General features: G+C 45.1%; 4 protein-coding genes and 1 pseudogene across 4 annotated transcripts; 2 read left to right on the forward strand and 3 right to left on the reverse strand.

Moving 5' to 3' along the window:
- The first annotated feature begins 17129 nt into the window (after positions 1–17129).
- Positions 17130–18024, forward strand: LOC136511269 (protein REVEILLE 6-like). The gene is made up of 2 exons (XM_066505399.1): positions 17130–17392; positions 17961–18024. The coding sequence occupies exons 1-2, from the start codon at positions 17130–17132 to the stop codon at positions 18022–18024; spliced, it is 327 nt and encodes a 108-aa protein (XP_066361496.1).
- Positions 18025–18206: 182 nt separating this feature from the next.
- LOC136511746 (uncharacterized) lies at positions 18207–22734 on the reverse strand. The gene is made up of 12 exons (XM_066505786.1): positions 22351–22734; positions 22167–22247; positions 21750–22053; positions 20587–21628; positions 20362–20514; positions 19935–20270; positions 19701–19859; positions 19450–19572; positions 19228–19352; positions 19087–19162; positions 18904–18999; positions 18207–18808 (listed from the first exon to the last, which is right to left on the reverse strand). The coding sequence occupies exons 1-12, from the start codon at positions 22652–22654 to the stop codon at positions 18575–18577; spliced, it is 3033 nt and encodes a 1010-aa protein (XP_066361883.1). The 5' UTR covers positions 22655–22734; the 3' UTR covers positions 18207–18574.
- A 2124-nt stretch (positions 22735–24858) lies between these two features.
- On the forward strand, positions 24859–26513 carry LOC136511755 (protein SEMI-ROLLED LEAF 2-like). The gene is made up of 6 exons (XM_066505789.1): positions 24859–24975; positions 25131–25280; positions 25528–25603; positions 25699–25830; positions 26029–26213; positions 26369–26513. Exons 1-6 carry the CDS (start codon positions 24859–24861, stop codon positions 26441–26443), a joined length of 735 nt encoding a protein of 244 aa, XP_066361886.1. The 3' UTR covers positions 26444–26513.
- A 22523-nt stretch (positions 26514–49036) lies between these two features.
- LOC136511270 (F-box only protein 6-like) lies at positions 49037–53830 on the reverse strand (annotated as a pseudogene).
- Positions 53831–53988: 158 nt separating this feature from the next.
- Positions 53989–54417, reverse strand: LOC136511271 (protein FAR1-RELATED SEQUENCE 5-like). The gene has a single exon (XM_066505400.1). It carries the CDS (start codon positions 54415–54417, stop codon positions 53989–53991), a length of 429 nt encoding a protein of 142 aa, XP_066361497.1.
- Positions 54418–71862: the final 17445 nt, after the last annotated feature.

A 71862-nucleotide genomic window follows, 5' to 3' on the forward strand; every position in this document is an offset into this window, starting at 1 on the left:
CAAGAATTCTTCTAACTGCTCAAGATCTTCATAGCAAAGAGATAGACCATGGAGGGTCCAACGGAGTCGAGAACACTCGGGGAGGCAGATAAAAGCGAAACATGGCTGGATTGCTGAGTCTGTTCTCGCTAGGGTCGAATGGACATTTTTATAGCCGACCCAAAAGGATAAGTCCAAGTACCCGTGAGGCAATAATGTTGACGTAAAGGTTTCAAAGCATGGGCTCATGAACTGACATACATGATGACAAACAATAGACCTAGATCAAAATTCTTAACCCATGACTACATATCTATTGGGAAAGCTGAAATGGTAATTTTGGAATAAAATTTCTTTTATCCCAAAATTGGGGGGCATGTGTTTACACCGAAATTTGGAAAGAGAGTCACAGGAACTCGAAAGCCCCCGAAACCATGTCGTAAAGGGATCGGTTGCGTGCGATCAGAACCAGCTGATTCAAAAGCAGGAGTTGGAATCGGCTTTCTTCAGACAGCACCGATAGATAAGGACGAAGGCCACGATTGGCGCCAGGATAGAACATGTGGACTCTACAAAAAGGGAAAGATTAGAGTCTAAGTTATCTTAAATTAGGAATGTTTTCGTTTATACCTAAGGTTGTAACATATCGTGATCGAGTAGGATTCGTGCTTAGACCCCCGGGGTATAAATAATAAACCCCAGCTATTGTAAGAGGACATCCAATCAATCAATACAAGTCAATAAATTTTTCGGCTCCAGCCACCCCTTAGGAGTAGGAGTAGAGTAGATCTCGGTGAGTTCTTTGGCAAGTACGGCTGCATCGATCTGGTCGACCTCCACTGCTTGTTGTGAGTACTGTCATGTCTTATACCTCTGTTTATATGGTTGCATCGATCCGGTCGACCTCCACTGCGACTCTGGTATAAGTTAGTTATCGACCCTTGCCTAATTCAAGTATGGCCTATGTGATTCTGCCTCACACCCCACTGCTTGAATTAGATCAAGGTCAAGTTATCGGCTCTACCTTAGAATGGCAGTCTCTGGTAGATTCATTAAGTTACCGATATTGCTTGTTGCTTTCATTATCTGTTTAAATTACAGCAATATTACTCTTCCCGATTGAGATTGATGTAGATCGGCCTTATATCTTATTTAGCCCATCGTTTGCTAATCTAAATTGATCTAATCTATACATTGAACGATGAGTTATGCTTTATTTGCTGTTTTACTTCAATCTTGATCGTGCATAGTGTGCGGTTGTAGCATGTTGCGTCTTGAGTAGATTTGCTGGTTAACGAAAACCGTTCCATGGCTCGTTATCACAGCCTGTGTGATTCTGCCTCACACCCCACTGTTAGCACCACGGGGTGGGGATTGTTATTTGGTAGATCTATTCCTGATAAAGCATAACTTCAGCTGTGCGTTATGCCTGAATTGGCTGTTTTAGCCGATATCGAGTGCTTTCATGAACAGTTCACATTATGAGATCGTTGAAGTAGAGATAAGTTGAAAGGTGTGTTAGCCTCATGATCTTATTATTGTATTATGGCCTGCGTGATTCTGTCTTATGCCCCACTGATATTAGTAATGAGTTAGGGTTGTCGAGTCTATTGTTATTTCTACGGCCTGCATGATTCTGCCTCATGCCCCACTGGTCATAATGATAGATGAGATCTAACATGTTCATTAGATTTATCTTTATCAAATGGTTGATTGGTGTTGAATTGTTTCTTTATATAAAAAAGAGTTTGGTTACTCATAATCATTGGCTTGTCATAGACTATTCATCATTGATATCTTATTGCCATTGATTAATATTTGTTCAATTAATGATGTATATCCTAGATGATAACCTATTCTTCTTATGCAACCCCATGAGCTTTAATCGATTTATCCTTACGAATATACCGGAATCGGCTATTTAGTCGATCTCCTTTCATATCGGCTCTCATAGCCGCACATTCGGGACTGTCTAGCAACACCGGCAATTTCTGCCCTTAATTACTGATGAACTTTCTCTTCTTGTCAATTACAGGGTCAAATTGACTGGCATGCTTCAGGAGGATTTGCGTAGGATTGACCATCCCTGCGCTGAAGCTAGGCGGATCTGCTCCATCGAGCGGACCCTTCCGGCTTGCTGCGTGTGTCCTCGGCACGGAACGAAATTTTGTGTCGACAATTTCACATGGCAGCAGTTCAATACAACAAGTTTAATATGACACCAGGATTACAAGTACCAGGATTATAAGCAACAGGTCCAGCCTCATGCAGCAGCACAATCTGGAGACAAAAGTTAGAAGCATTTTCAAGCAGAGCAAAACTCAAGGCATGAATAGATCCATGTGAAGCAAAAACCGATCATAGGCATCTTCTTGCAGCCATCATCTGCTCCCCGTGCACCATGTCGACACTTCCTTCACCTGCATGTGTACATATCCTCATTAACCCCAAACTAGGCAGCCAAAGGAAATTTGCATGACTACACTGACTTGTACCAATACCATAAATGTTTCACTTATGTTGTCTTCCTAAGGAGTCCAAGTCCACATGTAATCCAATCGCGGACCTGTTCCATATCATTAGGATCACTCAACGCCATAGCTGCCACATGACTTAAAGGCCCAAGGTCTGGCACCTGCCTGAACCTCCTTGGTTGGTGCTGGCCCTCCAGCTCATGAACGTAGTTGTGCATTGCACAAAGAGCAATAATTATCTGTGTTTGTTGGGTCCCCTGATAGTGAGGTACGCCTTTCAACATCTACCACTTAGCTTTCGCTGCCCCAAAAATCCTTTCTATGACATTACGCAACTTGGAATGGTGCCGGTTGAACACCTCCTGCGCATCACAAGCCCCCCTAGTCTGGAACTCCTTCACCTAGTACCTCTTATTTGGATATGGCATCAGATATCTGGGGCAAAGTGCGTAATTGGAGTCCACCAACTAATAGCGGCCTGCATACATTCATAGCAAGACATCATTTCAAATACAATTAGCTCCAGCATGAAACCTTTGCATCAATACATCAACCAATCAGACTAAGTTAAACTAACCTGATGGTGGACGTGGGAAAGAGGCATCGTCGTCTGCCTTCTTTTTCACCCGCATGTCATGAGCTGAACCCTCCGTCCCCGCGCCGATATACATGAACCTCATGTCAAAGTCACAAACCGCAACTACATTTTGGGTTGGCTTCCCTTTCCTATTAATATGGTTATCACGGACTCCTTGATCAACTATCGCATCTATGTGAGTGCCATCCATGGCGCCTATGCAGCCATCAAAAAACGGCGTGTACTCCAACAATTCAGCCGGCAGTACTGAATAAGTGGTGTCCCTAGGCCTAAGCATGCCATCTGCAAACCTAGTCATGGCTGCCAGAATATGGGAAAATACCTTGCTACATGTCCCCAACCCCCTCCTAAATATCTCATACATTTGCCTCTGACATTGATTTGTACCACATGCCCATAGAAACATGGCTAAAGCTTCAATGGATTCAAGTTCCCTACTGTCTTTTAGCCCATAGCTATCACGTAGTATGTTATGCAACCTAATCAAATTTTCAGGCCGCACCCGGCAGCTTTCAAAGCACCTACCAGCATCTGACAACAGCTTATGTACCCACTATCTTCTGGTCAGCTCAGGAACATGGATAACATGGTTACCATGTGGTGGTACCTGCAGCATGTACACAAATGCATAGCTTCCAGCCATAGCTGCAGTAACCATCTCGTTGAAACTGTTTTCACTTGAATTTTGACTGTCCTTGTCGCTGTTGTCCATGTTCCAACAGGCTACCAAGGAAAAATATAAACCAACGTTGATAACTAAATTCCAACAGTACATTAAGCATAACTTGTGAATACAATTTGCATACACACCTTCAGAGTAGCCGAGAACTAATGACCCCTTCAATCAGTCCCACAGGTACCTGCAACAAAAGTACCCTGTTATGATTTGTTCAAATACAGAATAATTATAGCATTTGTTAACAATGAAATATTTGTTAGCTTCAAAACCCATATAATGTCAGGTAGCTCAAACAAATGCATCGCATCACACAACTTATAACGAGTTCGGGAAAAAGAAAACGTCACATGGTTTGGGCCATGGGCCCCATTACAAGACAGAAACCTCAACAAAACTAGGACAACAATGAATGTAAAGGATAAAAGATGACACTCAAATGTCATCGTTGGTTCACATCAAACTCATCATCCCAACTGCTGAACTACTTGTTGTTCCTGTTCATGTGATATGTCAGCCAAGCCATACGTTCTTCAGCTGTCAGCAGATTCTTGAACACCCGTCGGGTGACTGGGTTCTTGAACAACACCGTTGCCAAGAAGAACATGTCTGAAGTGGATGGCACACCATCTTCTCGTAAAAGTTGCATAGCTTCATCAACCTCGGCCTGTTCATGGGTCCGCTCTCTATCCCGTGATGTGCTCCTTGCAGCAATGCTCTCAGACAATCGGGCCATGTACTCCCCCACACTGCAAGTCTTCTTCTTCTCTGGGCTGTTGACAACATTATCCATGGTGTCCCTCTTCGAACTAGAATGGTAGCTGGATTGACTCACCAAAGTCTATTGGACGCAAAGCAGTAGGCGGCATTGACTCACGAATACCACCGGCGGACATGAAGCAGCCTGTGTTCCGGTTGCGGTCCCTAAATAGTGCCTCAAGTTGGTCCAGGAAGCAAGGTTGCCTACCATGTCGCACCTCAGGCAGACTATCTTCCTACAAAAAAAGCACAGTACAAAATGTTAACCAATGTAATCGAAACTGTTAACAAGATAACATACCGATGTAACGGGCTGGGCACCTGCTTGAGTTTTCCAGTACTCAGGATCAGCCTCAATGTCGCCCGTACGTAGGTCCCTCCCAAGCCCAGTGGCTGTTAGCTCATCTTTCCATGTCAGGTAGGCTTTTTTGAGGGAACCTAGTTTATTGTTGCACTGTTTCTTATCATAATGCGGGAAGTTAGTGTAAATATTGTTCCAGACAGTCGTGGTTAGACCCTGCTGATTGAAGTTAAACTTTTCCTTCTCTTGAAGACAAAGGTCCAGCAACAGCTTGGTGTCATCCTCGCTCCAACTTGCACGCTTCGGAGGCATCTGTTGGAACGTGGAAGGGCTAATGTCGTTTGTGGCTGGACATAGTAATGGTACCGCAAAAAAACCAAAGGCAAGTACGGGTGAACTAAAACATGATGCAATGGCCAGAATTGTGTACTTGCCTTGATTGCTCGCTTCACGCGCTTGGAACGCAAGTTGTACCGAGTGGCTTTCGGTGGGGAGAAGAAAGCTGTTGACGACGGTGCCAGTATATTGACTTAGAAAGATCACACCTACATGATAAAAATATGAATCTGTCAGAGCTATATGTATACCAAAGTAATCCAACCTCAACGTCTGCTGCTTGTCCAAATTCAGAATAGAAACTGTATGTATACTGTACTAACAACTGATTATAAGAGTACTAAAAAAGTAACCTATTCACTGAAATTAAAATGCATTTCAACAACGCCAATGAACTAGTGTATCTGTATGTAAGAGAATTTTCAAACAGACCAGCATGTCACAACTCCAATATAGACTTCGATGTTCAAAATAAGCTGAAATGGCAGAGTTATAGGCATACAACCCATCCAACATTGGACTACATGAGAAACCAGGGCAGCCAAGTCTAAATGAAAACAGTAAAAAATAATGGAGTTTATGCTAACCCTCAAAGCAACGGATGTGCAAGGACTATGCTTCCCTAACAATCTGTCCCTACGTAGCCATCCACACCTAGGAGCAGAAACCTAAACCCTAATGAAGTGGATTTGGAAGTGTGTAGCAAAAATGGGATGAAAAAGACGGAAACGTACCGAAAATGGCGCTGCAGGGAGGGCGGAAGTAAGAGAAGGTGACGGATCCGGTGCCTTGGAAGGCGGCGTCCACGGGTCGGATCTGGAAAACGTGCAAAGGACACTGAAGAATCGGCCACACGTGGAAGCAACGGTGGCGTCGAGGAGGGAAGGCGACGGATCCAGCTGAAATAGAAGTAGGGAAGCAAGGATTCGTAAACCCTAACAGCAGGGATGGTCACCGACCAACAATTAAGGAGAAGGCATGGAGTGGAACACGTACCCGAAGGGCAGATCTCCCGCCGTAGGCGACGAAGGGGACGGATCTGCTTGGCAAGACAGCGATGATGAAGCGGTGACTCGGGGAAGGCGACGTCGAACCAAATCCGGCGAGACGACCAGTGTGGATGTCGCCTTCCTTCCCAGGCCCAAGGGATGGGAGGGGATTAGGATGAAGGGCGGTCGGCGGCGATGCGGGATTGGGGACGCGGGCGAAGAAGTCACCTCGGTGGCAGCGGCATCAACAGCTGGGAGCGGCGGAACCCTAAGCGCGCGAGCGAATGCGAGACAGGAGAGAGAGTGAGGATGGCAGCAGCGGGGTCTTCTAGAGCATCCGAACGGCTGGTGTTCGCCTGGGCCATGAGGCCCAATCAGTTCCAGCCGGTTTCAGCCACAAAATCGAGCAGCCGAACGGAGCCATAGATTTTTTTTAAAAAAAAATGTCAGACAGAAGGAAAAGACTAGCTAGCTTGATGGTTGCCCACGTAGCTGATTTTGACTGACCGCCAAGTAACACGTGTGGAACCGGAACCGGTGTCCTAGTGCTGCGTCTGCTATCTTTTGTTGCCCAGAGGCAAATGCTCTGTTTGCTTGGCTGATAAGCCATGGCTGAAAATACTGTTGGATAATTTGTTATGAGAGACTTATAAGCCAAGCGTGTGAGAGACTTATAAGTGAACGGGGCGAAAGCCAAAGGTTGAACTCAGGTGCTGATAGAAAACTATTGTCCGCCAGACCGATCCAACAGAACGGAACTCAGGTGCGCCGATAGGTCCCATTTCAACAACCACAGTGCTACTGGAAGTCTGGAAGCCGACGTGGAACCGGAACCGGAACCGGAACCGGCACCGGCACCGGCACTGGATCTAGTGCGTTGATGACTCCATGATCGACCAATGGATTCATATGTTTGTGACCGACCGGACCCCGGACCCCAGTTGTCAGCTCTTGAAATTTCGTTCTCGTTTCTTTTTTTTGTGAACAATTTCGTTCTCGTTTCTGGTCTAGAAGGAAAGGGCTGACCTTGCCCAGCCACCACGGCTTGGCCTGCTTTTGTTTGTGCTCAGCGGATGCCCAGGTGCAGAAAGGAGGAGGACCGCAGGAGACACCGAGGCGAAGATAACAGCGGAAAAGCGAGGACAGAGATACAATACTTGTAACATACGTTTAAAGACAGATAAAACATATGAAACATGCATCTGAAACACTAGTTGCAATATCAGATCTACTTTTGAAACATCCAGATGAAACACTTGCAACATATGTGACGAAACAACTGAAACACTCAAAACATACTAATGAAACACTTTAAAAAAACACCTGAAAACACTTTCATATGTGTGAAAACATATGCAACATCCGTCTGGAAAACGAGATGAAACATTTGGAACATACACTTGAAACATACGTGTATAGCCACTGTAACATGTGCAACATTCGGACCAACTTTTGCAACATCAAAATGAGACACTTGCAACATACAAAGAAAACATTGAAACATACTCTTGCAATATGGGCTTTGCTTGGACGAATGGAGGAAACGACGCAGCGAGCATCGGAGCGCGTGGACGGGACGAGTGGATAGGGACGCTGGGTGAGCGGTGTGTGCGGAAGTGAGCGGAGGGAGGCGTCCGTCCATCCGCATGTCTTAATTGTATCGTTATCACAATAATAAACTTGTTGCTCTGTTCCGGCTAACGATGTTTTCAGACGCAAACAGCAAATTTAACAGGCAAGGCCAGCCAGCACGAGCCCGATCGAGCATGTGCTTGCACTTTCAGAGGGCACTTTCTATTTGTCCGTCGTTGTCTGATGGATCTCAGCCTCAGGTCCAGTTACCGGAACCAGAACCGGAACCGGAACTAGAACCGGAGCACCTCCAGTTGCCTTCGTCACAATAGCCTCGTTGCTCTATTCCGGCTAATAACGATTCAGCTGCAAACAGCAAGCTAACACACGAGCGACGATACACCAAATGACTTCTCTAAAACCTTGTTACCTTGATTAATCATCACAGATTCACAGTACAGTAAAACTGAAATCGATCTTTCCTCAGGAAAAAAAAACAAAATTACCCAAATCAATTTCTTGCGTACATTCAGTTCAAAAAAATCTCTGGCATACATACATATGACACTCCAAAAAAAATGGGCAAGCACCTGTGTAAACCTCGTGCATGTTTCATACAAACATAACAAATAAATTTCGGTACAACAATCATACAAGTATCAGCGATCCCAACACTGGCAGAGTCCACAACGCTCGGGAGCGCGGCTTCGGGGTCCATTGATGATCGGTCTCTTGTGTCCTCGCTAGTCGCTAGCAGTAGTAGTAGCAGTGTGCCGCGGCAATGGCGATTGGCTTGAGCGTGGGAAATGGCAAGAGGTTGAAGATTTAGTGAGGCCCTGCTGCAGTGCTGCATTCGCCGAATCGCCGTGGGATATAAATAGACGCGTGCGTGACCCAGGAACTGGTACCGGAACCGGTAGTATGTCAGACAGAGAATTCCAAAGAAGGAAAAGGAACGTCAGGTAGGAGTAGAAAAATGGCTAGCTTGGAGGAATGCGAGAGGCACAAGATTGATCAGGGCTTGCCTACGTAGCTACTCCTACTTGGAAACTAGTTGCACCGCCAAAGTAGTTTATGGCTCTCTGTGCCTTTGTCCTATGTGTAATTGTGCATCAAGCTAGGAGAATACAAGGCCACCAAGGGTCAGAGCCGCTCAGCCGCAGAGGGCTTGCCTGACTGGGAGCGACCTGGGTGGGCATGGTTAGCAGTTTAGCACGGGTAGCACCCAGCGCCAGCAAGCAACGTGCAGCAAGGGCGTTCCGGCGGGGCAGGCGGTCGCGGGCCATGGACGGCGGGCGGCGGATCTGCCAGCGTGTGTCGACGTGCCCACTTCCTTGTAATTGACGGAATGCTTCGTCTATTTTTCTGCTCTCTCTAGCGCCGAAAACCTCACTGTAAGAATGTCTACACTTTCTCTGTTGTTCATTTTTGTGTTTCTTCTCTTACTAGCACTAGAGAGTTTGAGTTTGCCACGATTCGTAGTGCTAGTGTTAAATCGCACACCTATGATACATGTCGTTTTTCTTTTTCTCAATATCGGAATTAATTTATGCACCACTAAATTGCTATTATTTCCAACATATATGACATCCTCTCAACGACCTGTCTATTTTCTATTACAAATCTAATTTACCGACGTTTTATTCACGAGCGGTTTTCTAACTTATTTTCTCGTTTCATTGTATTATTTCTTTTCTTTTTCTCATTTCTTGTTTTCCTTTTCTCATTTTTCTTTTTTTGCGCCTTTTCATTTTTCACATTAATCTAACTGTTTTTATTATTCTTAAACTAAGAAGTTGTGGTGACAAGTTGTCAAGTAAAATATTATTCATATAAGTTATGAGTATAACTTTGTAACTTTTCAAAAAAAAAAAGTTACATAAATATCTCTCCCCTAAAAAAGTAAAAAAGTTATGACGAGAAGTTATAGTGATAAGTTGTTCCCTAAGAAGTTATGCATAAAAGTGGTGAGTATAACTTTATACCTTTCCAAAATTAAAAAGTTATGGAAACAATGTTTTTTTTCAAATAAAAGAAAAGTCAACAAAATTATGATGAGAGGTTGTAGTGATTAGTTGCCACGTAAAAAGTTATGAGTACAACTTTGTAACTCTCTAAAAATATAAAGTTATAGAAATATATATTTTTTAAAAAGTAAAAGTCATGATGAGAAGTTTCGGTGATAAGTTGTCACATAAAAACTTATGCACATAAGTTATATCTTAACTTTGCAACTTTCACAAAAAAAGTTGTGAAAATAATTTTTTCGAAAAAGGAAAAATCCGTGGGGGGTTGTGGGATTGGCCGCTTTGATGATTAGTTGAGCCCACCATCTGATAGCCGAGATATGTTAACTTTTGTTTGCTTATGCTTCCTGTGTTTAGGGGGCATGTTTTGATATTATGGGCTCATGGTTAGCTATCTAATTTTAGCTTAAATTATCTCTATTGCTTCCAAATAGGATAGTTAATAGCTGGGCTAATTTTTTACCTAAACCTTCAACGAGCATCTCCAAGAGTACCCTATATTTTGATCCAAAAAAACATAGAGTTTTGCAACTTCCGAAAAGGTATCGGAGGAATAATGAAGGTCATCTCCAAGAGTTTGCAATACTGCGGCACTTTTGCATCATGAACCCTAAATTTGTTTCTATACTTGTTTAAGCCCTCCTAACAGATCTTTCTCTCTTGCGCTTTTCTCACCCTGTCTTTCCTCCTTTCCCTTTCCCACTTCCTTCTTCTTCTTAGGCTCGCAATAGAGCACACGCCGACGAGAGCGAGTGAACGATCCAGGCCGGAAGGGCCATGCCAGCGGCATGGGGTGGCGCGGTGGCATGCCGAGGACCACGCTTACCCGTGAGAGCGCTTGGCTTCACCGGGGAAGGCCCGCGGTGGCTCAGCCGTGTGCTCCAGGGTGGCTGCTGCGGCGGCGGCGTGGTAGAAGAGGGCGCGCTCTCCGACGTCCTCCGCGCTGCGCTCTACCGCGTGCGTCCGCTTGCCACACTTGCTGCTGGGGCTCCATGTCGCGCCAAGGAGGATACCACACGGGGAAAGAAGGATATGCGCAACCTCGACTCCGCGGATGTTTACGCGCAAAGGGGGTTTTTTTCACAAGTGCCAAAAGATTGGGATGTGAGTTTGTGAGTTGTTAAAGATAGATTTTTTTTTTCCATTTTTCCCAAAAAACATGGATTGGAAAGGATTATTGGGTACTCTTGGAGATGCTCTAGCCAACTAGCAATCAAACCAAAACTATTTTGATTAATTTTTGGCCCAAACTAATAACTACATGTTATCAAACAAGCCCTGCCCTTAGCTTGGCATTAGTCACAGTAGTGCTCTTCGTTGACTTTTTCTTTCGTTCGACATTTCTTGCTAGGCGTTCCAGAAATAATCTTAGACCTTTATGTTCTTCTCTCACTTCTCATTTTTATTTCTGGTTACGAGCTTTGGTTGATAATTGTAAGGACACTTCCAAATGCATCTTCATATGCTACGATAGAAGTAGATGAATATAAACTAGCTTATAACAAAGAAAAAAATAAGTCATGCTAGGTATATAATTGGTTGTACCTTGAACTGTGATCCATTGCAATTACTAAATTTGGTTAATTTACAATAGAACCTCTTATCCGCTTATTGACTCATGTGCTTAATGTACAGTTGTTGTTTTAGTATTTTTGAGACACACGCTGAGAACACCCTCAACATAGACAAATCAGCTATTTTATAGGAGGTCCCTGCGTCGCCACCTCTCCTGCACCAGTCTACTACTAACACCGCTTGCCGGTCTGCGCCGCCGCCTCTGCCACACCGGACAAGGGGCTTGTGCCCCCTCCCGCACCGATGACAAATCCGCCATTGTGTATCAATCAATGCACATCCTGAAATGTGTTGCTTTGAATTACTATCTAAGTGCTCTCAAGTCTCCTCGCAACTATACCGATTGAAGGGTCATCAGGGAGCATCTCTATCTTCTTCATATAATAGCCTACGGTGCACTTATCACGGAATATAAACGCGCCCTCCCTGGACTGACAAACAACCCTTGCATCTCCAAAAGCCGCAGCAACACATCTCTCGCATATTGAGCTCTGAGAGCCTCGCCAGCATTGCGCGAATGCGTAACCTCCCCCACCCTCGCATGAAGTAATAGCCTCACTCGCAAACAAGAGTGGAGAAGATGAGCCTCGCCAGCATTGTGCGAATGCGTAGACCTTCCCGCCCCCACGTGAAGTAATAGACTCACTCACAAACAAGAGTGGGGAAGATCCCACTCTTCTGGGCAGGATTGTTGCACCGCCTTCAGGCTACTGCTATATGGACTACCTGGTGTAAAGTAGCCACCTGGGCAGTAGGAAGCCCAGGAGGTCGTAGTGCTCAAACTCACTAGAATCAGAACCATGGCAACACTCAATAAACTTGCCATTTTTATGGGCTGAGAAAATCTGGAAAATAGGCAAAAACGAATGGATCATTTTAACACCACTGCAAGAGTATTTTTTGGACTTTAATGTTGAGAGGCGTGAAAAGTATAATCCAGTCTAAATATAATGACATAACCCAGCCCAATTGATGATAGTTCCTGACAGGGCTGAAAGGAAGGCTTTTGAGGCGCGTCCGAGGTAGGAGGGGCTCGAGCCCCCCCCCCCCCACCTGGTCACAATTCCACCATACCTAATAATCAACGCACCTGTCGGTGTTTCAAACAACCGACTAGTAAATTTGTATATTGCGCGTTTGACCCGGATGGTGTGCTAAGAGGACACAAGGATTATACTGGTTCGGGACGAATGTCCCTACGTCCAGTTTCGGGCCGCTCGTGTTACTAGCACTGAGTTTGTAGTAGGGGGTTACAAACTGGCGAGAGAGGGAGGAGCTCCCAAGTCTCTGTGGTTTGATTGCTCGATACTTCTACCGCTAGATCTATCAGACGATTGATCTCTTATGGTGCGATGTGCGATGCCCCTTAGTGGGACGCCCTGCTTTCCCTTTTATAGGCCAAGGGAAAGCAGGGGTTATAGCGGAAGGGAAGAGGGAAAAAGATAGAGATATAAGGCTCAGGGGGGTGTGCCATCCTCCTCTTCGCATGGGTCCTGTTGGCCGCTGCAGCATACATGCGGGCGTCGTGCATTGTTATTGTCTTCCGTCCCATCCGAGCGGACGGAATGGTCAAAGGGTCCCCTGACAGAGGCCATGCGGGGGGGCTGGCGGTACAGTGGCAGTCAACTGACGCCGGTGGTATGGGGCTTTAGGCAACCAAGCTTGTGGATCAGGGACTCGTAGGTTGTCCCGGAGAGGAATGCGCTGATGACGTTCGCGTCGACGACATCAAGTAGGGAGTTGCACCGCTTCGAGAACCTACAGATGTAATCCCATAGGGACTCGTTGGACTCCTGCTGGCAGCTCTTGAGGTCCCAGGAGTTCCTAGGGTGGACATACGTTCCTAGGAAGTTCCCGACGAAGACCTTCTTGAGGTCCGCCCAGTCGCGGATGCTGTCACGTGGGAGGAATTCGAGCCAAGCTCCAACATGTTCCACCACGTAGATTGGGAGGTACTGAATGATGAAGTGGTCATCATCCACTCCTCCGGCTCGGTAGGCGAGCCAGAAATCTTCGAGCCATAGGTCGGGGTTCGTCTCCCCGGTGTACTTGGCGACGTTGGTGGGCGGTCGGAAGTGCGGTGGAAACGGCGCTTTCTGGATGCGTCGGCCAAAAGCCCGTGGTCTCAGGCCATCTGGGCTAGGACTCCGGTCATCCGGCCAGCGACCACGCCTAGGACACGTTTCGTCGCTCCCCTCGGTGGTCCGGCTGGGGTCCGTGTTGCCTGCCCTTACTGCCGCCCGATGGACGTCATCATCATGCCGAGCTCGACGCCAGTTGTTGATGACGCTGCGAGCGTCTTGGTTCCGCCTGAGCCGCTCACGCATAGGCGGTCGGTGCGGAGCGGGCGCTAGGTCAGGTCGAAGCACAGCTGCGGCCTCCTGTGCCGCGCTCGGCGGCCGTAGCGGTGAGCGGATGGAGCAATTCGTCTAGTGCGTCCCCGCTCCCCTGGTGGGGAGTGAGGGCGCAAGTCGGTGTCGTGACGCGGAGCTCTCCGCCTATTGGACGGTGGTAGTTTCCACTAGGGCCCGGAGGTTCCGGTGGACGGCTTGCTCCTATGGGTCGATCGGCTCAGGAAGGCTACGCAGAAGCATTGCCACCGCGGCGATGTTCTGGCCAGCCCGAGTGAACTATGGGGGACCGTTCCCTCCGTCGATGATGTCACGCTGAACCTGGCGGGCACGACCCTAGGCGCCGCCTGCTGGGTTATGCGCATGGGGCGCAGCGTGCTACGCTGAGTGCGCCGGCGCAGGTGGCAGCTGGTTCTACCACCTTTGTCGTAGCTCCTCGCCGTGCTCCTACGCACATGCGAGGGTCCAGAGGGGTGTGGGTCTATATGGACTCCGCTACCACCGGCGACTGTCCTGGAGCATCCGCCATAGCGCACTCCCGGGACAGAGGGTGGCTAGGTGCCACGTCGCTGATGCTGGAGCCATCGCTCTCAACATCATCATCCATGAGGTCGTGGAAACAGGTGGGAGCGTGGCTCGCCATCCCCATGAATTTGGATGTGAGAGGGGGCAGCGCCAGCATTTTCTAAAGCCCTCGGGCGTATGCGTCCGCAGAGGACGTGAGGCCGTAGGGGAACCAGTCGTATGGCGGTCATGGCGGGGGCAACGGGGTCCCTCTAGAGAGACGACAGAAGATAGTAAATAGCGAGTAAATAACAAAGCGTACGTTACTCACAGTTGGGTTTGAGCCATGCCTAGGCTCAAAGCGAAGCACAGGCGCCTCGTCGTTGGAGTCGTCGGGAGTCCCAGAGCCGGTGGAGAGCGCCCCTCCGACGGACGCTGGAACGAGTGCCTCCTCGCAAAGGTGTAGAACGCCGAGCCGGTCGGCGATGAAGTCCAGGCTTCCGAAGAGGAAGGCCTGGTCAGCTCAAAGATAGGTGGAACCCACATCCCAACAGGTGGGTGTGTGGGAAACTCGAGAGAGCCGAAGTGAGTCGAATTGCTTGAGCCTGCCATGACGAAGATGGCGGAAAAGTGGGCCATCCAATGACCAAATGTGTGAACGTACAACGTCTTCCCCACGGATGGCGCCAACTGTCAGTGCAGAAAGTGACCAACACATAAATATTTGTAGTTTTGCCATACGTTGTGATCGGATGTGGCCTAGCACTCAATGACACATGGTTTATACTGGTTCAGGCAACGTGCCCTACGTCCAATTTGAGTCGGTCGGTGACTTTATTCCTAAACCCAGGTGCTCCAAGTTTGTTGTGGGGTTACAAACGAAAGGGAGAAAGATGGGGGGTGCAAGCGGCCCGACCAGACTCCGGACCAAAGGACCGAGAGTGACGGGAGCTCCTGCATGTGCTAAGTATTCTAGCATGCGCTCTATGTAGCTTTAGAGTGTCTAAAGCTAGCAGAGGATGAATCGGTGTAAGTGAACTGACTGATCCCCTGTTGGGAGAGAGCGCATCCCCTTTTATAGATGAAGGGAATGGCGTTACAAGTGAGTGAGAGAGAGAGAGAGCGTGTATGTACGCTACTGAGTCTTGTTGCCCACGCCACTGGGTACAAGATGATGGTAGGCGCCCACAATACTGTTGATGTCAGACGCATGTGGGAGGTTTTCACCGTGGTGGTAAATGCCAGCGCCCACAACACTGTGGATGCCCAGATGCATGTGGGAGGCCTTACCGCATTTACCTGGTATGGAAATTGATGGTGCCTGTAACATTGTAGGGCAAATGTCAGCGCCCTCAACACTGTTTGGGTTCTGCCATGTCTGGGAGGTTGTAGAGCACCCTTCTGACATGTTCTATCGGTACTATCCTATAGGTATGCAGGGTATGGTCTTCGGTATTGTGGTTGACTTAAGAGCCCTGCTTTATCTGCTCCGCCTGATTTCTTGAGTCCTTACCGAGCGGGCATCCCCGTTCGGCTGTCCATAATCGGCTCCGACCACGCTGGTCAGAAAAGAGCTGTAAGCAGAGGTCCGGCTAGGCCTTCCAGATGGAGAGATGGGCTGGGGTCAGAAGCGAGTGGGCTAGGCCTTTCGGTCGGAGAGGTGGGCTGGAGTCGGAAGCGAGGTCTTCCGGTCGGAGAGGCGGGCCAGAGCCGGAAGCGGGCATCGTTCCTCCTTGGCCAGGCCTTCCGGTCGGAGGCTGGTTCACCCTTCTGTCCTGTTGTTAGGTTTTTGGACCGGCCCAGGAGTTACGCGTCGTTTGCAATGTCGTCTGCTAGGCTGAGCCTTTGCTGGGAAGCCAGTCCACGAGGGACCCCGGGTTTATGAACCCGACACAGCTACTTGTCAAGTATCATATATCCCACATTCTATTTTTTTCTTGTTTAGTTTGGTTATCACTGTCTTTTAGTTCAGCAACGGCATAGGTTTGCTGCTGAACCTAGTTTTGGTGTTACTTAAAAGGTTTAGAGCAGAGATGGAGTTGGCAATGGTGCATGTAGTGCACCAGCATCAACCTACACTCTCGCATCTCGTCCGATGAGTGAACTGATAGGCCTAACATGAACCAAAGTGAACCGATCACTCTTACGTGTACTCTGAGTGTACTAATGGGCCTAACATGAACCAAAGTGTAACTCAAAACAATTAGCATGGATTATGGATTAGGAAAAGATTGGGGAGGGTGAAAAATAAATACAATACATGGAATTTGGATATGAATGTTGATAGCCTCCCTAGCTGCATATATATATATATATATATATATATATATATATATATATATATATATATATATATATATATATATCATTTTTAAAATAAATAGGGGCAAAAAAGTTGTTGCCACGGGCCAGACTGCCAGCAGCAGCTAGGTCGGGCTCGACCACGAAGGGAGCCTAACCAGGCCACGCCAGCCCAATTGGCCCAAGTGACAAGGGTGAGAATAGGCATTGTAGTTCAGGAGTTCGATGGCTGCTACTTCTCCTGTTCTTTTATGCTGCGTTCTTGCTTGGTCTGCGAGTGAGGTGGGACTAATCCATCCGGCATGGATGGCTGACTACCTTAAAAACGTGGCTTAGTTGGGGCGCGACCTCACGATGGGCCGAGCATCCAGTCTGTGGCCAGACGAAATAGAATGCAAGCCCAAGACCGGACTGGCCCAGGGAACGAGAGAGAAGCAAAGGCTGAGTGGGGTCCGTGTACCAGTGTGTGTAGAAACTTGTGGACAGGAGAAGAGCTGCGAGTCATGGTCGCCGGCTCTTCCCCACCACACCACCCGTTCCGTCACCACTGTTCCTCCTCTGTCCTCTCATGCCTCATGTCTCACACCAGCAGAAACACCAGGCGCCAGCAGCAGCGAACCACCACCACACCACCAACCCTAGGGTTTACGAGGAAGGAGGAGGAGGGTGCAGCGCAGTGGTAGGCCGATGGTGTCGATGAGCACGACGCCGCACCCGCTGGATCCGTCGGTCCCGGCCGTCGCCGGGGGTGGAAAGGAGGAGGAGGAGGCGCGGCGGGCGCAGGAGGCAGCCGCCGTCGCCGTGCCCATGGCTGTGCCTATGCCCGTGCCGTCGGATGGGAACGACGAGGAGGAGGGGCCCCAGAGGGTGCGCAAGCCGTATACCATCACCAAGTCACGCGAGAGCTGGACCGACCCCGAGCACGACAAGTTCCTCGAGGCGCTGCAGCTGTGAGTTGTCCTGTCCCGCTCTCTCCCCCATCCTATTCCTGACCACCACCTCTGGCGGCGCTGACCCATCTGCTCTTCCTTCCTCTCGATCGCTGGAGTTTGGTTCACTAGTTGGGTTTGTTAATCTGCAAATTATGCTCACGTTTGCGTCTTCTTGTGCTTTAGTGGCCAGTCATTGGTCAAATGGTAGATCTAAGGGCCTGTTTGGCCTAGTACACCCTAGAGTCTCATCTCTTGGGGGCAATCACTCTTTATCCCACTGTGGAACATGACTGGCAGACATCCTAAATTGTTCATTATAGTCCCGTAGTTAGATTCTGCCTTGTTGCCTTTAAGATTTCACCCTACTAAGTTGTTCTGAATGGCAATGTCTTACCCTAAGGATAGCCGTTAGGATTTTAGTCACATGTATCTAATCCATTATTATGGATCCTGGTCGCATAGATGGCTTGTCACCTAAACAGATGCTTTAGCAGTTTATGGACATTTCATACTTATAGAATGCCTCGTGTCACACATTTGGAGCAGCTTTCTTACATATTAATCCTTCTTTCTTTTCATGTAATAGCTTTGACCGTGACTGGAAAAAGATCGAAGCATATGTTGGCTCCAAGACAGTAATACATGTATAATTAAATCTGCCCTTGATCCTCAAATCTGTGCCATTGTCTCCCTTTGTAGTTGACTAGCTTTGTCACACAAGGGTTTAGGCTAGTTATGGTTTTTAGTCACACTGTTTTAGGTGAGGATATTTACATTTTTTTTAAAGGAGATGCATACTGAGAAACTATTGGTTGCTCTGGATACCAGAGACCAAGTGAAGCGCCTGCAAGAAAATACCATTCGGCGTATGGCCTTCAACTTCATTTTAGTTACAGTAGATAGGATATGAATAGTTGCATGAAATCTGGTGTCAGTAGCTAGGTACCATCACTGAAAGTGGCCTATCTTTGTGTATCCACTATGTGGTTCCTGCTATACAAGTATTCCCTCCAAGGGCTACCATTGAATCGCCCTGCGCGTCACACTCGTTTATTCAAAGATTCGATGCTCTCCAAAGTGAGAAACAGGAGTTTCGACATTCTTTCGCGGTCGTCCTCGTCCTCTTTTCTTACTTTCAGCTGTCGATGCTGTATTTTCTTCCCGTCCTCCTGATGCTGTATTTCCTTCAACTCCTTTCATTCACGGTCGTCCCCGTCCTCTTTTCTTATCTTCAATTCCCGATGCTGTCTTTTCTTTCCCTTCTCCTGATGCTTTATTTGCTTCCCCTCCTTTCCTTCCATTGCTTTGTTTCATGCTAGCCACAGTGATTGTTGGAGTTCCTGTTGATGGCGATAGTATGTGCACATCGTCTGCATCTTCATTCCGTTCGTGCCCCCCTCGTTCCTCCAGATATTTTGCAAAGTACTCTTCCTTCTAAGTATCATCAACAAAAAAATGTTAGATAGACCCGACAGTCTGGAACAAATTGTTGCAACTGAAATATTTTAATATGCAGTAAAAGCACAGACCGTGATAGGTTTTCCGTTTGAGGGTAAGTATTCCAGGTTGCGCTCAGAATGGAGCAACCTCGTGCATATTCTGAATCTAAAACTTTTCATTTCCTTCTATACAAGCGAAAGTAGTGCATGTCATGTAGCAGTTTTTGTTTCAATATGTAGCAATTTGGAAGTGACAATAATTCTAAGACTCGCCGGTGTGAAATCATGAGCCATTTGATCTCCGTCCCATGCCAGTATATATTTTATTACATACGCCCCACATGAAATACTGCAACGGAATATAAACATAAGTAATTGGAGTACAACATTAATATACAAAGGAAAAAAGAGTACCTGTCGGTTTGTTGCTGTATGTTATCATAGGGAACTATATCCCAGTCGCGCAAGTTAATTGGTTTTACAAATATAACCAAGTCTCTCTTGACCGAATACTCGATGCATGACTGTATGCCTTCCACCTAGTGGATGGTGAGATACATGTTAAGTTTGATCAACTTGTAGTTGTAGTTCAATACACAATAGGTGGTACGTGTTACGCAGAGGATCTGTACTTACCAATGCCTTCTCTAGGTCTCTGTCTCGCATTCCTGGTATAGAGTTAAGTATCTGTACCTCTATCTTTATAAAATTCAACACTAGGAGAGCCCAGTGGTTGTTAATATGCATTGGAACAAAAACCTGGGAAAAATAATTGAAAACTATTGAGTGTATGGCTAGAATCCAAACCGGCAAGATTTCCAAAATTCATAGTACAACACGAGATAGCAACCAAGCAAAAGTGTCAAAACAAAATCAGTATTACGTACCAAATGCCTTCCTTCACATTTTTTGGCAATTATCTTCCTGAATGTCGAGCATTCGTCAGGACCCAGATTATTTGTTGTCAACTTATGGGCTTGGAACGTTGTTATATATGATGCCGACTCAGTCTCCACATTGCTGATATGAACAAAGGCATTTATGACCTGCAAAAGGTTGAGTTAGTACATAGTAGGTGTGTGCATGTTTGTACTGATGACATGGATCTGAAATGATATTACCTCATCTACTATAAAGCCCCCTATGACATTTTTGCGCAGCTGTTCTGCTGTAAGAACATGGCCATCTATGTGTACAACCATAGCGTGGTCGTAACTTGATACTAAGAAGATGGTAGCGTCTGTGTCAATTTGTTTCAAATTGTAATCATTGTCGATAATGGGCTGTCTTGGTTTGATATGTGTAGAGGGGTTGCCGATAATATGCTTCCCTGGTGTGATAATTGTAGAGGGTCCGCCTTGCTGTTGCATGATGTTTTCCGTTGTACCATTTCTTGCAGTGGGTGCTTCATCATTTATTCTTGCCAATGTCTGTTGGAAACGTTTGCGGTGTGATTCCTGCAATTGGTATTTTTTTGTTAAATTCCAAAGTATCTATTGTAGCACCAGACATGAACTAGTGATAACTGAACTTGTGTAGATGTAATACCTGCAGATGTGAAGATGTAGTCATAGAAGATGGCTGAGCATTTGTAGATGTAGGCATAGGTGGCTGAACTTTTGCAGATGTAGGCATAGGTGGCTGAACATGTGCAGTTGTAGGAGTAGACTGAATAAGAAGCTGCACTAGCTGTCGGAGTTCCTGTTTTTTGACACATTGTTAGATAATGAAGCATGGATGGGTAGCTAAAATAAGTATTCTCATGTTGGTTACCTTGATTTCCATTTTCATTTGTGCATTTTCAGCTTCAATCTTACTCACCCTGGAAGCTTCAAAAATACCATTCTTAATGATGTTTTTCCAATGGTCAAGAGTAGGCTGCTCTCTTAACATTTCCACTGCACTTTTCGCTGCTAATGGGTTTCCCATTAACTTCGCACATATTTGTAGGCTGGTGTCTAGATGCTCTTTATAATTGTTATCACCAAATGCACAAGCTCTAAACAATTGTAAAAAAGCATTATTTCCTAGAGCTCTTAATTCAATTGGTTTGATTGTACCTAGCCTTTTTGCAATGGACAAATTCCTAGTTGTCACAATAATCACATTACCCTTTGTGCAACTTGATCCCAAAGCATCCAATAGATCTTTCCATAGGGAATTCACCATGCAGTCGCAAACATCATCTAGAACAAGTAGAAACTTTTTGGACAGACAAGCCGTATGTTTCTTTAAGACCTCTAGAAGCTTTGAGTAGTTGCTTATTCCTTCATAGCTTTCTCTGTTGCGAGATCCTTCATGGCTGGCTACAGTAACAACATCTAAGATCTCCCTTGTCACTCTTACTTCATCAAAGATGTTGGACACCCAAACCCATATCCGCTCAAATTTTCTTTCAACACGTGGATCCTTGTATACAAGCTTAGCTAAAGCTGTCTTCCCAACTCCTAGAATGCCTACAATAGGTAGCACAGTAATGTTGTCCGACTTAGCAGCTTTGATCGCCTTTATGATTTTGGCTTTCTCCACATCCCTTCCATATACCTTTCCAGGAAGAGAGCTTGATGTTCTTACTCGTGTATCTGAGTTGTTAATCTGATACTTATCAGGCCTTGCAATAGAGTCCTTGAGATACTCAATCACATCGTGTCGGATGCTTCTTAACTCAAGAACTATTTCCTGGATCCTTTTAAAAAATTCGGCCTTGTCCCAGAGGTGTGTGGTTGTAGCTACATTGTACTCAATTCTCTTTCTTTTTCTCCCGTCTGAATCATTGGTCGAAATTGTGGCACCATTTTGTACACTGTTGCCGACACTACAAGAGGAAAAGAATCGCAGGTTGGTCATAAGAAAATTATTACTATAATTTAAAGGATCACATGTACGCATATTATATATTAAGCGTTGCGATGCAGAACTTGAAGGGTAAGTAGTACCTTGGACGGTTCGGCGTCTCTTCAATTGCTGAACGTTTTTTGTTGCAACTTTTGAGATGCTTGTGCAAAGCTGATGTCCCGTGACCCCATGTAAGCTCTCTGCCGCAGCAATTGCACTTCGCTTTTGCAGGCTCTCCGTTAACAGATGGTATAATCTGAAAATAGTCCCGCACCTCGGATCGGTTTTTGCGGCCGCTATTGCTCAGTGTACCAGTACTGTTGGCCGATGGATCTGCTTGCTCTGCTCTATTTCTGTCTCCATCTCCAACCATGCCTTCCGGCTCAGTAGCAGGAGCAAGCATAGCTGACAGAGAACGGAGAAAGTAAGGACATGTCAAGCGTCGAGTTTATCATCACAATTTACTAAAGAAAGAAACTGTAGAAAATCACAAATCATTCACAAGGATCAATTTATACCAACAGTATTGACCGATGCATCTACTTGCTCTGCTCCACCTCCAACCATGCCTTCTAGCTCAACAGAAGGAGCAATCATATCTGAAAGAGAAAGGAGAAAGGACTTGTCATGAGGATTATCACAATTTAAAGGGAAAAAAACTGTAAAGAAAGTCATAAACCACAAGGATGGATGCATACGTACGTTCTTCGACCTTATGCTGGAGCCTGCAATAGTCGAGTTCATCAACCACGTTGTCGGCCTCGTACATGAGCTCCTTCACACGAGCGAGGGAGCGGGCAAGCGGCTTGTTCCCGACCGCCCTCCCCTTGACACCGTTAACCACCGTCTCCATCCTCTCCACCTCAGACTTGAGTTCCCCGATGCCACCAGAGAGGCCAACTCCATGAAGCCATGCGTCGAGCTCGCCGGGCGCAAGAGTTTCGAGGATGGTTTGCACCCGCCATAGAATCGCGGACTCCATAGCGGTCGCCTCTGCCGCCTCCATGAGATCGATCTGAGAGATGGTGAACGAAGGAGGAAGCAAAAGTGAGGGCAGCGTAGCGAAAGAAGAAACGATCAAACGAATCAGAAGAGCATACGGCCGGGTGGTGGAAAGCTGGTAAAGGCGTGCAAAGCTGAGAGAGCGGGCAGAAGTGGAGAATAAAGAGAGCATGCACTTTTGACCTGTAATGTGGAGCTACTTTCTTTATTTATCGGTAATGCAGACATAAAATATATCCAGCCTTCCACACAAACAGGAATCCCGAATAATACAAGAAAATATTAGGTCGAGACACACCTTCTCAGTGCAATCGAATAAAGAGAGACGCTGTGGCTGTTTAGTCCCTCACATGTTACTGTATAATACTACCAGTGCAGCCGGCTGAAAATGGCAGCCGAACAAGCTGCTAGGAGTACTTATTACAAGCTAAGCACAAATCACTAGAATGCTTGTGGCAAATATCTTAGTGATTCAAAATTACGTGCATGTTTAATTGCTCAAAATGTGGAGCCATGCATTTCTTAGTTTCTTCATTGCCACATGAGCTGTGGCTACGTCCCTTTTATTCTTTTCAGTTTGTCAGGAAAAAATTGAGCCATTTTTTTGGCATTTTAGTTGCAGAATATTTGAAGTGGTATGAGTGCATTTTGAGCATTATAAATGAGTATCAGGCGGGGTTCAATGGCCTTCCCGTTCATATACTCACTTCATTCCAAATTATAAGACGTTTTGGTTTTTCTAGATACGCAGTTTTTGCTATGCATTTGGATATACACTATGTCTAGAACAAATGTATCTTGAAAAGCCAAAACGTCTTATAATTTGGGAAATTTTTTAAAACAATTGGGGAAAAATTCGATGGCTGACATCGACCGAGAGCGGCCAATCCGACGGCAACAAAGGTAGGAGGCAACGGGAGGCAATGGGACGGAGGCAACGCGAGGCGATTGTTGTGTCTATGATCGGTGGGCCATATGCGCAAATATCGCCTTTCATTGCCTCCGCAAATGTGGGGATTAGGACTGGGTGGTAATTCCATTCTCGTAGATTTTTTTTGAGAAAGGGTAAAACGGTAACTCTATAAATGCAAAAATAATGTTTTGAGTAATATAGTTAGGATGGATAATACAATTAGTATAGTTAGTTAAATGAATATGCCGTTTACTTCTTCTAGGGTTCCACCGCCGTCGTCCTGCGAGCCACCGCCGCCGCCGATGGGAGGAGGCCGGGCGCAGGGCAACGGGCCACCCCTACCCCTCGTTCCTCCTCGCCGTCATCCACTCGAGCGTCGCCCTCCTCCTCGCCGTGCTCCTCTCAGGCGCCGCCCTCGGCGTTCGTCCATGGTGGAGCAAGAGGAGGCAGGAGAGGATGGGGGCCATGAAACCTAGATCCAAGCGCGCCATGAGGAGGAGGCGCCGGCGCCGACACCGATGCTAGTGCTGGCGTGCTGCACACGACCAGGGGCAGGTTCGACACCGCCGCGGTGCTATCTGCGATGGGCAGGTTCGGCGTCACGCGCCTTGCGCTGGCGCCGCCGGCACTGCTGGCCATCGTGCGCACCGCCGAGGAAGCGGACGCGGGCGCTGCCGCCCACGTGGCCACGCTCTTGGCGGTGAACTGCGGCGGCGCGCCCCTCGCGGCTGACCTCATTGCGCGCTTCTCGCGCACTTTACCCCGCGTAGGCGTTACCAAGGTTGGTTTCTCGCTGCTGCAAGTTCATGTCTTTTGATTCTTACTTCAGAGAATATCGTAACTACTAGAGTAGTTCATACAAATCACTTGCAATTGTGTGTTCATCATAGCATATAGTGCTTGTTTCCAATTGGCAAAAAGGGTATGGTCTTACAGGATTGATGGTTTTCGTATACTAGGTTAGAAACTGTCAAGTATGCTCTCTTTAGTTAGTGAATTATTTATTGACAAATCTCATTTGCAGATATGAGCTTGAATTAAATGTTCTTGGACTTTGGTTTTTAGTTTGACACAGCCATCATGTGTAATTTTGAGTTTTGTGAAAAGAAGTATGAAGAGCTACTGATACAACTATAGTTCTGTCAGCCGGTTCAACTTTGACTTTCATAGTTTGCAGAATTTCTGGTGGCTTGGTTGGAGCATTTGTAACATTGGGCAGGATTGACATGTCATTCAACACATTAGTGCTTGCATTTCTGTTCTTCTAGGCAAGTTCAGATAAGCCTCGAAATATCATGCATGATGATGTGAAGGAAATGAACATGCATGAAGAGGATAAACGGAAAAATCCAGCTTATTTCTCTAAGCTGGTTTCCTCTTTCATTGAAAGATGTGCAAAGCGAAGTAGCTCTGTACTCCACACATTACCACTGAATTCCCCACCCCACCCCACCCCACCCCTACCCGTGCTGAAGTTTATTTTTATCTCTCTTACAAATTTTCCTTTTGCCGTCAGCTGTGTTTATTAATGTGTAACACTAGCCTCTTCCTTGTGCAAATGTTTCAGGAGACCAATATTGCCATGCTAACTGAAGATCAAACCAACCAATTGCTGTCTTCATTCTGGATTCAGGCCAATCAAACAGATAATACTCCTTTTAATTATGAGGCTATTGGCCATTCATACAGCCTAACAGTTCTTTCTTCCCGCCTTAAGGTATGAATTTGTTTGGAAGAAAAATATCCTTTTGACGTTTTTTTGATGAGACAACAACAAATTTCACAGAAGCACAAAGTTGTCAGTCTTCTCTCTTCACGTTTTTGGGCAACAACTTTATTTTATAAGAGATTCAGTAGACTTGTCCGTGATCCCTTTTTCCAACTGCAATAAGGCATCCTTGCCTTTGTTTTAATAATCCTCATAATTATGACTAAATTATTTTCTAATGTTCTTGATGCCACAGAATTCAAGCAACGACAATATCATTCAGTTTTTCCAGTTGCCATTGTCCCTTCGAAGTGTTGCTTTAACCCCGAGTGGTATGATCTGCATTGTGAAATTTTATGGTTTTTCTATCTCTGCTTATTTATCTCTCATGCAAAGTCACATGTTTTCGTTTATGCAATTTGTTCAGAAGTTCTGCCGGCTTCTTGCCAACGGTCTATTTTTACATTAGCAATGAGTATGCTGGCTTTTGCTGGAAAAGTTTGTCAGATCACTGAACTGTCAGACTTGCTAAGGTGTTTTTCATCTTCCAAAGTAAGTCTAGCGCAGAGAATATTAAGATATTATGTCCTTTTCACTTTTCACACAAAATAATTCATGCTGTATCTCCTTTATGGTTTTTTCATGTTCTTGGCTATCTTATACCAGCTTCTGCTTCTGTACTATTTAGCAAATGTAAATGCATTGGTTTTTCATGTATGATTAGTGAAAATGTATTATTAAATGCTATGCAGATTGACCCACCTAAGAATAGGTGAAGACTTGCAACTCTATGTAAGGTTGCAATCGGATCTAGGCAGCTATGGTTCTGAAAGTGATCAGGAGGTTGCCAAATCCATGCTTTCTTACTGCAGGACAAAAGTAGGGATTAACGATCAGCGAGTGCTTGATGTTATTGCCTCTGCACTTTCTAATTTCATTGAGGTTAGTCCTTTGCATGGTCAGTGTGATTTTGCCATATGTTTTTTGTTGGCATTGCATGCTGGCGTCACATGCTGTTGTGAAGCAAATGTACTATCCCCCTCCCCCCTTTCCAATTGTGATTTCCCTTGTTTTTCTAATCGAAACTGCACTAACAGATGGGCAAGGATGTACTAACAAAGGAGCTCACTGAGATGTTCACACCTGAAGAGATGCCTCTGTTTGGAAAGTGATGAGGCAGAAGATGTGAAGTAGTTGATCTACGCTTTTCACGACTCAGAGAGATGACTACAAAGATAGCGAACGTTAGAGCTCCAAGATGCTTATGTTATCCTTTAATTAGCAACGACTTCTGAACTTGTGTTATCTCTATGTATATTATGTTAGGTTATCCTTGAATTGAGGTCAGGAATCAAAATGCTTATGTAAAAGTCATTTTTGTTGCTAATTTCTATTTGGGAAGCTAAGGATGATGACCTGGCATTGCTGTGAACAACTCATAAGGCGCTCCTTGAGGAGGACGTCGCCGCCTGACCCGCGCTCCAGGATCCGCTCAGGAAGGTAACAAGTCAAGCGAGATAGCCTCAGCTGGCAGTGCCAGCCATAACGTCGCCGGAGAAGCAATTTGCAGAGGTAAACTTGGGATGGAAAGATTGTCAACCTTGTTGATGGGCTTTGAATTACCAGTGTTCAACCTGTACTTTGTTTGTCAGGCTATTAGATACTCCATCTTAGGATTTGGAACAGATGAGGACACACTTACCAGGGCGATCATCTCAGGGTCCGAGATCGGCATGAACAAGATCAAAGAGGAATACAAGGTCAGGTTCAAGACCACGGTCACCAGCGACATTGTTGGTGACACCTCCGGGTATTACAAGGACTTCCTGCCGACCTTGATAGGGAGTGAAGATTAAAATTAAAACAACCTGCTTTTGTTGGGAAAGATGTGTAGAATGTGTATCCGCAACCACCCAAAAAAAAGAACTTTCATCAGAGAACATGTACAAAGACCGAAAATATTCTGATGCATTCATGCATATGCATCCATTCTTTACAAGATTTTAAAAGCTCCATATCATGTTCAGATAAACCAAACCATTCTCTCCTTTGTGTTTATTTGATAGTTCTGAAAAGCTCCTTTTCCGCTTAAAAAGTCATTAAGCAGAACGCTTTGAGGCCACACAAAAAAATTCACAGAAAGTAAAGTGCAGCAATTTCATATTGGCGATGAGGAATGAACTCATCTAGGAAACTAGGACCCGGGATCAGAGTATTATTATGCACTTTGTTATTCTACTATACTCACAGCATCTTTTGCAGCAACACAAAGTACAACAATCAAAATGTTCCTGAGCCTCATCCTCTACTGTTAAGAATACATTTATCTCTCGTTTGGACGCAAAACAAGGTTGGTCTCACGTGCAAAGTACATGAAAAAAGACAAGTGAGCACCCCTTCACACTGAGCACAAAAGTGATGATCATCTGTCACCAAGCTTTTGCCCGTCTTGATTTCTTATTCACTTCAAGAGAGAAGATATCCTCATCTCCTCCTGGATGACGAAGAAGCCGCAGCAATTATACCACCAGCAACAAGACCCACAACTCCAAAGGCGCCTATGATGATAGCCATGCCAATCGTACCATCTGCATTTAACCATCAAATAAGCCGTTAGCCCAAGTTAGACAAACCATAAACAGTGCATTGGAATGACTAGAGGTTTGCTCTATTGTTCTTTTCTAATATTTGAAACATGGATACATGGTAGATAACTTTATTAAGACATGATGTCTTGATCCCTACTGCTTTTCAGGGTCCATGGCTGACAGCAGTGGTTGGGGAGGTGAGGTCTCAGATTTGGGGATATATGTGAAACTTATCTCTTGATCAATACAATTGATATTTACATTAGGACATGGAGAATTACTGGACACCAGCCCTGTTTGCTTCCGCTTATAACAGATTCTCGGTGAAAAAAAAACGAGAATCCCACCAAATGCCTTGATTATCTCAGCTTCTGCTCACCACCGATTCAGAACTTTGAACTAGCAAAATCGAGAATCGAAAAACATCCCTGCATTACGGCGATTGCAAACAGACAGGGCCATCATGTTGGCATTATAGTAGCACATGATAAGCTATTGGACATTCATTTTCCTAACTTGGTAGTGGACATTATAGTAGGAGATGCAAAATCCATGGGCATCCATTTTATCATTTTCCTACACTGAAAATGGAAAGCATAAATATTATACCAACCTCTTCTGGTTTTTTCTTCTACGAGCCTTTGCAAAGTCATGGCTTGTCTCCAGTCATGTTGGATCTGAAGAAAACATGAAATTTCTTGTTCAACATGCATGCATCAAATTTAGGGGCGCCTTGGTTAACAATACAGGACTCTTGCCAAAATAGTTCAAGAAATCACTCTATTCGAACTACAATAAAACTACAATATATTGGCATGGTTTTTAAATCTTGCCAAGGTTGGCTTCGACCTTCCTTCTGAGATCCCCGATAATCTTAGACATGTCGTCTATCATCTTTCCTTGGTGCTCAAGGCTGTTTTTCATGGCATCGACCTTCTTTTGTCTATTGACAGCCCATACTCAGTAAGACTGATTTTCAATTAAGGGCTGTGTCATCGTGTAAGTATGGAATCTGTCAAAAATAATACATGCCAAAAATAATACATGTCAAATGAAGTGGGTTGTGTAGTACAAATTACATGCAGCCGTGCAAGAAGATACCTGGTGGTCTGACACGTCCTCCTCATCACTCCAGTCCTGACACCCATTCAAGCATCTACGGATCTCATGGCTCCAGCAGTTGCAGCACCACGCCAACAGGTCGTCGATGCCACCGAAAGGATTTAGGCATGGAGAGACATTGTTCTTGTAGTTGCGGCACATATACTTATTGCATCGGCCGTCGTCAGGGCAGAATTCATGATTGCACACCTGAAATATAATGGATCATATAAAAGAGCCAATGCATCTATCCCTCGTGGAACCAGACCAAACACTCATTAGCACTTGAAAAAAATTGCATAGAAATATGCATGCATGAGCTATGGACTCGATTGCATAGAAACAAACAGGCATAGGTGTTTCCAATTCAACTACAAACAGATCTCTAAAAATTCATCGTTCCACAGACATACCTCGTTGGGTGACCTGGGCCTTTTGATAGGAAGATTACATCCTTCGTTCACGCAAGCATTGCGACGACCGCGATTCTAGTTCCAGCAGTTGCAGCAGCTGAAGCCGTCTCTCCCTCTTGGGGAGAGGCATGGAGAGACTCCATTCACGCAGTTCACACAGTCAGGGGCCAAGTACCTTTCGGCGCTCTTCTTCAGAGCCATGGATTTTCCCGTCTTCATCTTCTTCTCAGCCGATGATTTTCCTGGATTCATCTCTAGACGGCGTGGATGTGGCCGGCGACGCAGTGAAGGCGGAGATCAGCGGCGGCGGAGCGTCGAGCTCCGGCCGGCGGTGGGCTAGGGCTAGGGCTAAGGCTACGGCTCCGAGCGGCCCCTTTAGGGTTCTAAGGTGGCGGCGCGGTGCTCTGGGCATACTGTTTATAGGGGCGGGCGTGGGGAACCTCGGGGGCCACGATCGAGGGGATCGGGCGGCGGTGGCTACGCCCGGTTGATGCGGCGTGGCGCGGCACGTTCGATGGAGGGGAGGGGTAGTGGCCTTTGGCCCAGAGGCATATCGCTGGGAGTTGGGGAGAAGTTGCCGCTCTGTGTCCGTCTCTAGGGAAGGAGGCGACACTGTGCGTGGAGCCATTGACACGCGGGCCCTGCAGGTCAGCGACAGGGGCGCGGGCACAGGGCGCTGGGCCACGTCGCCTGTTGTTGCGGGGCTGGCCTGTTGTTGCTGATGGGCTGCTGCCTGCTGGGCTTTAGGCCAAGAGAGGGAAAGGGCTTTTGACGAATCAGGTTTTGAAATATTCCTAATAATTTTTGAGTTTTGAAATACAGCTTTGAACTTGAGGCTCTCAGATCAGGCACTGAAAGTGACAGTTGGAGAAATGCAAACTGGTGGATAAACATGGCCAAACACTCATGGTCACTGAAGTTAGCCTGCTTTATTTTTCTCCAATGTCTCACCTTCAGACACGGTGCTTGATGTCTGTCTATGTGCACTACAAATTGTAGTGTACCTACAACATATGAGCGGATTGGATATAGAAGGGAGCTTCTGTGTTTGCATCATGGCATGTGACATTTGATTTGTGGATTATTAGAGGGAACTGAAACCACATGTCTTATCAAGACATACACAAACAGTTACTACTAACTACTTCCAAAATCAGGCACAATACCAAACAGTTACTACTAACTACTTCCAAAATCAAGACATACACAACCAAACAGTTTTACCCATGAAAAATATCAGTGAACTCACCAATGCCCTTGATGTCAAGAGCTCCAGACGCCACCTCCGGCTCCGGGGAAGATCTCACGGTGGCACAGCTCCCCACGACCACCGCCGGATTCGCCCAGCTCATCGACTCTAGAGCTCGATTCGCCCGCTTTGGGGCCCCGTTGATTCGCCCGCATGAGCTCAGATTGGAGGTGGTGCTTCTGATTCCCGCTGGTCGGAGGCGGAGGCACGAGGCCATGTGGGTTTCTCTGGTGTGGATACGGGGCTGTGTGGGTGTCAGGTTCATCATTGGGGAGGCGACGGCAGAGCGCACCAGGGCAGGGAAGGGGACATAGCCCCACGGGGCGAAGGCGAGGAGCAGCGGTGGCGAAGCAGCATAGCAGGTGGAGGGGATGGCAGGAGGGCCTCCGCGATGGCGGCAGCCTGGGCCTGGCAGCCAGCGGGCGTGGGATCTGGGAAGTGCATCTAAGGGGGGGGGGGCGGTGGACGCGGGGAGGGAGAAGCTCGGTCACGCCGGCGATGGCGGATCAGACGAGGGCGTCTAGCTCGGTCAACTAAGGAATGGGAGTTCGGACAAGGTAATGACCACCCGAGAGAGGGAGGGCTGCGGTTGGTTTGCTATGCTGGGTAGTGGGCTGTGGCCTAGAACGAAAATAGAGGGGAGTGCGAGAGCGGTGGAGAAGGAAGTCAGCTACATGCCTGGTTTAGTCCCACCTCGCTTGCATATCAATCAAAAGCACAACTTAAAAGCGCAGGCAAACTAGCCAGTTCGAACACCTGTACTACACTGCCTATGCTCTTAAACGCTTGTTGTCGGCGCGGCCTGGTTGGGCTCCCTTGGAGGTCGAGCTTGACCTAGTCGTTGCTGGCCCTTAGCACCAATTTTTTTTTTCAAACCATCCATTTTGCAATTGAAGCCCCTCTTGAAAACCTTTTTTTTCAAACCATTTATTTTGTAATTGAATTTTTTTGTATCTTCTAGTACTGATTTGTAATATAAAGCCAGACCTTAAAATAAATAAACTCGGATTCACACATACAAACACGTGGATAGAGTGATCGGTTCAACCTATAAGTGCACTCGGATGACACATAAGAGTGATCGGTTCACTTCCTATCATGTTAGGTTAACGGTCTATCAGTCCATTGATCAAACGAGCCGTGAGAATGTAGGTTCAGTACTTGTCGTCCTATGAGCACTAGTCTAGCTACTCAGAGGAGACATGAGAGTGATCGGTTGACTTTGTTATCGTGCTATTAGCCTGTTAGTCCACTCGGACGACACGTGATAGTGATGGATTAGTTTGTATCATGTTAAGGCTAGTGGTTCACTCTGTCGAGACATGAGAGTGATTGATTCACTTCCATTCACTTTAGGCCTTTTACTCCACTCAGTCAGTACGTGCAAACTACAATGGTTTGCAAAAAAAAAATTAAAATCAATGGCTTGCAACAAAAAAAATTGGTGCCATGGGCCAGCAACAGCTAGGTCAGGTTTGACCACAAATAGGGCCCTACCAGGCCACGCCGGCCCAATTAGCCCGGTATATAGCTGACTCCCCGGTTGAGCCCGAGCGCGCGGCCCAAGGCCCACTATGCCCTCACGCCCAGTTGCGCTGCTCGGCTGCCAAACATGGGGGTAGCTAGAAACGGGGTTTGAAGCCACGATCTCCGCGCGTAATTATAGGATCGTAGCCGCCACGTTCCCGGCGTAGTTGCTCTTTCTCTACATCCTTGATTTCTGTCTCGATTTCTCCGGCGAACAACGACAACATCACCTGGAATCGGCACTGGCACCATGGACACAGCAGGAGATGGAGAGCAGTCCCCACGTACTCCGATCAACATGGGTACAGGTGAATGATACATCCCTCCTTCAGTTTAATTAGCACAGGGTTTTTGTACGGGGAATTATTTTGCGTCTTTAGGTGTGCATCTTGGCATTCTTTTGCGTCATGAGGTGTGGATCTTGGCATTCTTTTGTACGGGTATGCGTTGATGGTGAGGTACGACCCAGACCGCTCCAGGAACTCGATCATGGGCTTCATCACCGATTGCGTGATGTCGTCCCGGAACCTGCCCGCGGACGGCGGCCAGGACTCCTTGAGCGCGGTGAACGCGATCGGCGTCGACACCTTCATGGCTATGTCTAGGCCAAGCTTCACCAGCGCGTCGTGCACGTTGGCCATGGCCGGGACGAGCTGCCCGCTCAGGTTCTTGGCCTCCTCGAACACCTCGTTCCCCACGGCCACGCCGTGGATCCGCTTCGCGGGGTAGTACGCTGCCACATTTCTCTGCACCCACCGTGGCGCAGTCGATGGGTCCACGGCCGTAGCTGCGTCGCGGGGTAGTACGCCGCCACGTTTCTTGCACCACCGAAGCCATGTCAGGCAGGCCATTCCCCAACCGGCCATAGCTCACGCCCACCACGCCGGCATCTACATTGTACACAGTAAAAAACAGTTAGCTTAGCACTAGATTGGACCTGGAAAAATAAACAACAGTCTGAGCTGAACGCGGTTACCTGCAGGGGATATACTTTCTTCTTCTCTTAACAGGAGGGGTCAGCATGCTGCTTTGGGAAATAACATTAGGAACATCACCATGAGTCCTGCTCTAGGAACGCACACCTCCAGCAGCATCTCCAATTATTTTAGTCTTCTTTTGTGGCCTTCCCTCCTCTAGTACCTGCAAGTTCTAATAGGTTATTAAGCATGAAATTTTTTCAGTTTACAACATAAGCAATGGTTCAGTTCACATCACTTTGATAGTATATTGGTACTTGCCTCTTTGCCTTTCTCCATAATGCTTCTCTCCATAATCAGTACAAAATTAAAAAAATGCCTGCACCAGTACAAAATTGTAAGAGTAGCCGGTAGCCACCTTGCCTTGTCTTAGTTTCAAATCTTATGAGAGGTCAGAATGAAGCTTATACTAAAAGATTTCTTATGCACAAAATCTGATGCAGATGGCAATCATAGAAGGAGTACTACTACAGGGAAGCGAGATCTAACCAGCAACAAGGTAATCTCAGTATCCAGTTTTAGTTCTTGTGTATGTTGCCTATTCATTTTTACCAACTTATCATCACCAACTGGCTGCTACAGAAAGTTGATATGCATGTAACACACTCGCCTACGATACTATTTAACGTCATAGCAGCCTTAAAGGCATCGCAACCACACATTGACGCTATTGAGGCTATGGGATTTGGGGGTCTGATTCAAATGCCAAATATTAGTCTCAGGAAAGGCATGATACAGGACATTGCAGACACATACCAAGTTAGCAACCGAGGATTCAATTTATGTGGTCAAGTAGTTACTATTCATCTAGATGATGTCCAAAATATAATGGCACTCCGGATTACAGGCATTGATGTAGATGAATATATAAATGAAAATATGAGGAGTAAAGATGGAAGTAGGCAAAGTGAATTATTCAATAGGTATGCCAATGATAAACACAAGCTCGACCTAACATGGCTGGAAAAGATGCTTGATAAAGAACGACCTGCGGATGATGACTTTAAAAGAGGCTTCGTCTTGTTCACGATTGGTTGCATCCTAGCATCACCTACAGGGAACGACATCCATTGGAGCTATATAGAAGTTGTTCGAGATGTCTCAAAGATTCCGCAATTCAATTGGGGTCAATTTACTCTAAACCACTTGTTGAACTCATGCCTTAGTTACAAGAATAAGAAAGAAAGAACCATAAAGGGAAATTTGGTTCTGCTACAGGTCAGTTCTATATGGTACAATCAAAACCTATAAACATTGTTTATTTTTGGTCTTACATATTTTCTTCGTTTTGTTTATAGTGTTGGTACTGGGAGCGCGTCAGAGTGCCCAGCCATTATCAGATCGACTACACCAAAAGGACATACCAACCACCGCTAATGGTGTTTTGGGATAAACAGAATGCCGAACGTTGAACGACTGCTTACAATAATGATGGGATATATGGAGGAACTGTAAGTTTCCAAACATAGCACCATTATGGGGCTGTTCTTACGCGTACAATTAATCTAACTATCTAGATTGTTTGTAGCTTCATGTGCCCCTTGTTTCTCACACCACCCAACAAAAAAAAGAAGCAACAGAAGCGCCAATGTCACAAGCGCGACAAGCAAATGTGCACACGACGGTCAAAGCAACCAAGAAGTAAGTATGACATCTTTTTATGAGTTGTACATCACTTGTGTGCTTATTCATTTTTTCCTATTTTGGAGGTGCAAAGCCTTCCACATTGGAAGAGAGAAACCAAAATGGAGCTTGCAATAGAGGTGGAAAGCAAATTTCTTGATATGAGCTACAAACTTGATCGGCAATTTGTGGAACAGAAGAAGGAGTTTGCTAAATTTACAATCGACAGAAGCCTGGAAGATAGGATCAGTAAGCTCGAAGCTAAGGTAGAGGATTATCATGAACGAATGAGTACGGAGATCCAGGTAACCAGCGTGGTAGTACTCATTTTAGTTACTCCCATGCTTCAATCTCTAACAATGTCTCGAAAAGCAGGAAATCCGAATGCTAGTGCAGATTCTAATTGAGCAAACTACTTGTACAACTGCACATGTTCAGCCACATATGCCTTCATCTGCACAAGTTCACCCACACATGCCTACGTCTACACATTTTCAGGTATTGCATCTTCACAAAGTTTAGTTATCACTAGTTCCTGTCTAATGCTAGAATTGATACTTTTGAATCTAACAAAACAACACCAATTGCAGGAACCGCCGCTCAAACGTTTCCACCAGGCGCAGGATAGAATAAACGCTGAACCACCCACTGCAAGAAATGATACGATGGAAAATACCATGGAGCAGCAAGGCGACCCCCTACAACGCATATCAAACCAAGAGAGCCAATTATCAACCAAGATTACGCTACCGCTCCAATTGACTTAGAAGCTGCCTTGTTCGTAATACAAAGTTATGAGGACGCTCGGGTTGTAGACATAGATGGCATTATTCTTATAGCAGGACAACTTCGCCGAAATGTCTCAGAGGAATTTATAACAGACGAGGTAATATTGTTTCAGATCCATGTCGTCAGTGTAAACATGTGCACACCTACTATGTACTAACTCAACCCTTTGCAGGTCATAAATGCCTATGTCCATTTGAGCAATGTTGAGACTGATTCAGCCTCATTTATAACAACGTTGGTCCAAAGGTTGGTAGACTCAAAATGGAAGCAAGGCGATACTTTCAAGAAGGAAATTTCTGAGAAATGTAAAGGAAGGCATTTGGTACGTAATATTGATTTTGTTTTGTCACATTTTCTGGGTTGCTATCTCGTGATTTACTATGAATTTTGGAAACGTCACCTGTTTGGATTCAATTCATGCATTCAATAGTTTGTCAATACTTAACTTTCCAGGTATTCGTGCCAATGCATATTAACGGCAACCATTGGGGTCTCTTGGTGCTAAACTTTATAAAGAAAGAGGTACAGATCCTTGAATCTCTAGGAACACGAGACGAAGACCTAGAGAAGGCATTGGTAAGTACAGATCCTCTGCGCATCATGTACCAACTATTGTGTGTACATCTCTAAAAACATGTTCCCTATAGGTGAAAGCAATACAGTCTTGCATCGACTTTTCTGTCAACAATGACTTGGTTAAATTTGAAAAACCATTTAACTTGCGCGACTGGGAAATAGTTCCCTATGTGGAAGGCATACCGAGACAAGAAAATAGGTACTCTTTTTCCTTTTGTATATTAATGTTGTAATTCAGTTACTAATGTTTATGCTACGTTGCAGTTTTTCATGTGCTGCGTTTGTAATACAATATATTCTGGCATGGGATGGAGAAAAAATGGCTCATGATTTCACAAGTGTGAGTCTTAGAATTATTGTGAATTCCAAATTTGTACAGAATGGAATGAAAACTGCTATGTGACGACATGCACTACATTTCTCTTGTACAGGAGGCAATGGAGAGTTTTTGCTACAAGATATGCACGAGGCTGCTACATTCTGATCGCAATAAAAATCGCTTGGAATCATACAAAAAACCTATCACGGTATATGCTTTTATTGCATTTTGAAATCTTTCGGTTGAGACAGCTTGTTTCAGACTGCACAAAATAATCGGGTTTAACATTTTCTGCTGATGAAACTTACAAGGAAGCGTACTTGGTGGCAAATCCGGATGAACGAGAGGGGAATGGACAGGATGAAGATGCAGACGATGTTCAGATAATACCGCCACCAACGGGAACTCCAACCACCGATGCAGCTAGCAACAAAGGAACTCCAGCATCCTCTGCGCCGCCCAGCATGAAAGAAGGCAATGCAAGGAAAGAAGGGGAAGCAAATACAGTATCGGGATTGGTAATAATGAAAAGAGGACGACGACGACCATAAAAGATTCAGGATGAAGAAAATTCAGCTATAGGAGGATCTGCAAAAGTTACAGGAGCTGCAACTAGGAAAGGAGGACGACCCCCAAAGAGAAATGTTGACACTGCTCCTCGTACTATCATAGATGATTTCCGTATCGAATCTATCACTAAGCGAATTAAACGGAATACGCATCCAGGAAAATATCTAACCAGCCCATATAAGCCTAGTTAGAACTATGTGCTGTCTATTTTGTAATCTGTAATAAGGTTCAGTTCCACACCAAGCATGGCTATAAATTTGCCGATGCACTCCTGCTGAAAGCAACAGCTTCTCTCCCAACCATGGATAGTTAATTAGTTTCCTTTGCACTCATCTTTGTTGGTTTTCATGAGGCTCTCAGATCAGGCACTGAAAGTGATAGTTGGAGAAATGCAAACTGGTGGATAAACATGGCCAAACACTCAAGAGCTCCAGACGCCACCTCCGGCTCTGGGGAAGATCTCACGGTGGCACAGCTCCCCATGACCACCGCCGGATTCGCCCAGCTCATCGACTCCAGAGCTCGATTCGCCCGCTTTGGGGCCCCGTTGATTCGCCCGCATGAGCTCGGATTGGAGGTGGTGCTTCTGATTGCCGCTGGTCAGAGGCGGAGGCACGAGGGCATGTGGGTTTCTCTGGTGTGGATACGGGGCTACATGGGCGTCAGGTTCATCATTGGGGAGGCGGCGGCGGCATGCACCAGGGCAGGGAAGGGGACGCAGCCCCACGGGGCGAAGGCGAGGAGCAGCGGTGGTGAAACAACATAGCAGGAGGAGGGGACGACAGGAGGGCCTCCGCAATGGCGGCAGCCAGTGGGCGTGGGATCTGGGAAGTGCATCTAAGGGGGGGGGGGGCGGTGGACGCGGGGAGGAAGAATCTCGGTCGCACCGGCGATGTCGGATTAGACGAGGGCATCTAGCTCGGTCAACTGAGGAACGGGAGTTCGAACAAGGTAATGACCACCCGGCCCCACGTGGCGGTGGAAAGGAGAGAGGGAGGGCTGCGGTTGGTTTGCTAGGCCGGGTAGTGGGCTGTGGCCTAGAAAGAAAATAGAGGGGAGTGCGAGAGCGGTGGAGAACGAAGTCAGCTACATGCATGGTTGAGTCCCACCTCGCTTGCATATCAATCAAAAGCACAGCTTAAAAGTGTGACAGAACCGCCCAATTTATACAAGATCAAGTATGGCTGTCCCCGCTAACACGTTGACACACACATACTTTCACTCATATAAACCCGGTAGTCCGCCGAGTGTCACGAAGGACCTCGGTAAATCAACATCACAACCAAGATCGCGTGATTAAGCAAATACACATCACATACGCAGAGTTGCAGCGGAAATAATATTACAAATGGATTCACAAATAATATTAAAAGTTTGGGTTTCAAAATCGATTATTGAAAACAACATAGCTTTCAAATGATTACATTAATATAAGTTTTAAATACATTGCTAGCATAAGTGACATCATCCGACAAAAGCATATAGGTGAGAAGTAACTATAGAATCACCGAGCCCACCGGCGGTTAGCCACCATCTTCAACAGGCCGAGAACTCCACCTGCAATATGGTGGGATAAACCCTGAGTACTCGAATGTACTCAGCTAGACTTACCCGTCGTAAACCAGAAATAAAGTGACACCAAGGATTATGCATGGCTTTATTTGGTGGAGCTGAGCTGACAACCTTTTTGCATAATCATTAGCATTATCCACCTATATTAGCAGTGACTTTTAGCCATTCCCTACCATCTATATTAGCACCTGTACTAATCAATCACTTAATTAAGTTGCAAACAATAATAACCATATCAGGTATTTCATGGCTCATTATCATCATCATCATCATCATTTAACCATATCTTTAAATTTTGTGAATCTACGTTGTCGCTGCTCAGTCAAGTTCTCACTATCCGAGAGAGACGACGATTCGAATCGATTCCTATCCAGCTAGAGGGGTATTCCTAACACTCACCCAATCCACCTGATCAATGGTTTCCTCGGGTCACCTTTGGTACAACTCAGGAATCGTGGGTCCGCCCAGCCCCTCACTCTCAGGGAGTCCACTCTGCCAGGTGGTCAATCTCACCTTGGACTTACGCCAATGGCTCCCCGCACATCCTTACTACCTCTAGGGTGCGCAGTTTCACTTTTCAGTTCCCGGCCTGAGTTGAGCTACTCGGCTTTGCGGTCGGAACGAGTTATCCGGCCAACTAAGTGATAGGCATGCGTTCAACATGACATGAGGACGTACAGCGAATCGGTCCTTAACCGACATAGACGGGGATAGATTCACACCCAAGACCTCCATGCCTTGTTGCTGCACTACCATCATCCCGTCCAGTCTCTTTTCATTATTAACACATGGTTCTTTTCCATGATAGCAAATATAGCCAACCGTGACCAGAGCTCATCCTACATCTCGCAGGTGACAGGAAATCACCCGACTTCTACCGGTCTATGCATAGCTAAGCATCATTCGATCCTACACTTAATTAGGATTCACAGGATTTTATCTGGACAAGGTAAGAATATAATGCAACAATTGGTTTCAACCAATTCCTATACTTAATGCATCATCAACAATAAAAGATACTCAAGATATTTGTAAAAACATGGGAGACTTAGAATGCTTCGGGGCTTGCCTGGGATCCAACACTAGGTCAGTGTTTGTTAGATGACACTCTCTAAGTGAGCATCTCCCGTCCTAGCATTTGTTTAGTCCTTCCATCTTCGGGATAGATCCATCAAACACCGTCTTTAGGTTTGGCTCCAACATCTCATCCTTCACGTGGTGCATCTAGCGTACCTAGATGAGATGCAATATGCAAGTGCATAAATATGAAGAATAGTACCATGAGACGCATCACAAAATAGCAAGCAAGACAAGCATAGTTTACACTAACACACTTAAGTACTTTGCGATGCTTAACTTAAACATCACACAATCTATCATGCTAAGATGGCAAAGAAGACGACAACACCAAGCATGACACAAGTTTCCCAAGATCTCAGGTGCTCTAACTTAGTCATCATTCAAGGCATAAGTCATACTTAACAATATACAAGCAAACACTATAATTGGAATATGCCAATTTCTGGACATGCAAACAGCAGCTACAAGATTTAGCTATAACTGGAGTTACACAAATCCAAATGACTTGCAAGAAGACATTTTGAAAAGCTTATGAAATTATCTACATTTCATCTATAACCATCACAGCATGATTCCCATGTTAAGTAGGTCGAAATTATACCTTTACAGAAACTGGTTCATACAAAACAGAGAGCAACAAATCATGTATTCTAACTTTAAACAGTTGTAACTCAAACACTACTCAGCCAAATGATACCAAATTTTAACAGCAGCTAGATACATAAATTATCTACAACTTTTGTATAAACAAGTTTCACAACAAAGCACATTATCATGAAGAACTTTGCTAAGTTCCTAAATCTGTCCATAAACCACATTTGCAAGAAAATAAATATTAACTTATATTGCAAACACATAATTGGGCAAAACCAACTTTACCAAAATGTCATACATGACTAAAGAACACCAGAAAACCTAGTGTCCATGAGCAAATAAATTCTTTTAATGCATTTCTTAATTTATTTTAGATAACAAGGTGACTTAATGAACATATACCAAAAGTGCACAATAACTTCTACAAAAATTACAGTGGCTCACATATATTCTCCATAGTCTAATGTACAAATTTTACTCCATTTGAATATGTATAGCAACCTCTATGAAAAGGACAAGTTGCTAAAGCAAGAAATCATGTGAGAGCAAGATAAACCAATAACTCACTCATGCAGCAACCAATGACCATGAAATTTTTACCACACATCAAACATCACATGAGTAGCATGCCACAAAAATTTCACTTCATTTGGAGCCCTACAACTGCAGTTATGAAAAAGACAAATACAACTAGAATTGAAAACCTAGATGCATAAATCCATTTTCACAGCTAAAACTTTAAACTAAAACCTGAAATATTATAGATCTACTGCATAGAAAATTTCACAAAGATTCCAAAAAGTCCTCATTTGCTATTTTACGAATTTCCTATGATTTATTATGATTTTCCAAACTTTCAGCCGATTTAAAACAAATAGGTCCCTAGGAGCACTATTCATATGAGTCTATAACATTGCAGATAGGACCCTCCCTTTCTCCTAATTGTTGCGCGAAGTTCCTGGTCACGGTTGGAGCAGAGGAGCTCGACGGCAACATGATTCCCGCCGGTCAGCGGCCCTGCCGGCGGTGAGCGGCGGGGGCGCGGCTTGCCCAGGCCCGCGCACGGCAGAGAGAGAGGCCGGCCAGGCCAGTGGCTGCCTGAGGCGGCCCGGCCACGGGAGCAGCAGCAGCCGTGGCGGCGGCGTGCGAGCAGCTCCAGCGGCCGCAGGCTGTAGGCGGTGGCGCGGTCGAGCAAACGGCGCGGGGCAAGGGAGAAGGCAAAGGCGGAGGCGGTAGCGCACTTGGCTTGCCCAGCAAAGGAGCCGAGCAGCGAAACATGGCGGCGCTGGAGTTTCACTCGTCGGCCATGGTGGAAGAGAGAGCGAGAGGGAGCGAAGGGCGAGAGGAAGAATGAGAGAGCACTGGCTCGGTCTTCCCTTCTAAACGTGGCGCTCGGCTTAGGCGAGGTGGCGCACAAGTGAGGCGTGAGGAGGCCACGCGGCGTTGCGCGCCGGTGCACGGTCGGCCATGACGCGGCCTTTGCTGAAGGTGTTCAAAAACTGAAGAAACAAATACTACCGCAAACGTACAAGCTGAAACCCATATTTCGTACCTCTTTAACTCCTAAACTACGATGAGTTGGCAAAAACTCTACTAATAAAAGTTGTAGATCTACATACCAGCTCCAACTTTTATTTAGGGGTTTTTGTCTAAATCTTAATGGTTCGAGAGTAATATCAACCCAAAGTGGAGCACTTGAAACTGTAACGCGATCTTAGACTTAGAAAAATTTTCACTCAAAAATAGAAATTCTTTTGCTACTTGTGGACTATATTTTGAGCATGCTATGCACCGAATTAGACTTTAACCCAAATATAAAAGTTGTTGATCTAGTCAAGTACTACAAGGGTGAACTTCCATGCAAAGTTTCTAGAGTACAATTCAAACCAAGTCAAAGTAGCATCACGATAAAGCTTAAATCTGAGTTTTAGACCGATTGATGCATTTTCTTGATCTCTGCTCAACACGAACCTTTCATGACTTTTGCTGTAGAGTTCATCTAGAGTCATTTGAGCAAGGTTGCAAGGTTTGGTTGATGACCTACATTTCCATTCACTTAATAGTGCAATTCAAGCACTTAGTAAAGTCATTCCAATAAGGATATAACTTATCATTTCATGTGACTTTTTGATTCCAAACTTTATGAAACTTTTCCAGTGACCCATATAGATGGGTATTGATGTGAGACACATGAAGATATTCCAATAACACCAGCCAAGCATATATCTTGAAAAGGGCCTATATGTAAAGCAAGGGTGCAATATCCGAGTTTAGGTTGGGGCTCATTTCCATAGGTTTGACCTTGACATCTTCATCATCACTTAATCTATCATGTTTGAGCTCAAACCCACTGCTTAACTGGTGACAAACACCTGGGGTGTTACAAAAAGCACAGGCAAACTAGCCAGTTCGAACACCTTTACTACACTGCCTATGCTCTTAAATGTTTGTTACCTGTGCTAATTGGGCCGGCGTGACCTGGTTGGGCTCCCTTGGAGGTCGAGCTTGACCTAGCCGTTGCTGGCCCTTAGCACCAATTTTTTTTCAAACCATCCATTTTGCAATTGAAGTCCCTCTTGAAAACCTTTTTTTTCAAACCATTTATTTTGTAATTGATTTATTTTGTATCTTCTAGTACTGATTTGTAATATAAAGCCGGACCTTAAAATAAAGAAACTCGGATTCACACATAAAAACACGTGGATAGAGTGATCGGTTCAACCAATATGTGCACTCGGATGACACATAAGAGTGATCGGTTCACTTCCTATCATGTTAGGTTAACGGTCTATCAGTCCACTAATCAGACGGGCCGCGAGAATGTAGGTTCAGTACTTGTCATCCTACGAGCACTAGTCTAGCTACTCAGAGGAGACATGAGAGTGATCGGTTGACTTTGTTATCGTGCTATTAGCCTGTTAGTCCACTCGGACGACACGTGATAGTGACGGATTAGTTTGTATCATGTTAAGGCTAGTGGTTCACTCTATCGAGACATGAGAGTGATTGATTCACTTCCATTCACTTTAGGCCTTTTACTCCACTCAGTCAGTGCGTGCAAACTAAATTTTCATCGCAACCCTACGTTAGGCCTTTTTTGAATTTACTAAAGTATTCCAATATTTAGTTAGAGGTTTAGTATTTCAAAATGAGCAAAATGGGAACTTTAGATAAATTTAAAAATTTTAAATTGAGGGATGTTGCATTCATGCCTTTGCATAAATTTGTATTGTTGTCAAAATTGAATTTATAAAATTCTACGTAAGTTCAAATCAAATTTTTGATCTATTTATAAAATAATTAGATTTTGTTAAATTTTATTTCAAAATCAAGTTCAAAGCTGTATTTCAAAATCAATTTTATTGGGAGACGTGGGCCCATCAGCAATAACAGGCGACGTGGCCCAGCACCCTATGCCCGCGCCCCTGCCGCTGACCTGCGGGGCCCGCGTGTCAGCGGGTCCACGCACAGTGTCGCCTCCTTCCCTGGAGACGGACACAGAGCGGTTCTCCCTACTCCCCTCTATTTTGCCTCTGGGCCAAAGCCCACTACCCCTCCCCTCCTTCGAACATGCCCCACCACGTCGCATCAACCGGGCGTAGCCACCGCCGCCCGATCCCCTCGAACGTGCCCCCCGAGGTTCCCCGCGCCCACCCCTTATAAAGAGTAGGCTCAGAGCTCCGCGCCGCCACTTTTCATCCCTAAAGGGACCGCTAGGAGACCTAGCCCTAGCCCGCGCGCCGCCATAGCCGCTGCCAGGAGGTCGACCCGCCGCCGCCGCCGCTGATCTCCGCCTTCACCGCGTCGCCGGCCATGAGAACCCTTCCACGACCTTCATTGCGAGGTGAGCAATCTGTTGATTGACATTCTTTCAATTTCATGTAATGGGATTGTCCAGAACATTGTGTTACATGTCAACTCACTTACTTGTGTTCATAGCGATTTTGATCCTGTGGTTTATTCAATCAATATGTCCAATTGTCCATCAGTCCCATTTGGTTGTTCCTTATTTTTCTAAATTCACATATCAAATGGATCTCCCGTAGAAGATCCGCTGCAGCTATAAATGAATTTATTTGAATTTTTTTGCACAGCTCGATCGATCACCACCACGCCCAGCGTTGGCTACCTTGGCCACGTATGGCTTGGCTGTGTTTGTTTGATCTCAACTGACAACTTCAATTTTCTTTAGACCTTGCAATCCAATCCATATAGTACAGGCATTAAGCATTCAAGCATCATTTGTCCTTTGATGTGGTTTTTTGCTTAACAAATACTGGTACCTTTTTTGCTTCCTAATGTCTGTTGAACAATCCATGAAATGTTTTGTTGAAATTTCCAGAAACATTTGATTTTGTTCAAATTTCAAACAAGCTACTAATGGGCAAACATGTTACACATCTCAGGAATTAATTTGGTAATTAAACTATTATTAGTTCATCATATATATTTTTGTTGCCCACTACCTTGTTCTGTAAAAACCTTAGGCACTGCCACAACAGTTTTCAGGTCAGCTCATCTCCTTCAGTTCAGTCTTAGTGAAAATGTTGCTTGCTAATTGATGATCCTTATATGGTAGAGACACTTATGAACAGCTGCTTTTAGCTGTATATGCTACACACTGCAATTGATCTATTAATCAGCATGTCACTGTTCTACTTCTCAGGACATGCAGGAAAAGGGAAAAGATAAACTTTGGGAATTAAATCATATATGTTGTGCTTTCATGTTTCAAGTTTGCACCGAATACAATACTGATAAATATCTTCAATGATCTATGGCTATAGCCAAAACTGTTAGAAGTAGCAGGTTGCAGGAAAAAAAATAGTTGGACTATAAGGAGAAAGCTGATGAAAGGATATGGTGGTGACAGTTAAGGTTGTCCGGCAGTACAGTATGAGAGTTAAACGGGAATGTACATAGGCTTTTGATTGCCAACATTCTTTTTCTCATTGTCGTTGACTGCTTGTAGAGTTAACAGTAAGAACTTCACCTGTACCTGTAGTATGTAGTGTGTCAAGGAAGGGCAGATATGGTCCAACTAGACTACTGTCTCCTTTACTACCTCTCATATATGGGATAATTTTATGAATTGCATTCTTGAGTGCTGTGTTTTTCATGTGAAAATGATTTGATTGACTGGTTGCTCAGAACTTACTGCATTGTAAATGTGCAAGTGCAAAGATTGCTTGTATATCTAAAATCGTAAGATTCTAATTATATTTTATTCTCCAACTTACGGCATTTTGACTAGGTGTTACTTTATAAATTCGTAGGTGTCATGGAACAAGTTTGGAGGTCCCTACAAGAGTTCGAGGAGAAGGCTACTGAACTTAAGAAGGTCCACAACAATGAGTATTTGAAGATCAAGCTTGACCGTACCAAAGCTGACATCAAGAAGATGAAACAGCAACATCAAACTGACACGGACATATCATTTGATCGTGACCAGCTGGACAAAGCGGAAGAGGAAGAGCTTGCTGCCTTTGCCAAAAGAATTGAAAAAGAACAGGTTGCCCAGCTGAAGAATAAATGATCAGCGTGATCTCTTTGCCCACATGATATCAAAAGAATGTGCTATTGCAGATGAAGTCTTACAAAAGACCCGTCAAGAATATGATGAGAACATGAAGACACAACAACAAACAATTGATTCCTTGAGTAATCAGGCAAGGTCACAATTGGAAGGGTTGCAGAATGACTGCTCAAAGTTGAAGGGTCTGACTGACAACTTGAATGTCGAGGTAACCACGGTACTCTTTTAATTTAAAATTTTTACTATATAGACAGTGATCTTAAACCCTCTATTATTAGGACTTTAAGGTACCAGATGATATGATTTGTATGCCACGTTGGTACTTCGACATGGCAGTGGACAACTACTGTGCACCGGTATATATAATTTCCGTACATTTTTTTGTGTAAGAACTCGTTGTGCTCAAATGATTCTTATTCGTGTAATCCCTACATGCAGTATTTGGCTATGAGATTTAAGGTTTTCAAATTGGAGGAGCTTTATTCTGATCTAGAGAAGTACGACATTCGAGCAGATTTGAGAGGCTTTGCAATTAAAGGCAGATCTGTTAAGTTCCACAAATTCATGAGGGCTTTGACCTATAATGGGCACATATTCAACTCAGAGGTATACTACCTCAATCCTGCTCCTTGGAGTAAGCCATCAACTGACCTTGTAAAGATAGTCGGAGAAGATGACGTGAACCAAATGGTGCGTGCTCATGCTGAACAGGGGACTAAGATTTGTCTTTTGTACCTAGTGAGCAGATATGAAGACCAAGACCCGGATGTGAGTATTGGTTCCTCTTGACAAATACTGCTCCTTGGAGTAAGCCATCAACTGACCTTGTAAAGTACTGATGCTCTAACATCTAATGGACTATAATGCAGGATGTGCCAATGGAATCATCTGATGAGTCCGATGATGAAGCTGATGGAACATCTAATATGAACGTGGTACTAAATAGTACTGAGGGCATAAGGTGAGATATTCGATCTATTTTCAAAGATATACTAGTTAAAACTTTAGAATCAGTCGTGTCCATATAGCAGTATGCAAAGTACAGTAACCTTCCATGCAAGTTTTGACATAGCTATGTCCTATGTGTTGCCGCTCTGGTGCTGACATTTAAGAAAGCGATCTCTTAGCATAATCGCAAGACATTTAGTTACTTGTCATGTCGGATACTTGTCATTTATGTAAAAATTGCTTGAAACCAATGAATTAAGAATCCATTGATGATTCATCTTTAAGCTGCACTCAATGTGTGACAAGAAGCTAAAATTTTAATTTATGCAGACAATCTGGAGATGGACAACTACCTGGAGCTGGAGACAACCCTTGAGGCAGACCTGAAGGCACTATACCACAGCCCATCTTTAGCGTCGATGGGAGTCGTTAAAAGTAGCCATCTATTTGACTAGTGGATTTTAGTTTAAAGCGAAGTACTAGATAAAAAAGGAGCATTTGAGTTTAAAGCAAAGTATTGATCCGATTTACTCTGTGATCCAGTTCATTATTCTTTCTTAACTCTTAAGTAAGGATCTGCAAGTGGTGGGTATATGATAGTTATCTCTCATAGCACCTGTGACTGAGGCAACATCATGTTTTTACACTTGTTATATCACTATAGGGTTACTTTTTCAAAACAAAGCAGTAGGTTGTTGTTTATTTGAAGTTTCCAAGAAATACAATATTTGCTGATTTGAGCTAGCAGGATGATTTTGATGCTTGTGTTGTTATGTTCACCTCATCTTGTGTAGGCCTATCTCTGGCCCCAAGGAAGATTCATAAAGCTTAGTTTTTCATATATTGGTATGGAGTTTTTCATGTCCTATGAATGCAACAACAAGTGGAGTCTCTTTTTGTACTAACAGTAGAGGTGAGTTCTGTTACACATATGGGTGAAGATGCCTACTTTCACTAAGTAACAAGTGTGGATACATGATAGTGTACTGGACTATCTAGGCTCTCAATATGCTCCTGTCTTATTTCAAATAGGTTGACAATATTCAAATGAATAACAATTGTGTTGTAGAAGCTTGGTAGCTGGAAGAAGGCGCTATCACTTTCCAAGGCTGACCAGATATTGCTAGAAAATATGTTGTTGCAGCAGTAACTGGGTATTTCTATTCTATTGCTTGTGCATCTACTATGAAATTTGGCTATTAATTTTAGAGAACCTCTTGGAGTTTATCTTATTGGTTGTCTTTCTCCAACTTTGGTAAAAATTGTCGCTAATTGGATATTCATATTGCATTTCAGCCATCCTGCAAGGCCTAGGCAGCGTACCTGATGGTGTCGACAAGTTAAAAGGGCTCATCGAAGCTGTGTTTTGTTTTGAACCTATTAGAGATAAGACTGTGAGCTCACTGTTAGTGAAATTTGAGCAGTGAGCTTTAGGTGTTAGTGAGCTAAGCTTTTGGTTACAAGTGGTGGATGTATGACTTTTGGTCACATGAGGTAGATGTAGGGATGTTGATGGCTTGCTCATGCACAAACTTCATGTTTGCGAGCTTCTAATCTATTTTGTACTTATGATCTTGAATCTATTTTCTGCTTGTAATTGTGTTCTAAGATGCCTGATGATATCTGTTTTTCTGCGTGATACAAGAGATCTAGACATTAGTCACTCCCTTTTTTTACGCCGTTTGAGTTTTTTTACATCTTATCGTATACGGTTTATGCTTTGTAGCGAGAGATTTTAGAACACAATAAGATACGAGGATCAAGAAGCTTCTCCAAATATCCCTGCATCTACATTACATATAAGAAACATAAGAAACCTAAACTTTGACATGGGGGCTAGTGTACGAATGTAGATTTCAGAATGACTGGAAACATACGAAGCTGCAGGCTGCAGCGAACAATTCAGGCAGGCATCAAAACAGCTTTAGGTAACACACAAATTGTAGGCAGCCTGAAACAGAAGTACGGATATTTTCATGGTAATAACAAGCACCACTACATCTCTATGCACCAGAATCAAAACATTAACATCCCCGTCTTTATTGTATAATAAACTCAGTTCTGGGCAGGTAACTGCAAGTTCAGAAAGATTACAAGCTTAACAGGACACAGACCAAACATACCAAAACCATGACCATACAGATAGATACCTGGCGTTCCATTTTTTACTTCCATGAAACATATTCAGGTCGGCTTGCCCAATTGATGTAGCACTGACCCAAGTAGCAGCAGGTAATAAAAGGAAACGGTTTGATTGCTTTGGCGTGATACAAAACAAACCACAGTGATGTGGTTTTGCAGAACTTGTCACAACAACATAGAAATATTATCTAAAGATAGGCCAATGATATGAAATGACTAAAATATTAACGTGCTCGGCCAAAGATGGTAAATTCCATGTCAGGCCAAGGCGCAGGGGACCGGATCAAATGCTGTGCCACATGCTATCCATTGCTTTTTGCGGCTGCATGGTAGCATACAATCAGGAACCTTCTGCCACTCCCTTTTCAAAAGATTGTATGTAACAAGGCGGTTCATACGCTTCGCCTTCAAGGAGAGCATGAGCAAACCACTGTTGCCCAGGCATGTCATCTTCATGTGCTTACCGTAGAACTCTAAGCACTAGATATTTGGCATTCTGTCCACCTCCTTCCAGAGGAGAGTCATCTTCTGCAACTCCCATATGCAGACACAGGTCGCTGCATTTTTTGCACAGTAGACCCACTAGCATAACCCTTCCCTGGAACTCGGCAAGTGTGTGGTCAGTCAGATGCAGTGGCAATGGGATGGCAAATTGCCTCCAAATCCCGGTGCTTACATCATATGACAAAACACCATCTGGTTCTGCGCACATGAAGTATACCGTGCTGCCAACCGCCACAGTCTGTGACCTGAAATTTAGAGCAAGTGGAAGTTTGATGCCCGGAGGAAAAGTTCTAGGGCAAGACCACATGTTCTTTGTAGAGTCATAGACTTCATAAGTCCCATCATTTCCTAATCACATTACTTTGTAGCCATCACTAGAACTTCTTCCATTCAACACCATCCCTACAGCGACTCTTGACCATCCCTGGACTGATCTTGGTGGGATCTCCTTGAGTGATTGCATAAGAGGGTTGCAAATGTAGAAATTCCTGTGGCTTAGATCCAATAAACATACAAGGCCACCCACGGATGCCACTAGAATAACTATCTTTATAGGAGTGAGAGGAATGGATGGGTGGTGCCATTTCTTCAGTGAAGGATCATACATTGCAACATTGTTGTTTGCATTCTCATGGGTGATTGTATAGAACCATGGCAGTCCACGTGGAGCTTCAGAGTACTGATGAGAGAAACTGTCTGAGCCCAAAAGAGAAGACCACTTTCGGCAGACAGTGCGGAATCGAAAAATTGCAGCAACTGGAAGCCTTGCAATGACTGTTTCAAAAAGATCTTGAGGGAAATCTCTCCAGATCTCTTGTTGCATTACTTTAGTTTTGTTTGAGGAAGGTGCTTTTCACGGTTTCGATCTCTCCGTGGTCGTTTCCGAAGGGGAGATTGGTTAGTTTCCATGATCTTCAGTAATTCTGAGCTGTATCCAGACCTTCCCCCACAATAATCATCCTTGATTGAACCATGTTCGAAGCAGGGTTTCCAATTTCGGTATTGCAAAAATTTCGGCCACCACCGAAACTACCAAATTTCGTGAAATTCGGCCAAAATTTCGGCGAATTTTTTTTAGAGACTAGCACATGAAGTATGCTTTTTCTAAAAAAACATTTAAATCTAAACAAATATTAGTATGATTTATGACTACACATCTATTGAATACAAAAAATATGCAATATAAACAATAAAAAATTGAGTCTAAAGTTATATAACACATGTATTAGTGTATTACAAAATTTCGGATTTTTCTTTCGACCACCACCGAAATTACCAAATTTCGTGAAATTTTGCCAAAATTTTGCCGAAATTTTGAACCCTGGTTCGAAGTCAAGTAAATACCACCTGTAAGATATTCATAAACCCAGTTAGTCCATCTTATTCAAGGGAAAACTAGTCTGGAGGGTACGGACAAGATTCGTTTACTGCAAAAGAAAAGGCATAATACAATCTATAACCCCCAGTTTAGTTGTTTACCATTCGAAACATTGTTTTGGACAAAAATGCATACAGAAGTATGAAAGCTGCATATCAAAAATGCATGCCAAGTTCTTGTGCAAACAACACTCCATCACGGCAAGCCAATGCTTCCGTGGTCAGGACATTCAGGCAATTGTCATACCATTTGGCTCGGCCTGCAATGCATCTCCCAATTGAAGACTTAAGATTGTTTCTTTCTCTTACTTTAGTTACCTTCATGCTTTTACCATGAGATCAAATGATGCACTTACACATGTCTTGATCATATCTGATTTCTGAGGATGCAGGTACCATATATGAATATTTGAGCAAACTAACTGCTCACAATGTCTGACCAATTCTGATTCATAGTTATTGTTCTAAGGGATGTCAAATCGCCACTAAAAACTAGTTTATTCTATGCATCACAGCATGATAACGTTACATTTCTACAACGCCAGATGCAGTGCTTAAAATTTCACATCTTCTTTCAGGTGCTTAAAATTTCATTTTTCTTTTAGGCGATGTTATCAGCCTTTGGATCAAGATCCAACGCCCCAGCTGCACCAGCCACTGTTCATCTTCTTCCTTAGCTCTCTTCCTCCCCTGAAAGCTATCTATGGTTGAAACGACAATAACAGAAAGCCCTTGCAATCATGAATTTTGCCTGTTAGCTCAATACTCCAAGCATAGAAAATCTTGGATAAGTAGGTTCCGCTAATCAAGTAACTAGTAACTGATAATCTTAATCAATAACCAACAGGCCTCAATTAGGAATACAGAACATGAAAGGAATATGCAAACAAAAGCATGATACAACAATGTGCAGTGTTCAAGTAAACAGATAAGAGCAATCTTGCTTTCACTGAGATCTTTTCTGCTCAAAAGCCAAAAAAGGAGAAAGCAACAGCTAATAATTGCAGTTGCAGATATCGAATACACGTCATATTGCTTTCTAGGTGTATCATGCAGATGCCTAAGAATAGCTATAACACTGAACTTGATAATTCCACCTTTTTAGGTAAAAATGCAGAAAATATTTAGGAACTTGTGAACAAAGAACCATCCAGAAGCAGATGCATCAAATTGAGGTGCTTTTAAGGAATAAGCAGTATAAAGCAATATTCCTCAACTTATGGCTTTTCAGATAAAAATGCTTCGTTCGCAGGCAGAGCAGCACACATTTCCATTGTACAGGATTGTTCTAGAAATCTATGAGAACAATCAACAGACATAGGAAGCAAACAGCAAGGGTATGGGTTTCACATGACAAGGAAAGCAAACGTGCTAAATAGTGTAGTGTTTACACAAGACTAGGCCATTTTAGTTACCTTTGGCAAATCATATATCTGGCACATCCTTAGGGAGCATTGTTTCCTACAAATGAAGAGGAACATTACCCATAAGTACACATGCCTCACAGACAGCCAGTTTTCAGCTTTGATGAACATTACACTTAGCTTACCTCTTCTCTCTTGGAGCATGTTCGCCGATTGTGACCCTCACCCTTACACATGGTACATTTCTTCTTAGATTTATCTAAAACTGACTTCAACTTTTTCTTCAGGGCCCCTCTGCCAGGCACATGTATGGGATCAAAGACATCTGCAGAATCAACATCCAGGGCTTGCGGCAGCACAGGACCAAACCTCTTGCCTCCGTTCTCTCCTCCATTTGGAGGGATCATAGCAGCTTCCTCATGAAGAACGCGTTTCAGCCGCCCATATGCTTCAAGTGATTGAGATGCTACGAAGGATGCCGTTTGACTGATATTGTGTAGCTCATGGTACCTCTATAGGCTATCGGAATAGTCATACATGGCGCTCTTCCTTATAGGAGGAAATCCACGCTTGGCCCCCCTCGTCCACCTTTCCAAAACACTGCAGTCTGGAAGCTTGTGTTCTCCTCGACGACCCAATACAAAGAAGATGTGTGAGCATTGGGTTCCAAGGGACTGTAACTTTAGACAAGAACAAGAAATTTCCTTCAGCTTGCGTTCAACAACGCATATCTCACATTTCACATAGTATTGTTTGTCTCCTTTTATCAACCCTTCCAACAATATACTCAACAATATCATAGCCATCTATAGTCTCAATCCAATAACACTTATCGGCTGCTTTTACACTGTAATGCACATCAGCAAAATAAACACTTGGTGTGAACAAATTCGCAGCCACTTTCTCAATAGTTGAAGCATCTGGTTGTAAGCATGGCTTAGAACTTGCTTGAAAGTCCAGATACACTTCATTACTACGCAACTTTGAAAGACAGTGGTCAACATGCTGTATCAGCTCTAACAGTGTCATTTTCCAATCTAGATTAAACTGAATCCTAGAGTGTAGGCTCTCACTATGCTGGTTGCTCCTCAGTCCTAAGTAGCACTTACCAGCATGATACGCCACACACCAGATTTCCCTCATCTCATACATCTGGTACAGCCAAGAGTCCTTATCTGTAACTTTCTCCTTTGCGAAGAATGCTATCCATTTCCTCTCAATCTTTTCTATGGAGCAACGATCATAAAGAAAACCCCTAACCTTATCCTTTAGATCCTGGGTGTGAAGATTATGCGCAATGCACACCTCAATATGCCATACGCATAGCCTATGCGATGAATTCGGCCACACAATACTGATTGCTTTCTGCATAGCACGGTCTCCATCGGTGATCATAGAAACTGGATGCTTCTGAATCATGGCATCACAGAATGACCTAAGCAGCCACACATACGACTTAGTATCCTCATGAGAAAGAATTCCACAGGCAAAAAGAACCATGCTTTTATGGTGATTCACCCCAACAAAAGGAACAAGGGTCAGGTTGTATCGATTTGTTTTGTACGTGCCATCAAACACGATGACATCACCAAACGCTCTATAATCCATCTGACATTGAAAGTCACACCAGAGCAGTCCCGTCAGGTGCCCTCTCCCATAAGTCTTGTACTGGAAAAACAAATCAGGATCTCTACATTTCGATTCTGTCATGTAACTGATGATTGCTCGAGCATCACCACCGAAAAGTGTCTCTGCCTTGTTGCGATGGTAGAAATTGTAAAGGCCCTTGATGTAAATCCAACCTTATCATACCCACCATACCACCTAACCATAATATCCATTATCTGGTGTTTGCGGATCCCAGAAATCTACAGCTGCATAATCTCTGCTTTCTGATCATCGCTGATTCTTCTATGTGAATGCAGAAAGCAAGCAAGGTCTGGTTCCATCATCGGATGGTTGTGCTCGTCGATGAAATCCTTCACATACCACTGCTCTGTGTTCGGATCCTGTGCAATCACAAGTTGAGCACGGCATCCACAACGAGTGATATTCCGCGGCCTCCGCTTCTTGATCTCCCTCCTCACTTCCTTCTCTGCGCGGAAACCTTCATAGCTGCAAACAAACTTCTGAAGGGTCCTCTCATTGTGGCCGTTGTCCCACTCGTAGTATTCCTTTCTCACACTAAATCCTTTCTCATAAGCGTAGTTGTTATAAAACTCAAATCCGTCGTCCTCACTGCCAAACATCTTCATAACAATTTCACTGTACTCTAGCAAAGAATCATCATCCAACATTTCCTCCTGAAAAATGAAGCTTTCATTAGGATGCATAGGTTTTCATTATTGAAATTCACTTTGCACTTGAAGTTTCAAATTTCAGTAGCCTGCCATGTTCTAAAACAGCAGCCTATGTTTATATGCATTTAGAAACTTGGAACCAGCCAAGGTGTAATAGAAACAAGCTGCACCAAGGTGTAACAGAAACCAGCCAAGGTGCATGAGCAGTGACCTATTATATCCAAAAATAATACAAGACAACCCCGACAAGAGGGAAAGATAATCACATAACTAAAACATCAATAAGCTTCACTAACACCAAGTGAATCCACAACTGGAGGAAAAGCAATAGCTATGCTAATTAATTGAACACAAATAGATGAAATAACTCTACCAATTTGTCAAGGATGCAGAACTTATATCACCAGCAGAACAGTTAACAAGTCTGTAGTAGTAGACATATAAACAATAAACTGCTAGTCCTCTAATAAAGTGAGAAACCATGTTAATACTTAGCACAAGTCTCAAGTGTAAATGATTGTGTTGTGTGTTAACTCATTCTTGAACAGTCCCTTGTCATAACAATTTGTGACATATATACCTAGCCTTGCATACCAAGAGAATAGAAGCAGTGTTGATAGTCACTATTGAAGTCATGAAAAAGAAAGCAAAGAAAGAAGTAGCTAGGCTGAACAATTAATGAAGTAGGCAGGTGCACTGTATTACTGAACAAAGAATGCTCTAGAAGTACCAATTTTGAAGTAAATCATGAAAACTACTAGAGCATTCTGTGCCTTCCAAACAGGACTGGAAACTACTGAGTTTTAATCTCCCAAATGTTTGCTCGATAAAATTGAATTCAGATTCAGGTAGAGATCTTCATTCACCGCAATTTCAGTTCCATCAATACATGAAAGTATATTCACTCACTGCAGATGCACTCTCCAAACCATGAAGTGATTTCTCATGACTTCTGTCAAGTGTATTTATATAAAGAACACACTACCAAGTACCAAAAGCGCAGGAAAGAGACAAACGCATTTTTAAGTAAGTATTAGATAATAAACGACACATAATTTTTACTTGTCAAATTTGAGAGCTTTCTAGGAACACTCAACAAATGATAAAGTAATGAGAACCTGAAGGATGTTGAGCTACTGCCAAAGAAGACTACTCACTTAAAAGGCAAGCAAAAAAACAAAAGGGAAACTAGCAGATTACTCTCTGAACAAAGGCAAAGTGACAACATGTATCACTACTTACAAGAGAGTACATTAAGCAATAATAGCACAAAGGGCACCCTCTTAACAATCCACCACTATAGGTCTAATGCATCAAAATCAGTGAATGGATATTGACATGCAGAGAGATCCTCCACTTCTGAATCCAAACCTCAGTTCACAAACCAGGACCACTCATCTCATCTACAACGCTAGACATGGATTCATCGGAAACAGAAAACTATACATAGTAGTCTAATCTACATAATGATTTATCAGAAACAGAAAACTATACATAGTAGTCTAATCTATGTAATGAGCACGAATCAGCAGGCAGACATCAAAAATTGCAAGAACAATATATACCACACTAAAAATGATAATTGACGATTACTGTACCATCGACCACGGTGGAGAAACCAGAAATGCTCATAGTAGCACATAAAGAAAACAGAGCATCACGGAACGGAACCTTAAAATATATTCTGAACACCAGAAATAGAGTAATGTAATCATATGATCGGATTACAGGGGAGTTGGTACCTCGAGCTGGCGTCGGACTGGAGGGCGGCGAGGGCGCGTGGGAATCCGGCGGACTCGACGAAGGCGGTGACGGAGGCGACCACCGCGGCCCTCGCGCTGGGGGCGGGGGCAGTGGCGCGGCTGGGCCGTCGTCACGACGAGGCTCCGGCGGCGGCTAGAGGGAGGGAGAGAGCAGGGCAGCGGTCGCTAGGGTAAGAGCAGGGCAGTGCGGGCGATGGCAGGCCGGCGCGGCGCCGTGCGAGGGCGGTGGCGGTGGCGGCTTTGGTGAATGAGACAGCGCGTGCAGGGTCGGGGCGTCGGGCGATGCCGAGTGCGAGGGCGAGTTGGGACGACGGTGTCGGGCGCGGATCGGGGAGGGGGCGCGGCGAGTAGTGATAGGCACGTGAAATGACCAACATACCCTTTATGATGATAATTAATATTTTGTGGAGGCAATGGGAGGCAACGCGAGGCAATTTCAAGTACTGTAAAAGGGCTCATAATTTGGAACAGAGGGAGTAAATTTGAAGTAGACAAATGGGAATAGACTCCAGCTGCATTTTTCTAGAAAACATGTGTACACTTACAGAACTGTGTAGAGAAAATACATAGCTTCATAAGACATAACTACACAATACTGAAATGCCAGGAGTGTACATCAACTGGCTAGATGCTCTGCAATGTGACTTCTTTCATGTAAGTACATGTCACTGCTTTTTGGCTGCCTCATGACTTCTATTGCTCTTCTTCTCTTTTTCCAATGGAATAAGCTAAGGCATGTGGTACTTGTAAGTATCTGAAGCTGCTCATAATGTAACACCTCTGTGTACTTTTCACTAGGCTATTCAGATGGCAGCTGCTAGCTGCTCATTATGTTCCAAGGCATAGCTTGCATTAAGGAAGTTAATCGTGATGGAGCTCTGTTAGCCTGTTACTGAAAACCACATGGAAAATAAAAGACAGAGCATTATATAATAGCCCAAGATTAAGCTAGAAAATAGCAATAGACGATAACAACTATAATAGCAAGAAAGGGTACTAGCTAAGGGAAATAGCTATTTTACTGAGCATGTAAAAGGAAAACTAAATGCTTCTGAAACAGTTTCATCTTGATGTAACTATTCTCTTAGAAGATATGCACTGAAACAGTCCATCATTTTGTGGCAATAACTCTAAGCTATATGCATATTTAATTGTCTATAAGCGTATGGGCCTGGGTCAAAACTCTGACACCATCGAAGAGACTGGCACGCCTCAATGTAACCCATGGCCATGATGGGCCATACCTGAGGGTTCACATGAAGAACAGCGTCGGACGTGCCGATGCTGTTCTGCATAACCCTCATACGAACGATGACAGGCGCGTTAGTTCACCACGATGTCCGCCGGGACGGGATGGAACGCCATGACCGGCAGACGATGCCTACGCATGGCGCCAGTAACGGACAGGGTCGCGACGTGGAGCTGTCCCTATTGACATCTACAGGATCGGCAAGACCCACATGAAGGAGAAGAAGGACCCGGCGATCCTGAAGTCCTTCTTCTCTCTCTCGTTCTTCTTTTTTCCTTCGTTGTAACCCACGCTTTCCCTTGGCCTATAAAAGGGAAAGCAGGGCATCCCATGAAAGGGATCCAATTCAGGACCGATTGATCGACCCATCGAAGATCCGATCTAATCCAGATCCATACAAGACCGAACCACGAGATAAACACACATGAACACACGCTAAGCAGCGATCGAGCTCTCAGCATCCGTTTACTTCTTCCATCAGAGACTTGGGATCTGTTCTCTCTCTTGCCTATTTATAATCCCTACTACAAACTTTCAGTGCTAGTAACATGAGCAACAACGACGAACTGGACGAAGAGACTTTCAACCCGAACCAGTATAAACCTCGTGTCCTCTAAGCACACCATCTGAGCTAGACGCGCAATACTAGAAATTTACCCGTTGGTGGTAACTCGAAACACCGACAGTTGGCACGCCAGGTAGGGGCCTTTTGCGCATCTCGACGTCTACACCAGGCCTCGGATGGCTAGTCACGGCATTAGCTGGGTCCCGGGCGCGCACGTGCGCTTCAGGAACCTGGACTTCATCGTCATGACAGAGGGAGAGTTGATGCAGGCTCCCATCGCCGTCCAACCTCTCCACTCCATAGGCCTCGACGCAACCGCTGAGGCGCTTGAGGAGCTGTAGCTGCACGCACCGAAAGCCTGTGCCCCCGGGAGCGACCAGCTCCTCGACTTCGATTACAGGAGGCTAGAGCGCCAGCTCGATGCCTTCCTGGGACCCTGACCTTCCCGGCAGGACCTAGGCCGCCTCACCTTCTCCTTTGCAATGTCATAACACAGCTGGCCAGGGGAGAGTCGCTTTCCCTGGAATACCTCATCTAGAGCGCCTCGACAGTGCTCCCGTCTAGTCTCCGCAACGCCGCAGAGACCGTTGGCCACCTTATGGCGCAACGCACACCTCCATCCCCCATGAACGATGAGTTCGTGGGGATGACCGAATATGTTGCGAAATCTTTCCACGACCTCCTCGTAGGAGAATCAGGGTCGCCCTCTGACTCTGACTCCAGCAGGGGGAACCATCACCCTTCTCATGAATGTTTCATGGCAGGTACCCCCGAGGGACACGTCGAAAGCATCCACGTGGGAGAAGCTACCCCAACGAATGACTTCGACGACGAGGTCGAGAGGGATGAAGGGGCCCCACCTTGCCTATGGGTAGAGCAGCTGAAGACCTAGCACCAAGAGCTCGAGGAAGCACGACTCCAGCTCGAGCAAGAGATCGAGCACCACGGAGACCATGGGCGTGCACGCGCCATGGCTCGTGACATGAATTGGAGGATCATCGAGGACGATGAAGCCCTCCCACACTTCATCTGGGCAAGCCAGAACATCGCCACCACAGCAGCCTTGCTCTAGGGGCTTCCGAGGCCCGCAACGGCCGAGGATCGTCGGGCCCATTGTGAGATTCGCACACCACTCAAGCGTGCGGCGGCATAGCAGGCTAAGAGCTCATTGTCCCGACGACACGAGCTCGACGCCAGCCAGCGCGCGCTCTCAGAGCAGCCCAACAGGGACGTGTCAGACCACCAAGCGCAGCAAGGCGGCAGGCCATGCACCACGGTCCTGGTGCATGAGCATCTTAGCCTTCACTGTGACGCGTGCGACCCCCTCGACGCCCATAGACGTACTCGCGGTGATGCGAGGGAGGGGGCAAGCCATGGCTACCACCCTCATCATGGCGGACGCTACGACAGTGACGAGGACCGAAGCCCGAGGCCCAACTTGCTGGGACCTCAGGCCTTTGGCCGACACATCCTCAACGCTGTCTTTCCACTGCGGTACCGACCATCGACCAACATCTCGAGATACTCTAGGGAAAAGAACCCCAGACTGTGGCTCGAGTATTATCGACTTGCTTGCCAAGCTAGTGGGGCGGATAATGATGATTTCATTATCTGCAACCCTCCATTGTTCCTGGCTGATTTAGCGCAAATATGGTTGGAACACCTTCCACCCAACCGAATCCAAAGTTAGGCGGACCTAAAAGAAATCTTCGTGGGAAACTTTCAGGGCACATACGCGTGTCCTGGGAACCCCTAGGATCTCAAAAACTATCGGTAGAAGTCCGAGTAAACTCTTCGTGGGTACATCCAACACTTCTCCTGGTAGTACAACGAGCTGCCCAACGTCGTTGACGCCGACGTCATAGGAGCTTTCTTGTCTGGGACCACCTGTGAGTCCCTAGTTCACAAGCTAGGACATAAGGACCCGCAAACCACCAAGGAGCTCCTTGACATCACCACCAGCCACGCCTCGGGCGAGGAGGTGGTCGGGGCAATTTTTGACCGCCTCAAAGGCAAGACGAAACTGGACAAGGACACCAATGAAGGTGCCTCCAACCGTCCCAACAAGAAGAAGAACAAGCAGTGGCGTGAGGGCTCGCTCATGGCCACCGCCGACCGCAAGGGGGGTTAGAAGCCCACCGAGGGTACCCCGGACCACTTCGAGAAGATGCTTGAAGGGCCATGCCTGAACCATGCTTTCCCCGTCGAGCACCTATACAAGGACTACGTCCTCTTGAAGCGGTCTTGTCCGGAAGCTCCAACAAGGGGGAGCATAGGAAGGAGCCTAGCAAGATGAAGCACGCGACGTTGCCCTCCTCCGCTCGGCCAAGTACCAACAAGCGTTGCATCGGAACCTATGGTAGAACCACCCAAAATAGCACACTTCTAGAGGCGCTCGCCTTCCACCAGACACTAAGCACCCTGAAAACGAGATTTGAGCAGTTCCATCGAGCACACCCCAAGGGAGAACTCGAATAATCCACAATTTTCCTCCAGGATTCAATAATGAGAACGAGTTTACAATACTTAGTCCATTTCATACAACCAGAGTTCTTAGAAATACATTATTACAGTACCAAGTTCAGAGTGTAGAAATTAAACAGTGGAATTAAAATAAACATCTAACGGTAGAATACAAGGATCCATCTGTGCCCACTAGAAGAATCCTCCACACAACAGCTACTCTTCAAGCTACACCTACAATAGGGGTAAATAAACCCTGAGTACACAATGTACTCACAAGACTTACCCGACTAGTGGGAATAACTTCCTAACTCCAAAGGATATGATAAGCTTTTTGGATTGCTGGGTTTCCCTTTTGCGAAAAGCAAGTAGTGAATCCTTACGTATGTTTCTTATTAGCAGTCATGATTAGTTCATTATCTAACCATTCTAGGTAAGCATATGTTCTACTTTCTGGCAAGAGTTGAGCAAACAGATCCATTTCACCATCTTTCATCTTCTGGTTCTTACTACGGTGCTAGAGTGTAGAGAAATCATACCGAATTACCCAGCGATTTGTGAATCAATGTGCCTAGCTGGGTACCTCGAAACACATAGCCCGCTTGTACCCCAGGCACAAGTAGGACTAACCCACCACTCTCCTATCAAGGGGTCTAGGTCCCTATCCAAACTTGGACTCCAAGCCCCCACACCTGAGTCCTGGACTCAGTGTGGTGCTTAGACCTCCACCATCAAAGCCTCCAATTAGTCGGTCCAAAAAGAGCCAGAACCGATGACAAGAGAGCAACGAGCCTTTCTTGCTCCCATAAACAAGTATGTGCTCAAAATAATAAGTCTGTGACTTGACTAGAACCCAATGCAACGACCGATCCTTAACCGACACGGATAGGGAAAACAATGTAACCAAACTATGCCCCATTGGCCGTGGAACACAACCTCTTACACCCACCAATACCCATACCACATCCCTGCCTGGTTTCTATTTTCCTTTCACCATTATATCATATGGGTGATAATAATAATCATCTATTATGAGTAATGGCAGGTTACTCACACTACCGAAAATCCTAAGCATAGCAGCTACTCGTACCTGTAGTAGTAGGATTCATAGGACAGATATATTTATGCAGGTGGTTTCCATAAAATGACTGTAACATAAATGCACATCACAGATATATATATTCAGTGCTTATTCAAAATAGGGGTTATGTGCCAAGGCTTGCCTTGGGTAGGCGGGGTGTCAGCAAAGTCAGTCGCTGGTATATCCGGGGCTCACTCTTGTATGAGAATCTCCTCGTACTCCTGCTCGCTCGTGGTCATGAACTCCACCAACTCGTTCTCTACATGCGTGCAATGACGATGCAACACTCAATGTTAAGGCAACAACAGTTCTTAAAATAAGAATACATCTACTAAGCCTCTAAGCTAGCTCTAATGACTAAGATATCGATCTAATCATCATTTCCATCAAGCCAGCAGGGTTTCACCTACAAGTGCTACTTAGCAACTAAAATATATTCTTACTCTTATTAACAATTTCCTATATACTACAACAAGGAGTACTTAGCTACCACATTTCTCAACCTATTCTAAGGCTACAAAAATTACAGTAAGCACATAATAATACAATGAATCTACTTTAAAAATTTTATGATCAAAGCTATTACCAATTTGCCATAAAAATTCCTACAAATACTAATCTAAATAAGACTAAACACTCGCAAATGATTTAATAGCTGCTGGTATCGACAAATATATATATATATATATATATATGAACTAAATACATTAACAGATAGAGCACAATTTTAGGAACCTAACAAAATTGGTTTCATAATGTTTGAACATCTATAGAATTTGCTATAATTTTCCAAAGATCAGCTCAAAACTAAATTAGAAAAACATTTGCTAATTCGCTGGAAAAAGGAAAACCAAATCTCGCGTAGCCCACACGCGCGGCCCGTAGGTGCGGCCCACGCGAAGCAAGCCCGCGTGTGCTAGTACTCTTGCAAAAACACCCCTAAACTCTAGGCAAACTAACCCGCAGTCCATGTCACTATTTCTATAGAGAGCAACTATGCAACGAAACCCTCAGAAATTCCCTCCTTTACAACGGCATGGTCCTCGGCCACCTACGCACGTGTCAGCGCGACGGCGATAGCATTGGATAGCCACGCCGACCAGCTGGGACCCGCGTTGGCTCCACTAACAGGCCGACTCCCATCTACAACCCTAGCGCCTACACTAGCCTAGGTTATCAGAGCAGCGGAACTCGCGGAAGTGGTGACCACAGCGTGCGGCCATGCGCGATAGTGGCACGGCCATGCCAGCCACCCTAAGCCACTATGGGGTGAACTAGCTAGAGCTATAGCATCACTATCTTACCCTGGTTATGGCTGTGGTGGTGGTTTGGCCGGAGGTTCCCCGAACAGGGCTAGCCATGTGCGGGTGGTGGGTTGCGGCGCCGCTCCAAGACGGCGCGACCACGTCAGTGGCTACGTTGAGGCGGTAGAGGTGCAAGAGAGGTGTGCTGGGTGAAGTGGAGGTGGAGACGGAGTTCGTGGTGTAGATGGATTGATGAGGGGTGGAGCGGTGGGTGGCTGCCCTCGGCCACGGTTGGTCCTGGCCTTAATGGCATGGTGGGGGAAAAACTTCCAAATTGGAGTTCATCGTGGCTCGATTCAAGGCGGGGTGGGGACGGTTGGCACACGGACATCAATGTGCATACACGGGCACATGAAATTGAAGGCAAGTGCTTGTGCCCTGGCTCACTGTGGCCACAACGTGATGACGGAAACAGAGGCGGTCAGGAGCATAGAGGTGGGCAGGGGAGAAACGAGAGGACGGGAGGCAGTGAGGATGCAGTCGGTAGCTGGCGAGTGCACCTTGGTGCGATGCAGCTGGCGCAACCAGTACGGCCCACGACAGGCACTAGCCAACAACACGCACTCGAGGTTGGTGTGGGCCACGCGCCACAGTGCCATAAATGGTATGGCGATGGCGGTCCGGCCCTGCGTGCACGGCGCCTAGGCGGATGAGTGGTGCAGCGCGGTGCAGCAGTAGGCGAGAGCAAGATGGTGACGCGACAGCAGCAGTAGCATCGCGATGTGTGGTGGGAGCAACACGTGGGGTAGGTGGCCACTGTGCTTGGTTGTGTGAGCAGCAACAATGCGCGGCAACGGCAGCAGGTGGTGGGGCAGCACGACGGGACGAGTCAGGTAGCCATGGCTCTGTGCGGCGGTAGCCCGAGGTGGCCAGTGATGCGACCAGAGCAGTAGCGTGGCAGCGGAATGGGACGTCCACGCTAGGACACCGGGCCTATGTCGCAGCAGCACCGCATAGCCAGGCCGACCAGCCCATGGTGAACAGCCGAGCGCGCAGAACGCTCGATGCGGCGATGTCGTGCCCCCGGTGCTGGTGATCGCGCTCAACCCGGAAAACAGCCCGAGAACACACCAAGCATGGATTTTAAAATGCTTGAGAAACCTAAACCATTGATCCAATTCCCAAACCACCTTTGCTATACCTTAGAGGGTATATTAGGCTACTAAAACAAGCCATAATGCAACACCACTCCATAACCCAATTTCTCTACAAAAATTACCAAACATAGGTTTGTCAATCTATTTTCAGACTTAAAAAATTGACTAAGTCTTGAGTTGGATTTGCTTCAAATTCAATTTCCAAGCTATTAGAAATGTTATCTAGTGTTACTATCTTGTTAAAACAAAAGCTGCACTATCTTCTACAAAATGTGTACTTCAAACTTTATTAAGGTGTCACATATATGTTTTATAGCAGTTTTGCTTAATAAAAATTGGTTTCCAACCTTAAGTGATATAACATGCCTATTGAATTCTCTTTATGTATCATTGTGTTAATCATTTTTCATGCCAAGACATTTATCTTTGCTCATTCTCACATGCACTAACACATAATCATGATGCTCAAGAACTGTTATTAGTAGAAAACTTGCAGTGTAACACTGAGGGTGTTACAGTACCACAGCCGTCGAGTGCGGGGTCGGGCCTTCAACGTTAGGGACCTAGTGCTTCACCTCATCTAGAGCAACAAGAACCGCCACAAGCTCTCCTCCATGGGAGGGACCGTACATCATCACGGAGGTGCTCCGACTAGGCACCTACAAGCTCAAGACCATCGACGGCGAAGTCTTCATCAACGCCTAGAACATCGAATAGCTACGTCGCTTTTACCCTTAATATACGCACACTTTCTCTTATTAGTTTTGCTATCAACTCCCTGATCTTTAGTGACACCCAACCCCAACAACGGCAGGGGGTGGGGCCTCACTCAGGGGCCGATAAGAGCATATTTATCTAGGAGACATTCTCTACGCCCGACCCTTTCTCACGATAAGACCCAGAAGCGAGGGTCATGGAAACAAACGCTGAGTAAAACTGGTCGGACTGCAAGAAACCTACGCCCCAGCAGCTATGGTGTTTTTGCTCACCAGCATGATCAAAGTTCTTTCCGCACCCCGAGCTTTTTAGCCTTAACTACGAAAAAAGTTGGTACGCGTTTAAGAGTATATCCACCTGACAAACATTCTCTACACCCGACCCTCTCTCACGTTAAGACCTAGAAGCAAGGGTTGTGGAAACAAACGCTGAGTAAAACTAGTTGGACTGCAAGAAACCTACGCCCCAGCAGCTATGACATTTTTGCTCACAAGCGTGATCAGAGTTTGTTCACCCGCACCCCGAGCTTCACAACCTTAATGACGGAAAGGGTCAGAACACACTAACCTTTTTATACAAAAAGGGGAGAAGGGCTAAAAATTTGTTTGGCCATAATGAAATTTAAGAGCTTGTCCACTTAATACAAGTTCGCCGCCTGGCTTATCTGTCTAACTAATTTCTTGGAGAGGATGATCTCATCCTCTATCTTCGTAGGAAAGTCCTGTGTTAGTGAGTCACCCAAGTCGGTTGGACAGCACAATGATTTTTTCTAGAGGTTCATGTGCTTGCTAACAGGCTAGTCCCCGTTGAGACAAGCTCCAAGGTTGCTACCGGTCCTCTTGCTAGTGGTGACCCACAAGTCACACTCTCTCACGTAGAGTGCTTACCACAAGCTCTAGCACTTGACCCGGCCGGACCACTTGTCGCCCTTCGCATCTCACTTTACTAGAGTTGCTCTTCGCGGCTCCCGTGGGGCGAGCACAATGCCCCTCACAAAGCTCTTCTTCGGAGCACCACACAAGCTTCTTGCGGGCTTCGATGGAGACCACCACCAAGCCATCTTGGAGGTGGCAACCTCCAAGAGTAACAAGCACCACCAGCTTGCAACTCGATCATCTAGTGCCACTCGATGCAACCTCATGATGCAATCGCACTAGAATCGCTCACTCACTCAATCGAATGAACACTATCAAGCTAGAGTGAGTTAGAGGGTTCCCAAGCACTCTCAAGCATGAACACAAAGTCCCCCAAGGTGCTCAGCACCAGCCATGGCTGAGACCACCTTTTATTTATAGCCCCACGGGCTAAAATAGCCGTTACCCCTTCACTGGGCGCTTTTCGGGTTGATCGGACACACTAGTCAGATCGACCGGACGCACCCTGCCAGCTGAAAGCTCTAGTTTGGTTTTGGTTAATTGATGAAACCCTAAGTGCTAACCTAGTCTATCAAAGTGATTATGAGATAGGTAACACTACTCCAAGTGATGAAGCAATGGCGAAGATCATGACGATGGTGATGGCATGGTGATGATCAAATGCTTGAACTTGGAAAAGAAGAAAGAGAAGAACAAAAGGCTCAAGGCAAAGGTATAAATAGTAGGAGCCATTTTGTTTCGGTGATCAAGACACTTAGCGAGTGTGATCACATTTAGGTTAGATAGCCGTACTATTAAGAGGGGTGAAACTCGTATTGAAATGCGGTTATCAAAGTGCCACTAGATGCTCTAACTCATTGCATATGCATTTAGGATCTAGTGGAGTGCTAACACCCTTGAAAATGCTTTATGAAAATATGCTAACACATGTGCACAAGGTGATACACTTGGTGGTTGGCACATTTGAGCAAGGGTTAGAAACCTCACCGGTGGAGTGTCCACCCGTAGAGTGTGGACAGTCCGATGGTGCCATCGGCGCCCTAGACAGAAAAGATAGGGGTTCTTAGAGTGACAGGACGCTGGTGGTGTAGTGACTAGACGCTAGGTTTAGAGTTCGGTCAGTAGCAGCAGTGACAATGCGTCTCGGTCTTGTGACCGGACGCTGGCGCAAAGAGTGACCGGACGCTAGCAGGGTGCGTTCGGTCAATGCTGACGTGTGGTGCACAGTGGAGACATTAAGTGACTGGACGCTGGGTGAGTCCGGTCGAGCAGGACCGGATGCGTCCGGTCATGATTTTGCGTGAATGGAACCTTACTGGAAATGACTGGACGCTGAGGTCCAGCATCCGGTCACCTCGCAGCAGCGCGTCTGGTCATCACTTAACCATTGGGATCGGGCGCTCAGTATTTGAAGAGAGGGGACACGTGGCGTGTATCGCGCGACTGGATGCTGGGGTCCAGTGTCCGGTCAATCTGACCGGAGCGTCTGGTCGGCCCGTGTTCAGTGCAGTTAGTAGCCCAACGGCTCTATTTCGTGGGGGCTTCTATTTAAGCCCCATGGCTGGCTCAAGCTCACACTCTTGGTCATTTGCATTGACATAGCAACCTTGTGAGCTTTGGCAAAGCCCTCCCACTCATCTCCATCATTGATCCATCATCTTTGTGAGATTGGGAGAGAATCTAAGTGCATTGCTTGAGTGATTGCATCTAGAGGCACTTGGTATTCGTGTTTTGCTACAGATTTCGCTTGTTGCTCTTGGTTGTTGCCACCACCTAGATGGCTTGGTGTAGTGGTGGAGGATTGGCATGAGTTGGTGATTGTTCGTGGCCATCTCCGGTGATTGTGAGGGGATTTGTACCTTCCTCGGTGGAGCGCCAAAAGGTAACTCTAGTGGATTGCTCGTGTCATTGAGTTACCGCACTTGTGGGTAGGTTCTTGCGGTGTCCAATCGGGTGGACGAGGTTTGTGCAACACCTCTTAGCCACCGAACCACCAAGTGTTGGTTGACACAACAGGGACGTAGCGTGTTGGCAAGCACATGAACCTTGGGAGAAAATTAGTTGTCTCTTGCCATTTGTCATTCTCTCGGTGATTGATTTCATCTTCATCTTGTGATTGGTCCATCCCTCTACACGACGGTATAATCACCCTACTCACTCTTTTATATTCTTGCAAACTAGTTGTGACAAACTCTTTAGTGTAATTAGAATTGAGAGCTCTTAGTGAGTAGTATCATAGCAAGTTGTGTGTCTAGTAATCATTACAACTAGATTTGTTGGATAGGTGACTTGCAACCCTCGTAGAGCTAGAGCAAGTTTGCATTACGCTATTTGTCTTACTAATCAAATTGCTCTAGTTGATTTGTAGAATTTTAAATAGGCTATTTACCCCCCCCCTCTAGCCATATTAGGACCTTTCAAGTGGTATCAGAGCCATGGTCACCGTTTGATTGAAGGCTTAACAACCTCAGTGTCAAATTATGGCTCAAGTTGTGTTCAACCATGTGGGGGGCAAACCACCATTCTTTGATGGCACATGCTATGATTATTGGAAGAGAAAGATGAGGATGTATCTTGGTTCAATCAATGATCAAGTATGGGAGGTGACCGAGAATGACTATGCTATCATTGATCCCGATGACCCCACCAACCAAGACAAGACCAACAAGCAATGCAATACAATGGCTCTCAACACCATATACAATGCCATTGATTCCAAGGTGTTTGAGCAAATCAAGGATTGTGAAAGACCAAATGAGGTGTGGAGGAGATTGGAGGAAACATATGAGGGCACACCGGCGGTGAAGAGTGCTAAGTTGTACATTCTCAAGGATAAGTTGACAAGCTTCAAGATGAAGAAAGATGAGAGCATTCTAGAAATGTTCCATCGGTTGCAAGTGATTGTAAATGACTTGAAGGCCTTGGGAGAGAAGATCAAGGATGATGATGTCTCTCATCGGTTCTTAATGTGCTTACCTCCAAGATTTGAGATGTTGAGATTGCTCATCATAAGAGGAGGATTGAAGGAGATTACCCCTAACCAAGTACTAGGTGATGTCATGACCCGAGAGACATACCACGTGGAAAGGGAGGGGGATGACAAGGATGACAAGAAGGAAGAAGAAGAGTATAGCATTCAAGGCTAGCTCATCATCATCCAAGAACAGGGCAAGTCCAAGAAAGAATCAAGTGATGATGATGATCTTAGTGATATTGATGATGAAGCTATGGCCCTCTTTGTCCGCAAGATGGGAAAATTCATGAAGAAGAAGGGCTATGGTGTAAGAAAGAGAAGAGATCACACCAAAAGCAAAGAATATGTGAGAAGATGCTACAATTGCAAGAGCCCTGATCACATTGTACCAAATTGTCCCTACAATAGTGATAATGATGAGGATGAGAAAAAGAAGCTCAAAAAGGATAAGAAAGAAAAGAAGGAGAAGAAGGAGAAGAGAATGACCTTCCAAAAGAAGAAGAAAGGTGGAGGCTATGTGGTCACATGGGATAGTGATGGCTCTTTGGATAGTGATAGCTCTAGTGATGATGATAAGAAATCTATCAAGAGAGCACTAGCAAGCATCGCCATCAATGACAAGCTCTCCATCTTCGACACTCCATCAACATGCCTCATGGCAAAGCCTACCAAGGTAAAATATGATGTGAGTGATGATGATGAATGTGAAAGTGATACTTGTAGGAATGATGATAATGATGATGATGAGGATGAGGAGTACACCAAGGAAGAACTCTTGGACATGTGTGAGCAAGTGCACGCTTGCAATGAGATGAAGAGAAAGGAGTGCAAAGAATTATGCAAGAAGGTAAAATTTCTTGAGCAATCCTTTGATGAGCTCAATGCCACTCATGAGAGGCTAATGGAAGCCCATGAGAAGCTTGGCAAAGCTCACTCTAAGCTTGAAAAGGCTCACTCCTCTCTCATTGAGCAAGTCAAAGTGGAGGAAGCCAAGAAGGAGCAAGTGATCATATCATGTGATGTGGGACTAACTTGTGATCTTATTAATGAATCTTTTTATAAGCCCATTGTAGTTGCTCCCACTAACTCTTCTTGTAGCACTACCACTTCCACTTCACCTTTGAGTGATGGTCTCTCTTGTGATGCCTCACTAATGGTGGAAAATGAGACCCTCAAGAAGGAGGTGAATGAGCTCACTCGTGCCTTAGGCAATGCCTATGGTGGAGATGCCTGCTTGCTAAAGTGCTTGGGTAGCCAAAGGTTTTCTCTCAACAAAGAGGGATTAGGCTATACCCCTAAGAAAGGCAAGGCATCCTTTGTCACTCCCAAAGTTAGCTTTGTGAAGGGCAATGGTCGGTTTTGCAATAGATGCAAGCAAGTTGGGCATATAGAGCAATATTGCAAGATTAACAAGAACAAGCTACCTAATGTATCCTCAATTAAATTTGATTCTTGTTACATGCTTCTTAAGGGTGCCAATGGTGTGAAGGCTAAGTTCATTGGTACACCAATTGTGGGCCCAAAGAAGAAGGCCATTTGGGTACCAAAGACCTTGGTAACTAACCTATAAGGACCCAAGCAAGTTTGGGTACCTAAAAAGAATTGATCTTCTTTTGTAGGTCAATTATAAAGCCGGAGGAAGGTATTGGGTGCTTGATAGTGGGTGCACTCAACACATGACCAGTGATCCAAGAATGTTCAATTCAATCAATGAAAACAAGAGCAATGGGATTGATAGTATCACATTTGGTGATAATGGCAAAGGCAAGGTCAAAGGGCTTGGTAAGATTACAATATCCAATGACTTGAGCATTTCCAATGTGCTACTAGTAGAGAGCTTGAACTTCAACCTATTGTCGATAGCTCAATTATGTTATCTTGGTTTCAAGTGCATATTTGGTGTAGATGATGTAGAGATTATAAGTGTAGATGGCTCTAACTTGATATTCAAAGGATTTAGGTATGAGAATCTATACTTGGTTGATTTCAATGCTAGAGAAGCTCAATTGACAACATGTTTGATCACTAAGTCTAGCATGGGTTGGTTATGGCATAGAAGGCTTGGTCATGTTGGAATGAAACAATTGAACAAGTTGATCAAGCATGATTTAGTTAGAGGCTTGAAAGATGTCACATTTGAAAAGGATAAGCTATGTAGTGCATGTCAAGCCGGAAAGCAAGTTGGTAACACACATCCTAAGAAGAGCATGATGAGCACATCTAAGGCATTTGAGTTGATGCACATGGACTTGTTTGGACCAACCACATACACTAGCATTGGTGGAAATAAATATGGATTTGTGATTGTGGATGATTTCACTAGATACACATGGGTATTCTTTCTAGTGGACAAGAGTGATGTGTTTGCAACATTCAAATCATTTATCAAGGGCATTCACAATGAGTTTGAAACAACCATCAAGAAAGTTAGAAGTGACAATGGTAGTGAGTTCAAGAACACAAAGATTGATGAGTTGTGTAATGAATTTGGAATTAGACATCAATTCTCGTCCAAGTACACTCCATAATCAAATGGCCTTGTTGAGAGGAAGAATAGAACACTCATTGACATGGCAAGACCAATGTTGAGTGAGTACAATGTGAGTCATTCATTTTGGGCCAAAGCAATCAACACGGCTTGCTATTATAGCAACCGGCTCTATTGTCACCCCATGATGGAGAAGACACCTTATGAGCTATTGAACGGAAGAAAGCCAAATATAGCATACTTTCAGGTTTTTGGTTGTAAATGCTACATGTTGAAGAAAGGCACTAGATTGAGCAAGTTTGAAAAGAAATATGATGAAGGTTTCTTGCTTGGTTACTCCACTACTAGCCAGGCTTATAGAGTTTGGAATTTGGCTAGTGGTACTCTTGAGGAGGTTCATGATGTGGAATTTGATGAAACAAATGATTCCCAAGAGGAAGATGAGAATCTAGATGATGTAAGAGGCACTCAATTAGTTAATGCAATGAAAAACATGGACATTGGTGATATAAGGTCTAGAGAAGTGATTGATGTTGAAGAAGACAAGAATCAAGTGCTCTCTAACTCAAATGTGCAAGCTAGTGGTTCTCATGATCAAGTTCAAGCAAGTACTAGTCATGACAAAGTGCAAGATCAACGACAAGTGGCTAGTTCATCATCTCAACCTAGTGATCAATCAAATGCAAGCAATCAAGTGCAAGTGCTTCAACCAACCAATGTTGCAAGAGATCATCTATTGGACACTATCATTGGTGATATTTCAAGAGGTGTGCAAACTAGATCAAGATTAGCTTCATTTTGTGAGCACTTCTCATTTGTGTCATCCATTGAACCTAAGAAGATAGATGAAGCTTTGAAGGATGTTG

Source organism: Miscanthus floridulus, chromosome 16 (genome assembly GCF_019320115.1).
Source record: "Miscanthus floridulus cultivar M001 chromosome 16, ASM1932011v1, whole genome shotgun sequence".
Classification (NCBI taxonomy): domain Eukaryota; kingdom Viridiplantae; phylum Streptophyta; class Magnoliopsida; order Poales; family Poaceae; genus Miscanthus; species Miscanthus floridulus.

Bases quoted from the DNA above. Each gene is read 5' to 3' on its own strand.
- LOC136511269 (XM_066505399.1), top strand. From the start codon at position 17,130: ATGGTGTCGATGAGCACGACGCCGCACCCGCTGGATCCGTCGGTCCCG. The intron at 17,393-17,960 runs GTGAGTTGTCCT...TTCATGTAATAG, and splicing joins TTCCTCGAGGCGCTGCAGCT to CTTTGACCGTGACTGGAAAA.
- LOC136511746 (XM_066505786.1), bottom strand. From the start codon at position 22,654: ATGGAGGCGGCAGAGGCGACCGCTATGGAGTCCGCGATTCTATGGCGG. The intron at 19,163-19,227 runs GTACTCTTTTTT...ATTCCGTTGCAG, and splicing joins ATACAGCAACAAACCGACAG to TATTTCATGTGGGGCGTATG. The intron at 19,000-19,086 runs GCGAGTCTTAGA...TCGCTTGTATAG, and splicing joins TGGCTCATGATTTCACACCG to AAGGAAATGAAAAGTTTTAG.
- LOC136511755 (XM_066505789.1), top strand. From the start codon at position 24,859: ATGCATGATGATGTGAAGGAAATGAACATGCATGAAGAGGATAAACGG. The intron at 25,831-26,028 runs TAGCGCAGAGAA...TATGCAGATTGA, and splicing joins TTCATCTTCCAAAGTAAGTC to CCCACCTAAGAATAGGTGAA. The intron at 26,214-26,368 runs GTTAGTCCTTTG...CTGCACTAACAG, and splicing joins CACTTTCTAATTTCATTGAG to ATGGGCAAGGATGTACTAAC.
- LOC136511271 (XM_066505400.1), bottom strand. From the start codon at position 54,417: ATGTTGGATGATGATTCTTTGCTAGAGTACAGTGAAATTGTTATGAAG.